At 30.9% G+C, this 51,981-nt stretch overlaps 6 protein-coding genes across 6 annotated transcripts in view; 4 read left to right on the top strand and 2 right to left on the bottom strand.

The window, feature by feature from the left end:
- LOC107422864 (NADPH--cytochrome P450 reductase 1) overlaps positions 1-2,408 on the top strand; it is a 6,129-nt gene extending 3,721 nt beyond the window's left edge. Inside the window, exons 12-18 of the mRNA XM_016032707.4 lie at positions 75-226; positions 468-564; positions 866-1,015; positions 1,115-1,192; positions 1,301-1,423; positions 1,543-1,656; positions 1,935-2,408. Coding sequence (XP_015888193.3) covers positions 75-226; positions 468-564; positions 866-1,015; positions 1,115-1,192; positions 1,301-1,423; positions 1,543-1,656; positions 1,935-2,015 — 795 coding nt within the window. The 3' untranslated portion in view covers positions 2,016-2,408. The remainder of the gene's footprint in view (positions 1-74; positions 227-467; positions 565-865; positions 1,016-1,114; positions 1,193-1,300; positions 1,424-1,542; positions 1,657-1,934) is intronic.
- A 4,105-nt stretch (positions 2,409-6,513) lies between these two features.
- LOC107418828 (probable small nuclear ribonucleoprotein F) lies at positions 6,514-9,290 on the bottom strand. The gene is made up of 5 exons (XM_048469050.2): positions 9,167-9,290; positions 8,757-8,844; positions 8,596-8,633; positions 8,169-8,233; positions 6,514-6,840 (listed from the first exon to the last, which is right to left on the bottom strand). The coding sequence occupies exons 1-5, from the start codon at positions 9,170-9,172 to the stop codon at positions 6,771-6,773; spliced, it is 267 nt and encodes an 88-aa protein (XP_048325007.1). The 5' UTR covers positions 9,173-9,290; the 3' UTR covers positions 6,514-6,770.
- Positions 9,291-15,500: 6,210 nt separating this feature from the next.
- On the top strand, positions 15,501-16,989 carry LOC107416081 (auxin-responsive protein IAA33). The gene is made up of 2 exons (XM_016024877.4): positions 15,501-16,217; positions 16,578-16,989. The coding sequence occupies exons 1-2, from the start codon at positions 15,781-15,783 to the stop codon at positions 16,657-16,659; spliced, it is 519 nt and encodes a 172-aa protein (XP_015880363.1). The 5' UTR covers positions 15,501-15,780; the 3' UTR covers positions 16,660-16,989.
- A 6,512-nt stretch (positions 16,990-23,501) lies between these two features.
- Positions 23,502-27,546, bottom strand: LOC107417890 ((DL)-glycerol-3-phosphatase 2). The gene is made up of 6 exons (XM_048469830.2): positions 27,241-27,546; positions 26,055-26,279; positions 25,366-25,426; positions 24,873-25,020; positions 24,665-24,744; positions 23,502-23,877 (listed from the first exon to the last, which is right to left on the bottom strand). Exons 1-6 carry the CDS (start codon positions 27,317-27,319, stop codon positions 23,745-23,747), a joined length of 726 nt encoding a protein of 241 aa, XP_048325787.2. The 5' UTR covers positions 27,320-27,546; the 3' UTR covers positions 23,502-23,744.
- A 3,632-nt stretch (positions 27,547-31,178) lies between these two features.
- On the top strand, positions 31,179-31,735 carry LOC107433172 (histone H4). Its single transcript, XM_016044751.4, has one exon. The coding sequence runs from the start codon at positions 31,285-31,287 to the stop codon at positions 31,594-31,596; it is 312 nt and encodes a 103-aa protein (XP_015900237.1). The 5' UTR covers positions 31,179-31,284; the 3' UTR covers positions 31,597-31,735.
- A 7,149-nt stretch (positions 31,736-38,884) lies between these two features.
- Positions 38,885-40,450, top strand: LOC107415205 (uncharacterized). The gene has a single exon (XM_016023852.4). The coding sequence runs from the start codon at positions 39,046-39,048 to the stop codon at positions 39,856-39,858; it is 813 nt and encodes a 270-aa protein (XP_015879338.1). The 5' UTR covers positions 38,885-39,045; the 3' UTR covers positions 39,859-40,450.
- The last annotated feature ends 11,531 nt before the right edge of the window (positions 40,451-51,981 follow it).

The following is a 51,981-nucleotide window of genomic DNA, read 5'->3' as shown; positions in this document are numbered from 1 at the left end:
TTATCCACTTTATGTGTATACTTTAATGAAACGTCATCTTCGGCATCTGTAATTTTTATTGGAAATTCATGTAGGAAGAATATTCTCAATGGGTAGTTGCTAGTCAGAGAAGTCTCCTTGAGGTCATGGCTGCATTCCCTTCAGCCAAGCCCCCACTTGGTGTATTCTTTGCTGCAGTTGCGCCACGCTTGCAGCCTAGATACTACTCAATCTCATCATCCCCAAGGTAGATGTCCTTATTCCTCCTGAATTTCCCTTTCCATGGTTTTGGTAACTCGAGTATTGGAGCCAGACTGAACTATAATTGCCACTGTAATATTTGCTCTGTTAGACATAATTTGTGTTACCAGGAAAATTTATCAATTATGGCTGTTGCTCTCTTCCCAACTTTCTTTAGATGCAGGCATATCTTGTTTTTCCAGATTTACATAATCCCTGTACTTACCCTTAAATATATTCTCATACAGGATGGCTCCTTCAAGGATTCATGTTACTTGTGCGTTAGTTTATGAGAAAACACCAGCTGGCAGAATTCACAAAGGAGTGTGTTCTACATGGATGAAGGTAATTCTCTTTATGTGTTTTTGGTTTGTTTAGATTAGAGCTTGGAGAGCAAATTAGACGCTGAGGGGACTAATTGGCAAAAAGTTTTGTACTTGAGTAGATTTAAATGTGTGAAGTTATTCTAAGCGGTTGACTGTTTTGTTAATCCATATATCCTTTATATGTTAGCTTTTCAGTTACTATTTTTCTGTATCACTCTACTTAGTGATGTGATTTGTGAAATGTGACTTGCAGTATTAGTTAGATTTAAATTGAGACTTAACCTTTTTCTTTTCTCCTTCCTTATTTGGGCCCTTTTTAGAACTCTGTGCCTTTGGAGAAGAGCCTTGAATGCAGTTGGGCACCTATTTTTGTTAGGCAATCAAGTTTCAAACTCCCTTCTGATACTAAAGTACCCATAATCATGATTGGCCCTGGCACTGGATTGGCTCCTTTCAGGGGTTTCCTGCAGGTATCATATAAACAGACTGGTCTATTTACTTTTCTTATTCCTTACATGACATCAAAAGAATCCGAGTAATGCAAAATATTTGTCGATTTATGTCTTCAGGAAAGACAGGCTCTTAAAGAATCTGGATCGGAATTGGGACCTGCCATTTTATTCTTTGGGTGCAGAAATCGTAGAACGGTAAGTGATCCTTAACCGGATTTATGGAGATGGTGTCCAATGCCTGATGGGTGGTTGGTTGTTTATGTAATTCGATTGCAAAGTTTGAATATTCCTAATCTATTGCAGGATTACATTTATGAAGATGAGCTGAACAACTTTGTTGAGACCGGTGTAGTTTCTGAGCTGGTTGTTGCATTCTCACGTGAAGGACCCACCAAGGAGTATGTGCAGCATAAAATGGTGGAGAAGGTAATACCACCTACTTCATCCTCCTTGGTGTTTAAGGGATTTGACAGACTTAATTTATAATTGTTAAATATGTAAATTGTATATTACTTAGAAACATAACATGTTTTCTCTGTTTTCAGGCCTCAGAAATCTGGAACATGATATCCCAGGGAGGTTATTTGTATGTATGTGGTGATGCCAAGGGCATGGCTAGGGATGTCCACCGCACTCTTCATACTATCGTGCAGGAACAGGTATGTTCATATGTGTGATTAATACAAGAGGTACAACCTGTGGGTAGCTAACATTTGGTAATAATTGCCACCAACTTACTAAGATGGTGGCATTATTAAGATGTTACAACAACCCATAAACCATATTTTGTGGATAGAAACAATAAACCGAGCAAAAAGCCAGGGAGTTGTCTTTTGTCCTAAAAGAATCCCTTTTATTGGTTGCTTCTGGCTTGTTGTTTTTCATATCTCCTAGACTTGGGCTAATTTTACTAATCAAGTCTTCTTGTATATTTCAGGGATCCCTAGACAGCTCCAAAGCGGAGAGCATGGTGAAAAATCTGCAAATGACCGGCAGGTATCTGCGTGATGTCTGGTGATAGCTTTACTCTCTGTAACCATGGGGAGAACAATGTACACCATATAAAATATTTGCCAAACACAACTTGCTGGGATGAAAGAAATTTGCAAGACGGCGCAATTTATAATGCCCTTCCCTTTCACCCTTGAAAGTATTGCCATCATCACAATTGGTTATGAGATTCTTTGACTTCCGATGCGAAGGATTTTTTTGTTCATGTAATTTATATATATACATATATAATAATATTATCACTTGGGGATAGTTTATGGAGGACTAATTTTTCCTTGTAAGAACCAACAAGAAAGGTTCAAATGACAAAAATGGTGATGTTCTTGTTTTGCTATATGTAATTGTATTACATGGACATTTTATGTTGAAGTTTGGTATGGAAAGTAATCATTTCCTGCTATTTACAGCTCTTTTTCGAATCTAAATTGTAATGTTTGCAACATTATGAAGTAATATCATTTTTATCGAACAAGTCAAATGGAAAGGAAGAGAAAATGAAAAATTTAAACGACTATTTTGTCGGGTATTTGCCGTGGATTGGATGAAATTAAGAAAATGAAATCTCGTGGATGGTTTCGGGGTGATTAAAGAAGTAATTCAGATGAGCTCCTAGTAAATCTTAATCAAAACATGATCAATATGACCTGTGTACATGTAGCGTTAACGAACATGAACAGGAGAGTTTATATATGAATAATATAGTCATAGCGTCGATTAAAGAATCTAAGAATTTGAAAGACCAGATTTGATCAAGTGTTTGCCCGTGCCAAAGAAAGGAGGATAACATGTTTTAATTTAAAAATAATACAAATTCAACATGACAGAATAATAAAGTTGAAGCAAAAAGACCGCAATGTGACAACTAAGAAGCAGATCTTTGACAATTCATACTTGTGGCTTCGTTTTATCTTCACATCTGTAATAAACATTGGAGGAAGAGATCTTCTATTTAAAATATGAAAAAAAGTAGAGAGAGACACAATGAATACAGCATTAGCTGAAGAGAGGCGTATATTTTACTGGTTAAACAGAACAGCAACTTTTAAATGGTTTTTTGACATTCCACATCGTTATGACGGTAAAGTTTAAAATAACCAGGTCAAGTGGCACGACACAAACCAACCCCAATTTAATTTTGTTTGATGTTTGTCGCATTCAATTATTATATTTGATGGGGTGGGTAGATCTAGAATGCTTATCTTCTATTAAGCCCTTGTATGTATAATGAATTCCATACTTGACAGGTTTGTTGACAAGGTAAGGGAGAATGAATTTGGACCAAAATATCCTTGCAAATGCTTCTAACCTTTCTTTTCTTTTTCTTTTTTTTTAATAAAATTTCTAGAGTTACTTTAGGGATGGGAGGGGGTAGTTGGGCTTAGGTTGGCGAGATTTCCTTTTAGGAGATGAACCAATTAAAAATGTTGCCAAAAAGGGACACTCAAAATTGATAAATGGATATAAAAGGTCAAAAGGTAGGAAACGTAAGCACTTGCACGTCTACTCCTTACATATTATCGTTGTTGTTGGTATTTGATAACTTGTAAGGGCATGCCTTTCCATTTACCCTTTTTTGTTCATTTGCTCGTTAATCTCATACCAGTGTCAGTGTGACGTCGTATTGACATAAGTAAAGTATAGGCTACATGTAAGCTTTTTCTTCCTTTGCTTAATAAAAAATAAGAAATAAAAATTATTTTTTTCTTCCTTTATTTGTTTTGGTTGGTTTAGAGTATGGCGACTTAAAACATCATTCAATTTATAAAGCCCACCAAGTTACATGATGGTGTAAGTTTGAATTTAGGTACCTAAATTTGTATTTGAAAAAAAAAAAAATGAAAATTTTTATCCTCGAAATGACAGAAGGATTTATGTCCGTAAACTAGCGGTCGTCAATATTTTATCTTCACATGCATCACGGCCAATCTTTTTTCTATTTTTGGGTGTTAAAAAAATGTAAATAGTGCCACCTTTTTTTTAACTTAATGGTGGAGAAGTGAGGGGACATTGAATCATGTGAACCATAATCAAGTAGCGCTTTAATATAAGGCTTTTTTTTCTTCAAAATAATGACAATAATAATAATAACAATAATAATAATAATAATATAAGGGTTACTGAAAATAAAGTGAATAGGTGAAGCATTTGAGGGGTTGGTGAAATATTAAACAAGCTTTGGAAGCCCTCCATCGACAATGACATTGACAATATGGGTATTTAATTTTCCACCACAAAAACCAAGCAAAACAATAAAGTCCCATCATTAGTGACTATATACACTCAACAATGGGTACGGTGACACCGAAGTTTGCTCATGCTGTGTCGTGGATTTATGCTTCACCTTTACAAGGTGACCATAAAATTAGTGGTCTGTATTTCAGGTTCTAAATAGATGCAGAATATTCTACATGGTCTCCTATACTGGCTCAAGTTTCTGATAACCCAAAAGTGGGACAGGATAGACCCATTTTCAAGTTCTGGTTAAAATTTAAAAAGTAAATTGTTAAGATCAGTATAGATGTGTTGGACATGGATCCTCTGTTCCCATTTGGTGTTCTTTTTTCTGTTTTTTCAATTAAAAGTGGACATATATTATCTAAAAATATAAAAAAAAAACAAAAATTTTATTGCCGTTGGTCTCTCTTCTATTATACTGTCTGTCTTTTGGTTTTTTCATTTCTAACGTTTTATTTCATCAGTTAAATTATCTATAAACAAATTTTGTTGGTTTTAACAATTTTAAATTTGCTTACAATCTTCATGTGTCGATCCCACGAATGGCTCCCAACCACTGAGCAGCCATATCTGAAAAACCATAAAAGAAATGGAAACAGAAAAATAAAGGGGAAGAAAAATTTCACCATACAGACCATTGTTGCAGTAACTGAGAGGGTTATGCCACTAAATGTCCTAAAATTATATAATTGATTTGGTTTTTAATCATGATCCATGAGTGTGAATTGAGTGATTAAAAAAAATCATGGGTGTGCAATACAGAAAAAGTATAAACGGTTTGCAAATATAATTAAAAAGTAACTTGCAGATTCAATTGCGGAAGAGAAAATGGAAAAAACGACAGGAAAGGAATACTATTTTCTAAAAAATTATTTAAATGAGATGATAATCCCTCAATGGGTAGACAGGAAAAGAGACATGGAAGGATAGAAGATCTGCATCCAGATGTGTTAATCATTTTAGTCTGGAAGTTCATTAAATCTTTACACGATTATCTTAACTACACAATCTGACTAACAAATTAAATAAAAAAAAATAAAAATTTAATGCCTCGTTTCGTACTGTTTATATTAGTTTTAAGTTATTTATAATCAGTCTGTGTTTTATATGATAGTTAGGTTTCTTATAGTTTTTTATTTTTGGTGAATAATAACGGTTTCTTATTAGCTACAAGTTTAATTAATAATATTATAAAACACTAAGTCAAAATGTTTATATAGTTAAACGTTACAATATAAGCCCCAAAGTGTTATTTAGCGATGTCAGTGTTCAAGAACCAAAATGAAAATGGTTTATTTTCATCAGTAGCTTTTAGTGTTTTGCGGAAGTGAATTTATTTTCTTAAATTTGAACTTTATCTTTTCTCTTAAATTTGAACTTTTATTTTATTTTATTTTATTTGCTGGTAAGATTCGAATCCAGCTCATAGTTGACACCTCTAACCACCAGAACTACCATACGAGCTCAATTTGAACTTTGATCTTTTGTTTCCTTTTTTTGGGATATTATTTCCAACATAATATCGAATAAGTCATTTTCCTACTTGTTTTGTTATATGCAAAGTCATAAATGAATGATAAAAGACAAATTGCAGGTGACAAAATTCTACAATTATGACATAGGCTTCTCAATTTGCAATTCAGTTATGTTAATAAAATCATTCTACAATTTATTTTTTTTTCCTTGTACATTGATCCAATAAGCAATCAATCCATAACAACAACAAAGTAGAATTGTTATTCCAACTGCTAAAGGTATATTATTGCATATTTTGTTTCTAATTTTGTAGAACAATAATAAATTATTATAATAATAAATCTTTATCAATCAGACCAACAAGAATGACCACCATCCCTACCTTAATATTATTTGCTTGTGCAGCACCTTAGCAAACCTGAAACTTGAATTATCCATCCAAATAAAGAATTGAGATTTCTGCTCGATGGAGAAGCAACGATGCAACAATAGGCGATTAAATCGTCAAAGTTATTTCCTCGAATTGTTTTTTAACCCCATGTTCTAACATCAACAAGCATACATATCAGATACAGAAATATATTTAGTTAAAAAAAAAAGATGCTGAAATATACGACAGCGAATGCAAAAAGAAGCCCAAAAGCGCCGGTTCAGTGATCCTAATCTTCAGAATGAAATGAAATAAATTTCTTCTATATTGCTTTGTATGCAAGGACGACTGCAAATTAGATAAAACTTTTGGATGCAATGAAAAAACAATGTCTACATATATCATAAAACTAACAAAAAACAGATGATCTACAATGGCGCCATCCACATTGCATGCAACCGAAATATTGTATTGACACTGTTTAAATTGTTAGTGCCCTTTAAATAGCATGGTAGCAGGGTAGCAAAGCATGTTAAACATCCAACAGAAATCTACATACAAATACAAAGTAACCCCCATATGTCGAAGGAAGCAAAGTAAAAAAGGAAAATGGAAAATATAATACTGATTAATGCCTCGAGCAACCAAAGTCTAGGTAAGTTTTACTACAAGGTCCGCTTTTTAGTCTCGCTCAGCATCTTCAATTTCTTCATCCTCTGGTACTCCACGAAGATAGAGAACATTGTTACATCTGCAAAAGAAAATTAGAACACTTGGTAAGTCTTTGAACAAGAGTCTTCCAACATATTTTTGACTTCTGGATGAAGACAACAAGACAGGTTACATCAATGTGGTAAGAAGCAAAGAGACTACTCTGTTTAAATGTTCAATTACAGTTAATCTAATTCAGTGAAATAGAGTCCGAAACAAACTAGAGGCACTGCAAAAGAAACAGAATAACAACTAGGAGCTACTCATCATATTCCACGTTCACTTTTTTAATCAATTTTTGGAATCAAAAGCTTGCCTGGAACAACACACTTTAGAACCATCTCTAATATGCAAATATTTCATGAGTTAAAATTCAAAGATGTATCATGCATGATGCCGCCACTGTGACCAACATAAACAACAAGAGGATGAGTAGATGTTAGTGACAAATACACCCCATCAAATTTTGTGGCAAGTAATTGCTTTCTATCTTATTTACTAGTCTCTGATTGTCAAGTGGTCAAATAAACTAAGAACGAAGACTTAGATATTTTGGTGAATTCCAACCTACTTGAAAGACAATTTTACCAATAACAAGCTTAGGAAATAAGTTTTATATTTCATTGAGTAATTCTTAATATATTTAGTAATTCATTTAATAAGGAAGCTTTTACAATAGGAATGTATGTATCATAGAACAGAAAGTACAACACGGGAGAACACAGTTGAAGAAACATGCAGTGTATTATGACAAGATGCACGAATAAAATGACAACAAGTGACAACTCCAGACGAAGGTTCTATGAATGGACAAAGAGAGTACATCACGTAGTAACATGGTGCCAAGGGCAAGTCCTAAGTGCCACCAGCAGACCCAGATAATTAAAACAGAAAAAAAAATTATAAACACAACATAAGTTGAAACCACACTTTTATAAGCCTCAGCTCCTCTATTTTGTAGTGATACTAATTAGTTAGTACAAACACTTTGACATAGAGAAAGAAATAATATTCTTTTTATCACAATCAACTGTTTTGTATAGAAACAAAACCCAGGGAGGATGACACCTTGTTCATTGTGTCGAAAACATGGAAAAACACCAGCAAACTTAAACATATTACGATAACTCAAACTTCAACAGCTAAAAACCCACTGAATTTCTCCTTTTCTCCATTTTCCCCGCCACCAAAAGGGATCACCATAATATCTCCTTATGCCATATATCTAGTTCGTAGACATCCACTATTATATATGCTACAATCTACTAAAGGCAAATACACCTTCAAGTTGGTATGCAGGGCATGCTGACATATTTCAATTCCAAGAAAGGATATACTTGACGAAAATAAGTATATGGAGGTAGTTACCTTATCAAAATCTCACCCAGATTTCCAGAGAATTGTCCATCAATATACTCTTCAGTGTTAGCCAACTGCAGATAATATTTCATTTGGTCAAATAAAGCGAGCCAAGTGCAGGAAAATAACTAAAAATTTGCCTCCAAACAAAGATAGGCGAAAAACCAGTTAACCGACAACTTCCTCTCCAATATTAATCAAAACTACCATGCTGTCATAATAATTAATCAAACAACAGCGCTATATCAATAACACCATTTGTTTTTCCTTTCTCTTTTCTGAGTAGAAATGTCAAAACGTATCCAATCACATAGATTGGCACAATAACATATAAAACAGAAGAGGACTTAGAAGCAACAAAAGCGAGTGCTTATTAAAATAGCAAACATAACAAACATCTTCGAAGTAAACTAGCAATGGATTTTGGAAATAGTACCTGCAAGTTCATGTATGAATCTACTGAGACAAGAAAACCTGAAGAAAACACCGTAGAAAAAGAGGATAGCACAGAAAACGATCATGGAAAATAAGTTATAAAAAAAAAAAAAAAGAAATCAAGTAAAAGAAGAAAAACAAAAGCCAACAATATCAACAAACCTTTGTACTCCATTCCCCACTTGAGTTTCACAGCCACCGTCTTTCCAGTCAAATTGTTCAAGAAAGGTTTCGGGTTAACGGGTATCGTCTGCGAAATAGGCATAAAAATCTCATAAATATTCACTTTACTTATTCCATTTAAAAAATACATATATATATATATATATATATATATAAAACCCTAAGGCAACAGACAAGAACGAACTTCAAAGAAACTACAATAATCGGTTTTTTTTTTTTTCTCAGTATCCAAACAATGTTTTAATGGATTCGCAGATACAATTTAACACACATGGAAAACCATAAAAAAAAAAAAAAAAAACTACAAAAAAATTCTTCAGCAAAAGCATATAAGTATATATATTGTAAGTAAATGTGAGAGGAAGTAGATGTCAATATAAGAAACTCACAGCCATTGAAGAGAGGAAATGGTAGAAAAGTAGAGCCGAATGCGCGTCTTTTCTCTGCTCTGCTTGGCTCTTCAAGATCGTCGAGGGTTTTAGGGTTTTTACGCACCATTGAAACGGTTAAAAGGATCAGTTGGGTTGGGCCTAGTTATAGAACAGTGGATGGTTGGGCTTTTATCTTTTGGTAAATTGGGTTGGGCTTTTTTGTTTTTGCTGGGTTGTTGTTTACTGTAACTAACAATCTAAATCATCCTACCCATATTATGTTCTTTTTTCAATTAACAGGGGGAAAAAAAAACAAAAAGGCTCTTCTTTGAATTTTTTCACACTTTTTTTTTTTTTGTTCTTTTAGAACGCTCCAGAAAAAGATTCAATATATATATATATATATAAAAAGACATAGTAATTATTTTTATTATCAATAAAGGGACAACAAAATGAAAAAAAATAAAATAAAAAAATGAATAAAATTTGGGACACAAAGGATTTACAAATAGGATGATTAGTTGACTTTCCTAAACTGGATATTTGTATGAAAGCCATATACATTTCCTGTTTGAGTTGAAAATTGGGATTAATTCCAAATGGTTTTACAATGATAAGATTTTTAATCTATTAACTTGTTAATAGAGGTTGAATGCTGGATCCACATATAGCTCCTTGGTTTTTATTTCTTCCTACAAATATATTATTTATTTAGCTTTTGTTTTCAGGGACAAAATGCTCAATCAATTAGTGAACGAGTGTTAAATTATTAGATCTTAAAAAAAAAAAACACTAATAGTAATCCAAGCAAGTGATAAAATTATAATATCTGTTTTCCATTTACTTCTCAAAAGTAATGTTGCTAATTGTGATTGGAGAAATTTTCACATTTTCACAAAATGCGCCAGTCACACAGTTAATAAATCCAAGTTATATATGTACGCAATAATGGTTTTACTGGCAAATTGAAATGGCACAAAAATCCAGAGACCTTGTAATCCCAAGATAGGAACTTTTAAGACAGAAATAATCCCTAGATGGACATGCAATGCAAGAGCAAGAGTTTGGTTTTAAATGTTGAGAAAGTCAATGAGTCATCTTTACGCTTTTACATTAAACCCAACCCAACCCAACCCAACCCAATTAGTAATAAATTGGATTGTCATATTTATGGAGAAATTAAAGTATGTATTTATTACATGTATATAAAAAATTTCTTATGTAACATTTCTAACCTTATATATATGGAGCAACATTGACGTGATGTGGTTTTATACTAAAATAATATATCACATAGGAAATAGATATGTGTATCTCCAAATAGAAATGTGATATATGAAAAATAACATGCCAAATAAGCAAATGTATACATTGCTTTAAAAAAATTGCTATCCAATAATGATGTGCAAAATGAATATCCATGGCATAGATATTATTAAAGTAAATACTTTTAAATGCTCCGATATATATTGTCTTTTCATTAAAAATAAAAAATTTTTAATAAAAGAAAGATTAATAAAATATATAATTAATTAACAATGTTTTTGAACAGTATTATTAAAAAAAAAATGAATTGGCTTTTAATACATTAAATATTCATGCATGCGAGTTAGATACCAACACTGTTCAGTTTTATATTACATAAACAACAATTTATATCAATTATTGAAAATGTTCTGACAACTCCTCATAAATCCCCTTGGGGAATCCTTACCATGTCAAATCTCTTGCATTCTTTGTTATTTCCTCATTATACAAATTCACATTCTAATCTAACTATCAAATCCGATTTGAAACTTATGGAAATGTTATGTGTATTTAGAACTCACAAAACTCGATGATAAGGCCGAAAAACTTGACTGTCAACAGCAGCTGTTTAAAAGAGACCCAAAAAAGGAAAAAAGAAAAAAAGTTTCAGGTGTTTGAAAAGGAGTTTGTTTAAAGTAATTAATCAACAAGTTTCAAGATAAGGATAAGTCTAAGTGGTTTGAAGTTATAATAACTCACATAGGTCAAAAAATCCAACTGATTCTGGCAAGTTACTAGATCGGCCAACCTATATTGTGCTTCAACTCATTTATGTGTTCTCGTTAAGGATTAAGCCATGTAAATGGTTTGATTAATTCATCAATTAGAAGGCAGTCAAGAACGTGTTTAAAAAAAAGAAAAAAATAATGCAATAAAGAATATTTATATAATTATATAAATTATATATATGTGTACAAATAATACTAATAAACATCATGTCAAGAAATTTGAAACATTCCAATTTTTGAGTGTATTTATTGGTTTAAAATTTTTTTTATTAAGAATGAGAAGTAGGTTACTTTTCGTTCCTTGAAGAAATTCATATTCCAAACCAAAAAAAAAAACAAAAGAAAAAATTTAAAATCTTTTATTATTTGTTAATTGGCTGCATTTATTATTATTATTATCCTTTAACATTTTAAAGGATCAAACATTATACTATATAAAATTGTTGTCTATTTCAAAAATTATAATTTATATGAAATGGATTCAATGATGTATATCAAGTTTATTTTCTAATAATTATTGATTAAATTGAACTCAAAAGTCACTTACTATTCTGTTTAATACTTTTGCAAAGAATCTAGTAATGCTGCCCTCATCCAAAGCTTTATTCCTTCCTCCTTTGCATATATTCCATCAGATTATGCTACTCAAGTGTTCTAAAAAATCCTACAAAAGTAGCTTACTTGCAAAACATATTTCAATATATATATATATTGAAAATGTTGTTTTTCTAAGAACTATTTTCTTATTTGTAATAGATATAGTGATAAATTGTATAGATGATATTTTAATTAGTGATTTAAAATAAAAATGTAAAAAAATCTTTATTATTTTATAAATATGTCATTGTCTTTCATTATAAATTAGAAAATAGTTTAGGGATCAAATATATATATATATATATATATAGACACACACGGATTCGATCAACATATAAATTAATTTAACAAGTTTGTTTGACAAATTGTTCTAGCAATTGGATGATGTTAATCCAACGGTTTAATATTGCTTTACATTAATTGGAATGTAACTTCCAAAAATTGAGTTTTTAAAATAATTGATTTAATAAGGATAAACATTTATTAATCATTGGATAAGAATAATCAAAGGATACGATGGTTTGCCATACATATGTTTCAATTTGTTTTGATCTTTTGATTTAGAATAGCATTATATATCATCAATGGTGACTATTATCATTCCATATGATAGTGAATCCAATATTTATATGGTTTATATATATATATATATATATATGGGACCTACTACTATGTAGGCTGTTTTTATTTATATAAACATATGGGATCCACTGTTATGTAAGATGGTGATAATCACAATTGATGACAAATATAATTTTTCTTTGATTTAAACTTCCTACGAAATAAATCAACCGAATATCTCAATGTTTTTCTATGGGTTTTCAGGGTAAACAAGAATCAAATGTGAATGCATACGCTTAGGTCAGGTATTGGACCTCGAATTAATATAATACTCATTTATCGTATATCCAAAAAAAAAAAAAAAAAACACGTATAATGATATAAACGATTTAAATCTCGCACCAAGTTATAAATTAAACATGATCAGTCTTTATAAAAATCATTCAACTGTCTCCAATCATCTGCTTATACTGTAGTTCCAGGGTTTCTTGTCAACTATATTTTTTCATTTGGGTTTGAGTGTAAAGAAATGAAAGTAGGTATACGTCAAATTTTTCAAACGTGGGACTTTGACAAGTATTATAACCAAGGGAATTTTGGCTATGCTTATTTGTTTATGTATATATTTCTTCAACACGTACGGCTGAATAATTGCCATTTGTTACGTTTCCCTTTCTTTTTGTGCTTGTAATTTATTTTTTCTCTTTTTCATATTGATATTTTTCTTGTTCCTAAATTCCAATTAATTCCTTATCGCTTTTGATGATTAAGCATCTTTCTGGAAAAGGCTCAAACGGGCTACTCCTGAATACTCCACACTAATCTCAAACTCAAGTCGGCATTCATATAACTTTTAAAAAAAATTACATTTTTAATTTAAGCTAAAAGTAATTTAATATTTGATTAACTGTACTACCATAGAGAATATTATTTATTAAGTTTAATAATAGAATTTTAAAAAAATTAATAACGTATATCAACTGCCACATAAGACAGATTCAGAATCTCATTAAAAAAAGAAAAGAAAAAGAAAAGACAAACTATAACATAGTATTAAATTTTTAACTTGGAGATTATAATAATTACCCACTTTTTGAATTTAAAGAGCCCGTAAAACCACTTGTTTAAATGTTATTGACCATGGACAGACGTACTTTCCTCCCACTTTTTCTTCATCTTCTTATTTTTTTATGTTAGCGGAACTTTTCTCTCCTTCTAGGCGCTAATGGTGACAAAATTTGTGATCAACAATATACTAAAGTATAAAAACAAAAAAAAAAAAAACAAAAAAAAAATTATGCGGACAAAAAATTCCTAGGTTTTGATGAAAAAAATATTTTTTTTTGAATGGACGAAAATAATTGGTGCAATACCGACATCATTTCCATTGGTCAATTAGAAGTTTAACTAAGTACTAACATCGTACTCCATTTCGAGTAATGCTTTTTTTTTTTTTTTCTTTTTCATTTTTTTATAAATATTTTGGTGCTGGACCTAAAATTTTAAAGTTATTTCTAATTATTGTTGTTAGCTGAATTATTTTAAAAGGACATTTTAATTATAACTATACTTGTCGATTTTAAAAGTTCGAATATTATAAGAAACTATTTTTATTTAAAAATATCTTTGCCTATATTCAATCCATTATATTGTTTTTATTTCCATACTCTAATTTTTATTTCAAAACTTTAGCTATTTCAATAACTAATAAGTATTTATTCAGAACTAAAACTCGTTAATTTTCTTCACAGCATGACAATTTTACTTTGCAATGAGACTTATTAATATAAATACATTTACCAAATATTAATGATTAGATTGATAAGGGTCTTCCCAATTAAATTGAGGACCTACAAATACTTCTAATGTTAATTAATCACTTTAAAATCATTTTTATGCTTTTTTTGGGGGGTCAAACATTTTTTTGCTATTTGAAAATAATTTGACAAATCTGGTTTGTATTTATAAAAGTCAGATTTTACACCTGAATGGTTTTTCCATAATAGCGATGGAAAATTCCTCATATTGTTGTCTACAAACAAAGCAATGTAGGGACAGAAATGTCTTTGTACAGAGAGTAAGAGTGCGCTTATCCATATTATGTAGGGGAAATAGTAAATTTGTATTTTATTAGAGAAAAATGGAGTGGGCTTCCGAACATCTGAGGGTCAAACAAGCGAGCCGTTCGCCGACCGCAACGCGGTCGTCTCTACAGCCCATGCAATTTCAATTTACAAGATTTTGTTTATTATTATTATTATTTTTTTTTTGGGAACGATTGTTTATCTTATTTGCTTCTTTTTTATTTTTATTTTTATCTCAATTATTGATTAATTTATTGTATATTTTAACTAATAATTTACGGTCTTGCTTTTTCTTCACGCTTTTTTATCACCATCTCCATAAAAACAAAATATTTTATAAAAATATAATTATTTCCATGACAAATACCTGCCTTACGCAATGCGAAAACCAAAAAATATTTTTAAAAAAAAATCGATTAGATAAAAACAAATATTCACACACACACACACACACACACACACACACACACACACACACACACACACACACTCTTCACTAAAACCCTCTTTTGCATTCACAAGCAAACATACCCCACTCTTCTTTCTCCCCCTTACATAGTACCCACTTGTCCTACCCTTCTCTCTCTCTCTATTTTTTTTTTTTTCATTTTTATATTTTCAATTATTGGCCTTTCACATTGACATAAAATTGTGGATTCTGAGTGCTGCTCTATTTATATATATATATATATATAAATATTAGAATATTATTATAATCATTATTAAAAAAAATTATTCACCCCTAAAAAAAAGAAGAAATTAAAGTAATTAATCTATCCTATAAAAGGAGACCTAGAGAGGGATGGAAGTGAATTGAAGATTTGAAAAAGAGAAATTAATTAATTATAAAGTCACCTATTATTAATTTAATAAATAAATATAATTAAATAGAGGGTGGGTTGGAGAAAAAGAGAAGAAAAGCACGAGGTTATAGCTGTTTCAGACACTTGCTTGACCTCTCCCGACATTTGTGCTTTTTTTTTTTTTTTTTTTTCTCTTCTTCTTGGCTGTATATTTTTTTTTATATAACTTTTTAACCCCATATATCTCAGCCTATATATATATCCATATAGACGAACACACACACACACACACACAAAAAAAAAAAAAAAAAAAAAAAAATCCCAACAAGTTCCCCCACCAGGTGTCACAACTCTCTAAAATACCCCTCCAAAATACCAAACACTTTTCCAGTTTCCCCTCTAGTTTCTGCCTTATATAAATCCCATCATACACCAAACCTTTCTTAGTTTCTTTCTTTGCTATATACACATCGATCTTCACAAACAGCCTTCAATACACATCAAAAGAAGAAGAAGAAGGAGGGAAAAAAAAGAAAGAAAATCAAAGATCGATGATGAACGATTTTGATTCGCAACGACAAGACTCGTTGAAAAGGAGTTGGCAGCAGGAGATGAGGAGGCAGCAGATTGTTGGTGGTGGTTGTGGTGGTGGTGCAATTCCACCTTCTTCTAATTTTACGGGAAACCCTAATAATATTGGCCATGGCTTCCCAAGTGGGCTGCTTGATCACGACGATCTCGTCTCGACGGTGGTTCCCGCTGTCACGGTGGTGCTGGAAGGCCGTTCGATCTGCCAACGCATTAGTCTCCATAAGCATGCAAGCTACAAAAGCCTCGCCAAAGCTCTCCGACAAATGTTTGTGGACGGTGGGGATAATTCCGTCACATCTGACAGTGATCTTGATCTTTCAAACGCTGTTCCTGGTCATGTCATTGCTTATGAAGACATCGAAAATGATCTCCTTCTTGCCGGCGACCTCAATTGGAAGTAAGTGATCATTTAATCAGCAATTTCAATCATCATTTTTATTCTAATTAATTCTCTCCTTAAATTTCTTTATCTACTCTCTCATGTATAATAATAGAGGCCAAGAAAACTTAAAAACTGTTCTTGATAAGATTAATTGAGGATAGTATATATAGCATCTTTTCAAAGAAATTTAAGATTTTTAATTTTGTTTTTTTCTATAGTATAATATATATAATAAATGTTTCTTGATTTATAGATATTTATAAATATGGAAATTAAATTATAAGAAAAGGTGGGGGGTTGTTGGTTTGACCTGGGATCGATATCATGATGTGTGATAAGTTTTCAATGCTGTGCGTTCATGCGTGTGTGGTACAGGGATTTTGTACGCGTTGCAAAGAGAATCCGAATACTGCCAGCCAAGGCAAATTCAAGAAAAGGAAGATCAGGAATGGTTTAAGTGTTGTGAGTGATGGGTATATTTGGCATTTTGCGGATACAAGTCAAGCAAGTTATTATAAAGTCAGTCATATTACAAGAAAAAAAAAAAAACATTTTTATATAAATATATATGTGATGGAGATTGGAAACTTACATTAGGGAATGGGGAATGGGGAATGAGGATAACTATACCTAAGTCCTTTGGAAGCATCTGTACTTTTGGGTAACTAATCTCTAAACAAGTTTGATCTAATATATATATATATATATATATATGTTTCCAGTTCCTTGTATAAATAAAACACCTCTAGATCTTCTTCTCTCATAATATATCCTTGAAATTTTTATTGTTCTTAAATCTCACGTCTTTGAGAGCTATCTAGCTAGGGAGAGCCAGAGAAACACATATACATATTTTCTTGCCCTTCCAAGACAAGTGTGTTCCTTTGGCTTAATATGTTATTTCTAACTTCACATACATATGTATCTCACAATTCACTTTTTTTTTTTTTTTTTTTTTAACACCAGAATTGAAGAATTTAAACCCAGATTTTATTCTTTTTTTCCTATTAATTAAGAAATATTACTATATATATGGAGTTAATGGACTGGAGTTTTATATCACTTTGTTTTTCGTTTTCTTTTTTCTTTTTTTTTTCTCGGGTGCATGAGTCTCATAAGTCAGCTAGCTTCCTCTTGATTATATAACTCAGTTTTGTAATATATAAATTGATGTGCAAGTCAGTTCGTTGCAATTGGTTTAATAGGATGAATTAACCAGCTGTTATATTTCTGTTTTATGATATATAAATATATATATATATATACAACTCTGTTATAGTGCATAAAAAAATTATGTATATATATACATATATATGTGTGTGTGTGTGTGTGTGTGTTTCTTTTGGATTTTTATAGAGATTTTTATTTAAGTACCATATGCAAAGGTTTTTGAGTCATGAATGGTTTTCAATATTTGAGACAATAGCAGGAACACATTAGATTCTTTTTTCTTTTTTTTTCAATTAATGACATAAACTTTAATTAGTTTACTCATATATATTACATAAAAATAAAATTAAAAAAAAAGTATTCTCGTATAGATGTAACTGGGGTACTATTCTAAATTAACTTACACAACTAGCAATAAAGAGTTAGGTTGTACACTTGTTAGATTATAACTTTATGCAATTAATTATATATCTAGTTACACCAAAAAAAAAAAAAATCATCTATATAAGAGATTTAAAAATTATTACCAAAAGGAAAATAATATATGAGATTTAAAAATAATATAGATGATCTAGATGTCAAACATAGGATAAGAATTATATTTTCAACATACATATATATATATATAACCACTAGGGTATATATGATTTTTATATAAAAGATTGATACTTTTAATTTGTTTACTAAACTGTTTTTTTGAGAGGTTTGGTGTATATTAATTAAATATAAATAAAGCATACCGGTATTATTTAATTTCCTAGCATTTCACATATATCACTTATGCTATATTCTAATTCTGTGTGAATATCATTTTGTTTAAACTAATTAAACATTGTCGTAAAAAACTTGATATATATATATATATATATAAACGTCTAATAATTAAAAATATATATATAATTGCTAGTCTACTTAAAATCAAATTTTACGTACCAAGAGTAATTAAATATTAAGTGTCAAAGGCAAAAACTCTCTCTCTCCCTCTGTATATATATATTATCGTTTCTAAAAAAATAAAGGTGGATCTATTTAGCCACTAATAAAGTTTGGTATCATCATGAACATCAAAGTCAGTTAAAATGATCAAAAAAAAAAAAAAAAAAAAAGGGGTACATAGATATATCTCGTGTGAGCTTATGAATCTACTCAATTCTGTTTCTACATATACTTTGTATTTTAAAAAAGATGATTGTTAATTTTCTTGAAATATCTTGCTATTATGCCTTTGGCGATCGATAAAGCCTACTTTAATTAATTCGAAGAAGTAGCTGTTGTTGATGAAGTCTCTACCATGCCAGAGATTGCAAAATTGCAATCAATGTTTCATCTATATATCCTACAAAGCTATAGCTGAAGAGTGAGAGGAATCTAGAGAGAGAAAGAGAGAGCTAATTAGAGGATTTACTTAACGGGGTTAGGATCTTAAAATTCAAAACCCTAGCTAAATTTGTACACCATATTACTATTGATTCAGTAGTACTAATGAGAATGGTATATCCAATTTCTAGCTAGCTACAGATGATAGATGGCCTAAAACAAAACAAAATAATTAACCATATAATTAAATAATGACGAACCCCATATCCTATAATTTGAGTTGTTAATTTTCAACCAATTAATGACAGACTATCCAGACAAATTTAACATCAGAGATTTATATTATGGCTATTGTGATTACAGGATTTGTAAGATCTAGGCGAAACTCCAATGTACCTAAAATTAAAACAGTACTATTTATTTGTGGTACTAGAGCAAAATTTTTATGGCCTTAGTAAGTTTCTTTCGCTATGCAGTTATTTGAAAGAAAGTAATACTTTATTTTATAATTTTTTATACACCTTTTATTACCCTGATCGTTGCACGGCATTAGTATTCTTAGTTTCTTTCCCTTTAAAAACATTCAAATATGAATCTTGATTTTCAAATTACTCTCATGAGTTGAGGACGCTTATTATTATTATTATTATTATTATTTTGGTAATAAAATGAGGACAATTAATTATAAGAGGGTCAACTGGGGCTGTAAAAGATCACGTGCCTCCCTTTAAAACTCCAATTTTAGTCTCATTATCGTACAATTATCCTCAATTAAAACCATTTCGAAAAATGAGGGCCTAACTGAAAAATTTTAAAATCTAGGGCTATAATGAAAAAAATCATGTAATTAGTTACTCAAATGCATTAAATCGTTTTCAGAATTAAGTAGCATATATCTTTTTTTTTTTTTTTTTTCTGGTTGGGAGGGGGGGAGTGCATATATATCTTCATTTAGTATCATCCAGTTAGTGTTACAAATTGTGTTATTATTATTATGCTCACCTCTCCTATCAACCGCTTAGTGGAATGACCATGTAGCAGTACCATAACGAATCCAGAAAATGGTCATAAAACAGTACTATAACAAGTCTAGAAAACAGTAATAAAATTCCTAGTCACAAATTAACAAACCTCAGTACTATACAAAATACACATGTATTTTTCATGTACTAAAATCTTCTGCCATTATTAGAAATAATAATGGACACAAAAGTCGTTTTTGGCCTTTGGGACTATAAGAGCATGACCTCACATGTCGCAAATAAAACGTTTTCAATAAATCATTTTAGTCGCAAATCTGTAGTTAAATTTGCAACAAAAGTCAGTCATATTCTGGAAAAACATCATAGATATTGTCCTGACATTTGCATGCATATATATATATATATATATATAGGTATGTTGATTTTTTGTTTTTGTTGGTTTTTTTTTTTTGGATTATTTAGTTGGCATCCACAAGTAACGAACAGTACTTGTCGTATGCAAGTTACTTATAATATTAGCCAAAAAAAAAAAAAAATTTCTTGTAAATTAATGGGAAAGGACACTGTACTGTTTTGGTTTTGGTCCCTTATTAAAGTGGTAACCGTGAAGAGGGTATGGACCTTTGAGTAGGTACTCTTAGTTACAGCACTTTATATAAGTTTGTCTTTTCATCACAAGACACGCCGAGGCTATTGAATAACATTAAATGTGCATATTTATATAACAAATATTAGGTATATATAATTCGTTTTTTATTAGGTCGATTGGATCTAACACTATTACAATAAAAAAACCAACTTTTTAATTTTAATTTAAAAAAAAAATCCAATTCAATTAAACAATCCTATAAAATTCAATAGATGAGATTAGAGATTTTAGCTCGACCTTCGTTATAAGAGATTTGTTGTGTATGTTTCTATATATATACATCCATTAAACTAATAATGGTTTATGCCTTTGAAATTTCTCTTTCATATCCATATACACGTATGCATATTAGCTCTCCTATAGTTAGAGCGTACTGCCAATTTCATTTCATGTATATATCCTTAAATTTGTATCTGATAATTTGTTAAAAGTTTTTGGTCTTAGTCTGTTAGGAATCTTTGTCAAAACATTAAATAATTTAACAAAATTTAATTACCCATCTCACAAACTTTGATTTATTAATGTTCTTGTTGGGATGGCCTAGTAATAAAAACTAGTGTTTTTCAAACACTGATCCGAGATCAAATTCTTCAATCCCCAATATATATCAAAAAAAATAAAATTGATTTATTAATTTTTCTATATGAAACTTAAAATTAATCTGTTAGAGTAAGTATCACTTAATTATTTATCTTATCTTATAAATAAAATAATTAATTCGTAGTATAAATATATTTATTTCCATTTAACAAAAAAAACTCTATTAATTCATTGTGAAATTAACAAACCCATAAAGAAGCATATATATATATATATAGTTAGTAGTTCCACCTTATTTTATTCAACTAAGATCTACATTTGATGACCATTAAGTTTTATCAATGGGTCAAATATTATTTTTTAAATAAAAATTCTAAAATTATTAAAGATAAAATTTGTTTAATAAAATAAAATAAATTTTATTTGAGTTTGATTATATTATATTATATATATATATATATATATATCTGATTTGGATGAATCTTCAAAATGGCAATAATTTAAATTGAAATCCATAAAATGGTGACTATAGATGATAGGATTAATGTTGTGGTAGTGCCAAAAGCATCCCTGCACATAATGAATTAGTGTGCCCACAAGTTTGAAAAAAATGGTCCCGAGACTAATGACAAGCTATCCAACTCCCCCACCACCCATATGCTTATTGTTAATGTCCTCCAACGCATGCACTAGTAACATGCGTTAATGCTGTGCCCTTTGATTAACCAAATTCAGCTCAAACACTAGTACATTATAAACAGTCCCTGCAGGTACAACTAGATCAGCTTTAGCGTTCAACCTCTCCAAATTCAGTACTCTAAATTCAATATATATATATATATATATATATATATGTATATTGATCATGAGTTTGAACTTATCTTTTTTTAGGGAGTGCTCAATATTGATCATGTGGTGATGTTTTATATTTAGTTAATATTTGTCTGCAATATTATATTGAAGATATATATTACAGCCTAATAAAAAACATGAAATATAAAAAATTAAAAAAAAATAAAAAAAAAAAATTCGGATCAAGATTTATATAATTTGGAGTTTGAACAAATTCGTTAGTTTAGTTTGAAAATTTTGTACCAAGTCATTTCAAGTAATAATGTTTGAGGAGAAAATACGACGGCCAAACTATATAATTTATAACAATATATGATCTTTTCAAGGAAAAAAAAAAAAAAACAATATATGATCTTTTTCTATTTTGGCCAAGATCTGTCATGATTAAGACTGATCTATCTAAAAATATTTGGATAACCAGTTTGAATTCAAAGCTATCATCAAGTGGCGTGATTGATTAAGAAAACATGATTTATTTGTTGTTACTTTTTAAAATATTGATCATGAAAATTCATATGCTTATGAGTTTTCTGACATCCAACGTACGCTTTCACCTCAGTCCGGCACCCAGTTCATATCGATGCGTGGGTACATTGTAAAGATCCTATAATACATATGTTGTTGCATAATCATAAGCTTTTGGAATTTTATTACAGATGCTAGCTATTTCAGGTAATTTGATGTTAAGGGCAATTTGTATATTGCAGTTCCACTGGGAAAAGAATTAAGTCAATTATTGATCACGTAGTGGTCATCAAGATAAAAATTTATAACTTTTATTTTTATTTTTTAATAAATATTTTTAGTTTATTTTTTTTGCTCTCTCTTCATATGTATATATATATATGGGAAATTAAATTTTACTTCTGTTAGTACATAATTAGACGTTGTTACCTTTTGAAGCAATTCACCTATTTTTGGCATATATAAAATGAAAAGAAAAAAAATCCACATATGTGGTAATTAAAGGAATTTAAGTTAACTTTCATATTTAATATATGAGGTAAAAATGAACTTTTACTAATTTTTTTGTTTCAAATAGTATGCCCCTTAATTGAAGAAAAATCAATGTCAGAAGCCGATAAAGTCAATGACAGGAACTAAAAATTGGAAGAAAAAGGACATAAACTAACTTGTTTAATGAGAAGTCAGCGTCTAAAAATAAATGTAGAGCGATGATATATTTGGTTGGTGGAAAGGCTTTTTCATAGCATTTTTCATGATTCATCTCCAACATGCATGCTTGACATTATATGTGAAACAATACCAATATCATGTCCTCCAATGGTAACAATTCCAAGTTTATGTGCACATTATTCTTCTCTTATTGCAAAGATCAAGTCATTAATTAATTTCACATTAGAAAGTAGGTCCTCATGTCATTTCAACAACAATATAATATTATCGATTTCTTCTCTCATATATATTTCAATTGGGCAGGCATTTAAAATATGGGGTCTGAGATTTATTTGGCTGGGCTCGTGACTTGAACCATAATAATTACGTATTAAATCCAAAGTAACCATTGCCATTCGATCTGAGCTGTCTTCTAATTAAGTCACCAAAATCCCTCTCATTGTGCTGCTATATATTAAAAAATTCTAGTGCTTTACTCAAGAAGAAAAATGATCAACAATTGTAACACCAATTAAAAGGCATAATAATCTTAAGTATGCTTTGGTGCTTAACCCCCTTTGGTGTGAACTTTGAAAGTGATTCTTTGCAGACTGTTATAGAAGGTAAAAGCTTCATGAAAAATGGGAATGCATGCATTGTCCAATAGCAACATTGTCATTAAAATGGGAGGATACTTTTTTCAATTATATTTCATTTGTCATGGCTACAATATTCCCAAGTTAGTAACATTCTTCACAAAGGAACTGCCCTAGGTTATTATAAATGAAAATTTAAATACCCAACTCATTATGGCTAAGCAATGACAAGATAATTTAGAAATTATGTTATCAAAGCAGTCCCTCCAGTTCTGATCAACCATCAGTCGATCAGGACCATACACAATGGATTAAAAGCTTAGTCGACTGGGTTTTCAAATGGTGGTAAACCCCAATCCTCTGGGTTGAAATCCAACAGCGAGCTCAGAACTTGGTCTGCTTTGTCATGGTAAGAGCTATCCAGCCTTGGATCTGGAACCATAACAACAGACCTGCATGGCAAACGTATTTAAAGTTTAGAAATCTCTGAAGATGACTATATTCAGCTGAAATAAAGGCTGTGTTCTGGTTTCAGTAGGTTTCTGCATAATTTATTAGTGCAGTTTACCAATGGTATTCCATCTTCAAAACCAAAAACATTGACATATAATTAACAAGATCAAGGTTGAGATATCTGATGATGCTTGGGATTTAAATAAGGTGCAATATGAACGTGCTATTACTGCCTTCCGAAGAAAAAATTCCTAGGTCTAACGACTCTAACCCCTGGATGCTACTGTGCAAACCCAAAAGCAAAGATCAAACAGTTCATTCAACAATTTTTTTAAAGAAAACAGGATATTAAGATGACTTCTTGCAATGATTTTAATTGAAGTTGTCATAATGATAAATTCATTGAAGAATCTAAGATTGTAATATGTATGCATATGCATTTACTAGACATTGAGAAAACTACATATACAGAGTTGAGAACTAAAAGTGATATATATACAACGTGGAAGAGGAGATTTACTCGAGTGCCCAAAAAAACAATGGAACACTAACCAGATATCTTAGAGAAAAACAAAATGCTAAGACATAGTTAAATTGAAACCCACTAATGAACAATTTCTTTTCATCTGCTAACTCATCTATAAATCACAATATACATTCAACCCATTTTTCAAATTTTGAAATTTTATTCAACTTTAGAGCATGATGTAGTGAAAGTAAACCACCCTTATATGATAATCAGTGATCAACATTGTTGAAAGGAAATATTTTCAAAACTTTACTTACATCCTAGCATTTTTAGCTGCTTGAACTCCTGAGGGAGCATCTTCAAACACAAGAACCTTGTGCGGATCTACTGAGCCACCCTGTTTATAAGCCATTGTTTAATCTTGTGTATCTCATGTTAAACCACAAAGAAGAATTTATCATATACATGGGACATGAATTTATCATCAACAATCTTTACAAACAAACATAAATAAAAGGATCAAACCTCAAATCTCTTGGCTGCTGCAAGAAATATATCTGGTGATGGCTTGCCTTGTTTAACTTCTGGATCATCACCGAGAACAATATGATGCATCAATGAAAAAACTTCACCATGTCTCTGTGTTTTCAACTCAAAATGCCGCTTGTGTGTTCTGTAAGATAAAAATGATGAATGCCAAATCAGGTAATGCAAAATGCAGAACTAGCGTTTCGTCTTAAATGTATGAAATAAGAATCGAGAAAGGATCTCACCATGTCTGTGAACTGTAGTTAACTTAGATTTTTACAGGCCAAAAGTTGATACTAGGAGTTATGGACGCCATCAATCTTAACCAATGTGGCAGGACCAACATCAACAAATAAACCAAAGTAGAATAAACAAATCTCAAGTCCAAATTATAACCTAATCAACAAAAACACCCTATATTAACTAGACTATTCCTTTTGAGCAAACCACTTATAGGATCAAAATGGGAAGTTAAATAAATGAACCATACCCTGTTGCCAAGCAAAATGGTATTCCTTTTGCATGAAGATATTTGATCAAGCGGCTGGCCCCTACAAAGATTTAACATATGATTAGAATAAGAAATAGATTTTATTTGCTATTAATATATGATCTAATAAATGAGTAACTTTACACATCAAGTCATCAACTACTGACTAGCACAGTTTGAACTTAATAAGCAAATGATTAACAAAATGGCTATCCAAGAAAAGCTTGTGCTTACTGTAGCCTTAAGTGAGCTAGCCCACATACCATGTATTATTTACCATTTGATGTCTAATTCATATAGAATATTTGGTAACTTAAAAAATTACAGCGTAGCTGCTGGAAGCTGAATATTATGGGTATAATGTAAGATAAAATATATTTTCACTCTTTATTAGGAAGCAACAAATCTGTGTCAACATATTTCATTTTTGTTTTCTTCAAGTTATATTTCTGAAAACCAACTGGAAGCACTTTCATATTCAAGACTTAAATTGCAGACTTTTAGATGAAGACATTAGTAAGTGCTAAATAACATAAAGTTAGTAAAATTGTGGACAGACTACTCTATTCGTTAACAATAATCTCCTCAAAATCATACTAAACAAAATAGAGAAGAGAAAGGTTGAATCTAATTTTGTGTTAGTTTTGTATTACAATAAATCATTGGTCTTTTTCTAAGGTATATTATACCTGGCATGAGCTCGCTTGTTGGAAACAAATTTTGAAGCATTGCCTCTCTTTCTATAAGAAAATCCTCAGCGGTAAGAGAGTCACCAATTCCTGACTCTTCAACAAAGACCCTAGCAGCCTCTATTGCTTTCTTTCCCATCATTTTGGCCTTGAGAGACCAATCGAAGGTTTTGTTATATCTAGCAAGTATAATTTCCTGGACTTCAGTATAGAACTTCTCTGTGTCTGCAGGAGCAAAAATTGTATTATATCTTCATTTACTTTTCAACTGTATAATTTCAGAATTTCATCAAACAAGAACAATAATAATGTTTAAGAAATTATTTATCATAATGTTTAAGAAATTATTTTGGAGCTAGCAGTAGTGAGCATTGAGTAAAAATTCCTCTGCGAAGGGTATTTTATCAAACTTAAAAGGTAGAGATGCATTAAAATCAATGAACCTGGAGGATTTTTGCTGATTGCTGTATAAAAAATTCAAAAGCGCAGTGTCGAAATAGAGCAGACAATATCAAGCTGTATCAATAAGTGGATCCAGTTTGGACCTTAGTAAGCATCAAGTAATAGAATTTAAGCGTGGTCAGAGAAATGTAAGACCGGGAGCATAAATAACGTTAATTGAGATTACAAGAAAACAAACAATTTTGGTCATCGGAAAATATGATAACAGAAGCTGAAGGAAAGAACTAAGTGAGTCCGATCAAGTTCCTAAAGCTGTTCCTTAGGCAAAAAATTAAAAATAAAAGCCTTAATAAACTTTTAAGTAAAGCTTTTATCTCGGGACATAACTAGATGATGCTTCCGCATTGGACTTAAGAAGTTAGTCATTCAAGAAAATAAAAATAATGCAGTTAATGTCCAGTTTGAATACAGATTTACAAGAGTTCAGCAATCCCAAACAGGAATTGCAACAATTCAACTGCCCCATTTAATTAAAGCTACACTGCAGGAACCAACCACATTGTTCTTACTAAATCTAAGGAATCTGAACAAATCGATGCATCTATAAATCATATGAGAATGACCCAACTTCCCCAATGGCCTTGGATTAGCCCAAACAAATGATATCTGAATAATTTCACCATGCAAATGGTATAAGATCTGTGCTTAAATACCCAATGACTGTGGAAAAGAACGGAAACGCACAAAACAAATTGAAAGTAGTTTAAGTGTTTGATAAAATTACCAAGTAAAAGACCGTCCATGTCGAAGATAACGTGAGTGATGGGCAACCTGTCAGAAACGCCTACGGACGGATTGGCCATTTTTTTCCCAAATGGATCTAAAGACTGTTTTGCACACTGGTCGCAATCTCACTCACAATATATATCCTTCCTTAGCATACAAGCTTCGGTCAGCTGGGCTGTGGCGCTTGACTTTTCGGGCCGTACAGTCTATAGCAACTTTCTCTTGAGTGGGTCGGGTCGTCTCCACTTAAGATCAAATCAAGAGGTTTGGTTGGATGTTTTCAGCCGTCCGATCTCAATCGTTTGGCCTTAGATTCTACAAAACGGAAAAATCCGATTCGTCTTTTTCTTCCCACTTTTTTTTTTTTTTTTTCCTTTACATTTTAATTCCAATGAGTTAAAAATAACAGATTTTTTTTTATATTATAAAAAATAGTTAAATTATTTGTTGGTGGGAATAGGATATAGTAGCTCTATCAAATAAATTAAGAAATAATTAGTAAATATATCTTCTGTACTTTTAATTGCGTCTACTTATCTATTGGTGGGCAAATAATAGGTTTTTTTTATTTTTTATTTTTTTATAACGATGGAAACCAAAAATAAAAAAAAAAATGTTTATCGAACGGAATAAATAATTATCCAGGGGCACAAGAACAAATAGAAAGTGTTTTTGTTGATTTTATTTTTTTTTAATAATTATAATAGCACGTCAAAAAAGGACCCTTTTTATATACATTCTTTTTTTTTTATATAAATATTTACATTGTTTGAAGAATAATGCTACATATGTCAAATTTATTACTCAAAATTAATATTATAGTATATGAATGGTGAATAGAATATTGATTCCCATAATAAAAATCAATGATTGCCAATTTATCAGATACCAAAAAATATATATATATATATATATATATATATATATTTAATTAACAAATTTAGTAAATGTAGAATTACTTTTATGTAAAAGAATGATATATTTTTTTGAAAATATCCTTTTATAATCAAAATAATATTGGAATTATCAAAATGTTTATAAAATTTATTTGTCAAATATAATGATATTTAATTAATTAATTTTTAATTTATTTATTGGATTCATTTTTTATATTTAGATTACATAATATTTTAATACGTATTATTTAATAGATAAATTTGATACATATTTTGAACCACTATTTTAGTTTACAATTAAGCAATTAGCAACAACAAGGTTTTCCAGAACATTTACATGTGCCAATTAGCAATTACAAAAAACTTGTTGGTTTTATTTTTTTGTAATTGTACCTCCAGAAGAAATTAGCAATCATCCACTGCTTCATTCTCTAAGACCTCTGAATAGAATAAGCTTGTTTTTGTTGTTGTCGTTGTTGTAAGCTTCTCAAGTCGTGGACTAGCCAACAAATGATCAAGATTCATTCCCATTAAGATATCAGATAACAAAACTCCAAGGGAAAAAAAATCTGTCTTTTCTGTATAGCATCTGCATTCATATGCTTCTGGAGCAATCGTACCTCTAGTGCCAACAACTTGTGCAACTACATGAGTTTTACCTGCAGGAATTGGTAAAGATGATTGGAACTCGGACACTTAGCGACGTACTCTTATCTAAGAACACATTTCCAACCTTTATAACTCGATGAATGAACATCTAGGAGAAGCCGTGATAGAGCTAAGAAAGTGCCCGAGCTACTTGGCAAGCAATTCTCATCTTGATATGCCACGGAAGTTGTGTTCATTGTTTGCTATAATACTAGTTTCCAGGTTTCCATTTTCCAGGTTTCGTATTCAGAGGATCCTCGTATGAACGAGAATTTCATCAAACTTGGAACTTTTTCACTGAAATCTCACGGTCTTTATGAACTCCACTGTACATGTCATTAGTACACATCCCAGTGCAGCAATCTGTCACTATGGCAGTTGTTCGTTGCCCTGTTGAGGTCTTCAATGGAGTAGGTCCTAATGGGATTGCAAACGATTAGTTGTTCTATAACATGGTAGATCCATTCTCCAAGAGCAATTCTTGAGGTGTAACAACATATTGGAAGATTTAATGTGGGAACTGAGGAGAGTTGCAGGCTCTTGCTCTGATGCTTGAAGCTGTTGCTATAATGCTTGAACTTCTTCCACCTTTGAGCTTCGAAGGTTTGCAATTGGCTGCACTATAAAAGTAAAACAACACCAGAAAGGAAACAAAAAAACACAAATAGGAATTGATGGACAGAGTCACCACCACAAGGATACCTTTCATTTCACCGATTAACATTTTGTGTGTTGGGAAGGTTAGCAGGAATGCATATTTATACATCCAAAATATTGGTTTAAATTTTGGATCTAAGCCAAGGAAGGAAGATTCGCAGATATTTCCAGTTTAATAAATATATATATTCTTTGCAAATCAGGGTTCACAACCAAAGAGAATTAATTTATTAGACAACTAAAAGACACATTGCCGGATTAAAACTTAATAAACAAAGGACATGTAGATTAATGAAACGCAGCGTTGCAATGAAAGCAGTTGAGAACCCTCATGAACCCCAGTGACAACACATGACATTGATCTTCAACGGCAACTAGATTCTGAGCAAGAACGCGGTCGTGTGACCCATGTTTAGCCTTCGTTTTCCCATCACTTTTTATATATTAAACAATTGTGGTTACAAGTAATAAAATTTATATATAATATATATAAATAAAAGGATTATGAGTGTGGAAAATATAGGAAAAATTAATTAATGGAATTTTTTTTTTTGGCAAGAATTAATGATAAATTGTAAATGGTAAAAATGTGTTTGTATATGCTATAAATACAGATACTGCTTTACTGCAAGCATACCCAAAAATTTCGTCTTAACAATCTTTGGTAGTTATTAAAAAAACGATCTTTCACATATTATTTTCAACATTGTTCTTTTTCAAACATATATTGATGTTTAAATGAAAAGTGAAAATAATTACATGTTCATATATGTTATATATACAAAGTTTTGTTAGTATTTCATTTTTTTTCTTAAAATTAACTCACTTAAGTGGAAGCCCCAAAAAAAAAAAAAAGTCACTACAAAGTAAATATTATATATTATTTTTATCAACTTAAATAATATATTTAATTTTCTTGATTTGTAGCATGGATAATAAAATAGTAAATTTTTATTTTTTTGAATAAAACATAATAGTAAATGAAAAATATTTTAATTGGTATATGATTTTTTCGTCTTCCATAAGTTTTGCCATATTTTCCAACAACAACCTCTGTAAAAAAAAAAAAAAAAAAAAATTCTCACTTAATATCTATTAAATTAATTAAATACAAATATGGATATTTGCATGCGGTATCCATCCCCCATGTACAATATATTCAACTTATACTATTTAATTTACAAATTTTTGCTTATAAACAAAGGTAATAATTATATTTAGCTGATCTTATTTATAAGATAAACATGAATAACAAAATCCAATACATTTTAAAAATATAATTATTTTTATAAAGTTTTTACGAGTTTAATCCAATCTATACATATGGAAACACATTAAAAAACACAATAATAAGTCATGTCTAAACTTTCCAAATTTCTCTAAAATAATAGTATATTGTTTTTTTTTTTTTTTTTCAAAAAAGAAAAAGAAAATACAGTTTAAATTGTTTATTATAATTGTGTCGCTTTGAGCATTCGCGCTGAACGTTTAGCATTTCAAAATATCCGTCAAAACCAAACGCGGTCTATTCCGATTTAATTTGGCGCTTCCAAACGAAATTGTTTTGTGTGGTCCGCGGAACGCCCCGCCAGCACCTTTCCCAAAACAAATTGAAAGCCCCTTTCGATCCCTCCAGCCAAAAGCCCTCCAATCAGGTTCAAGCTTTAACATGCCACGGATCGCTATCAGATCCTACGGCCACCAGTCAACCGCTCTTTCTATATAAAGATTCACTCCCAAATTTCCTCATCAACAATCTCAGAAGCACACACAAAAAGAAATCAGATTGGAAAAAAAGAAAAAAAGAGAAACAGTTTCGCAGCGAAGTCGAATCGAAGAAGATGTCAGGGAGAGGAAAAGGAGGCAAGGGATTGGGAAAGGGAGGAGCGAAACGGCACCGCAAGGTCCTGAGGGACAACATCCAGGGGATCACTAAGCCAGCCATTAGACGTCTGGCTAGGCGTGGCGGCGTCAAGCGTATCAGTGGCCTCATCTACGAGGAGACTCGTGGCGTCCTCAAGATCTTCCTCGAGAACGTGATCCGCGACGCCGTCACTTACACCGAGCACGCTCGCCGGAAGACCGTCACCGCCATGGACGTTGTCTATGCTCTCAAGAGGCAGGGCCGTACTCTCTACGGTTTCGGAGGCTAAGCTCTTAGGATTAGGGTTTTTTTCTTTTTTTTTTTTCGGATTTCGAATTGTGGATTCGTTATTTCTAAATTGAATGTTTCCATTGCTCTGTTATGTTCTGTTGGTGACTTTAAATAGAGATTTCTATAGGTTGATTATCTATCTTGACAATCATGTCTGTTAATTTTAGATTTAGTATTTTGCTTAGTTTCATATCAATTATGTTCCATTTGGGGATTTTTCTACTCTGGAAAAATGATGTAGAAATATATAAGTTCGAACTTCAAAATGTTCCTCTTTTTATACTTTGTATGCTAATTTAACGAATGGATTTTACATTTTTCAAACATAATTGGAAGAATATGACATTGTAATGCATTTTAGAATAAATTGGTTTTGAAGATTCATCGACTCAAAAGCTTCTAGTGGTGGAGGGTATTGCTTATTTTCCGGTTCATGTTGAATGCTTAATATTCTGGGCAAATGTTAATATTCTATTGATGCTTTGGTTTTCTTTTTGCAATTGAATTTTGATGGCTTAAAGCTGTATAAAAGAAGGCTAGGCTTCTCTAATCTGCATTAAAGTGGAGTATTTCTTTCATGCTCGATGATTATGGGTTTGTAATGAAACATCCATGGCCTGAAATTGGATCGACTCTATCTGGAGAAGTTTGGAATCCAACTTTTTTGAGTAAAAAACATAGAATACAAATTTAAGTTGAACCAGAAATTTTTATGGGTTGGGTATTGTGGTTTCTCTTTTATTGTTCCAAAACTATCTAACATTCTCTAATAAGTTCTTAAAGCATTTATTAAAATTCTGCATTCTCGATTCGAGAAATAGCGAAAAACAAAAGAAAAAAAGCTCATGTAATTTTTTCAGTGGCTAATTAAAATATTTGCTTTTGAATTTTTTGAATGTCTTTTTCAATCAATGCCCAAACACTTTGTACCGAGTCGACATTGGACTTGTACAGTGTTGTTTGGGCCGCACTTAGATTTAGATGTTTAGGCCCAGGAAGGCTATTTTTGGGTAGCAACTCTAATTGGCCCAATCAGATGACCCTCATTTACATGGGCCAAAAACACATCCTTTCAAGAAGCGTTTCAATGTGACTTTATGCACACACTTCCATTAATGCCTCCACTGTTTGTCAGAAGAGTATGATTTATTTCATTTATTTTTTATCTGGGCTGAACAATGGAATTACGGAAATATTTGTATGGTAAAAGTTGTGGTGCTTTCCATGTCACAAAATAGTTGCTCGATCTTTTCACTGTTGAGAAATTTCTAAGTAGAACAGCCTCATCTGAAATTATTCACCAAAAAACCTCATCTGAAATTGGTCGTTTATGCTTTGAAGTTTTTAATTTTTAATTGGGCTAATACATTTTCGGTTCCCATGCTTTACTTAAGTTTTTAATTTAATCATCATCAAATACTGCTCCGATTTCGGTTCTTACTGAGCTTTCTTTAGAGATGATACCTCATGTTATATGTATCCCTCAAACAAAAGATGGCCAAATTATTGATCCAATATTTTTAAAATATAAATTGCAAAGCATTATCTTATATCGTATGAGCTTAAATAATTAAGGTAAGTGCTTCACATGATTTAAAAAAATGAAACATGAAAATAACATTAAGGATATTAAGATTTTTTTTTTTTTGGATGGAAAAAAAAATGATATTAGGAAAATATCACATTCTTAATCGAAAGAATTGTGATTGTTTTTTAACCGAATGAATTATTGTAAATTATGAAAACAAAAAGTGTATTTCAATCATTAAATTTAAAGCCAAATGTTTTGCAATTGATAATCAATAAAAAAATAAAAATTAATGGTGCTTAACAAATTTTTTTTTTATCATACCGATAAGGATAGTTATGGTATATATTATATAATATGTAATTACGCACAGTAGCCTCTTAGCAAAATATATATATATATATATATATATATATGAGAAGTTCTAGTTGCATTGTTAAACGAATTATATAAAATTCCATTATAAATTTTTATTTTTATTTCATTTAAAATTAGTACTAAAGATATTTATTAATGTGTTTAGAATGTGTTTAGAAGTATAAGATTGAATATTTCAAATGTGTTCAAAAATATATGATTGAATATCTCAAATATATTTAAAAGTATGCAAACAAATGTTTTTAGATATGAATATCTCAGATATATTTAAAAATATGCAACTAAATATCTCAAATGCATTTAAAAGGATGCGACTGAACATCTTCACATACGAACATCTCAAATATATTCAAAAATATGTGACTAGACATTTCAAATTTGTTCAAAAATATACGACTGAACATCTTTAAAGACGTTAGTAATTTTGAGACTAAACACTCCAATGAATATATTTTTCCATTGCTCAAAAATATTCTAATCGGAAAAATTTTTTTGTAAAACTTTTATGACTATCAGTTTCGTTAAAAAATATTATTAAGAATTTTGGTAAACTGGTGTTTGACTTGTAAACGATTTGTAGGGAAAAAAAAAAAAAGACATATTTTTTGACTTAATTAAGACTATGAATTGTGAATATTTTAAATATTAAAAATATTGTATAAAATTATTTTATATATAATTATTGTTTTTGTTGGACATGGAATGAAATAAGTTTCTATAGGAATTGAGGACAAAAAACATTTTTCAATATAAAAAATACTTAAAAATTGAGGTTTGATTCAATATACAATTATTGTTTTTGTTGGACAAAACCATTCGTAATTGACGTATGGATTTTAAAAAATAAATTATTTTTACAATTCTAGCAAAACTCTATAAAGTAGCATACTTTATACATTATTATTTAAATATATAAAAAATATAAAATAATTTTATACAATATTTCTAATACTTAAAATATCCATAATTTATAGTCTTAACTAGCCAAAATTACGTGTTTTTTTTTATCCCCACCAATCGCTTATAAATTAAATATTAGTTCATCAAAAGTATTCACAATGTTTTTGGATGAAATTAATAGTCATAGAAATTTTATAAAAAATTTCTTTCCAATTATAACACTTTTGGGTAATGAAAAAATTTATTCATTGGAGTATTTACCTCAAAATTATGAATGTTTTTAAAAATATTTGATTGTATACTTCTAAATACATTTGAGATGTTTAATTACATATTTCTGAACATATTTGAGATGTTCGTATATGTAAATATTCAGTCGTATACTTTTAAATGCATTTAAAATGTTAAATTGCGTATTTCTAAACACGTCTGACATATTCATATATCTAAAAAGATTTGATCATATACTTTTAAATATATTTAAGATGTTCAATTATATATTTTTGAATAGAATACAAATATATTCAATTAATATATATTCTTAATAATAATTTTAAATGAGGTAAAAATAAAAATTTATAGTGAAACCATATAAAATTCATTTAGCAGTGTAGTTTTAATGTAGAATTCTCATTAACATTACATAGAAAGGAATAAATTTTTATTTCTATTTTTCTTCTTGCAGAAGAAAACAACCTATATATGCAAATTAATAAATATACATATAAATATTTTATTATTAATTTTCAACCTCAGTAGGAAAAAAAATTTAAAAAAAAAAAGACAAAGAAGAAGGTTCTATAGATCAACCAATTGTAATAAATAAAATAAAGCAATGTATATGAACAAAATAATCTTAATGTGAATGTGTGTTATAGTTAAGGAATTAATAGTCATTCTAAATAATCTTAGTGTGAATGTGTGATATAGTTAAGGAATTGATAGTCATTCTAAGGAATTAATAGTCATTCTCTCTAAGTCAGAGACTTAAATATAAATTAATAGTTGTTCTGAAATATGCATAAACAGAGTTGAAAGTGCAGGCCCTCGGTAAAATCAATATTAATACTTTTATATAAAATCTATTTATATTATATATATTATATTATGTTTTTTAATGAAAAAAAAAATATTATATTGTGTACTTGTAGATATTTTAGATGCATATTCCTTTCACAGGAGGATCATGCCAGGTCCTAGTTCTTCCAGAAGTTGGGCCACAGTATTTTGTGCGCGTAACCGTTACTTCTTATTCAACATCAATCACATAAACATTTTGAAAGAAATACAGTTGGTAGGCAGTTCCACATGTTTTCAACTGCCAATTAATACGATATCCTCTCTCTCTCTTAAACCTATTTCATAGTTCTTCAATTCAATTTGCCGGATTCTACATATTCAACCCAAAGAAAACAGATCACAATTGTCTTTAATTTGTTTAAATTATCAAACTCCAGTTGAATTCCCAAAGATTTTGATGATTTTCATTGAATAAAATGGCCTGCAATTAATTAACTGACTACTTGCCGCTAACTGCGCGCTTCACTAATTAATAAAAACTATATATATATATATATATATATATATGTTGACCATGTACAACACATTTTAACTTTATTGGTCGACTTAAAATTAGAATCAAATTTTCTCTTTTATATCTAGTTGGTGATCTAGGCACTTTAATTTAAACCAATCATAACCATTGGTTTAATTTTTAGTTCAGACAATGTTTGATTGCTTTTATATACAGAGACGTTTGTTTTATAGTTTTGTGTAGTGGCATTCTATTTTCAGGTGTTAATTAACAAGTTATGAGGATACTCTAGTTTGAATTAGAGACTGGGGTTTTATTGGAAATGTTATATATGCTCTTAAATAATGCATGTAGTTTTTAATTGTAAAATTGGAATTAAAGCTAGCTTATTTGAAGGGCTAGAATTAATTAAAGATCAGGTCAAGGCTGTTGAGACATATCGAGAAGCTTACATATACAAGTGCTGACTGCTGAACCATGGTGAAATAGTAATAATAATATATATATATACATACATATATACATTTTAGAAAAAAACACAAATTTTTTTTTTTGAAAGTTTAGAAAAAAAAAAAACAACTTGTGTTTTGTAGAAATTAAGAAAGATAAATCATGAGCAGGTGCTTATGAGTGTAATGGAACCACAAATGGATTGTTTTGTGCTGTTTGAATATAATGTATATATATATTTACTAATTTAATTAACTGTTTATACGATTTTTAGTGAAGTAAACGTGGCATGGTCTGTGATTGAAGACATCCGGGAAATTATGTCATGGCTTATAAGTTCAAGCTTAAGAAAATTCCAACAAGGGAAACTTCTGATGCTGATTGGATTGCAAGAAATTTAAGTTCGGGAAAAAAATAGTTGTCAGTTACCTGCCGGGTTTTTTGAGAGTATGTCTCAGTGGTTATTGTTATTAATCTTTATCATCCGAAAAGGCAGTTAGGAGATAGGCAATTCGTGTAGTTTCAGTGATTAGTACTCTGTTTTTCCGCTCTATTTTGTATTTGCTCATTACTATAGCATTCCAATTGATTAATGCTGAAATAGTTTATTGTAAGATATTCATTCTATAAACCAAATACGATCTAAAAGATTGCGAGTGTTAATTAATGGATTAAATATCTAAATCAGGTTGGGTTCAACATTAATAACAATTCCAATCATAAGGTTCATACGTCATATATGTATACATATATAATATTTTACCCAAAAAGTGTCATATATACATATATAATATTTTACCCAAAAAGTGTCATACATAATAGAAATTATATTATGTAATTAGAGAAATTTTAACAAATTGTGGCTTAATGATGAGCTACCGAAAGTCTTCAATACATAACTCTCTTTTGCTAACTAGCTAGCAAGATAGAAACAAATAAAACAATAATAAAGATAATAATAATAATAATAATAAAAAAAAACGCAGATAATTAGCATACGTGATTCGTAACCAATTAAACAAATAACAAATGTTCTAAATGGTCATCTTTTTTTGGCCATGCGAAAATTGAATAATAAATTATTACTGACACGCCAATATAAAAAGGCAAAACAATATTAATTAGTAGACATATTGCAATAATATTTTTAAAAAAATATGGTTAGCCACTTGTAGCAGCCATGATAAACACATTCAATCAAAGTACCCAATATAACAAGAAACTAAAGATATAGTAGATAAATATAGTACATAAATTAATTGATTTAGCTATTCCTAAAATGTTCAGGTAGAAAATACGCATATATAGCTGCTAACAAGTTTATTGGTTATGTTACGTATTAAACTTGTATATACTCAACTTATAAAAAACTAAAACATATAGACAAAATTAGGTGATATGAAATCCACGTCATCAATTGTTGTACCATGAAACCCATATGCTGGTGTCCTCAATTACAATGCAGATATTCCTCCGGCCCCGAGTTTTTGTTTCTTTGTTTGGAACCAAATATATTCCCCTCATGCCTCGAGCTAATTAATTCATATATATGTAAATATATTTGAGAATTCAAGTCATATTCCCCTAATTGTACATGTATTATAGTTTTCCCAAAAAGAGGTACACCTATACATCGATTTAGTAGGAAAAAAATAAAAAACCGAAGTCCAAATTACTCTTAGTTGCTAAGTAAAAAAAGAATGATATATTAGAGATAACAAATAAATGTATAAAAAAAAAATATATTAAAAATAATAAATAAATATATTACATATATATAAATAGTATGTGTTAATATTTAATTGGTTTATATCTTGTTACAATTTATTTATATAAAAATTTAACTATCCATAATTAGGTTAAAAAATACATATTTATATATTTATTTAATATCCTTAATATTATAAAAAAATTATAAAAAAAGGTTAACCATAAATATACAAAACATGTAAATTGAAAAATTTAACCCAAAAAAAAAAAAAGAAAAGGAAAAGAAAAGAAAGAGAAAACATATAAATTGACAAGGGTATTGGGAGAAAAGTACAAGGGGAACCATTGGAGTTGAAGTTTAAAATTGATTGGGTGGTGTTGGTGATGACAGGTGACCTTTAAAAGGGTATTTCGTGGCCGTCCTAAATACTTACATCTAGGGCAACAAAACTCCCTTTTAACCACCCAACCAAATAATAAAAAGTTGTCGAACTAGAAAGCAAAAGCACCGCCACATATTCACTTACCAATTTCCCTTTGCCTTCTCTAGCTAATTCCCCTTTTATTCTTTCTTTGGACTTTTACTCTCTCTCTCTCTCTTTTGTTTTCTCTTTTTCTCTCTGTCCTTAAGTTTGATTTTCTAGATGCCTTTCTCTATCGTCTACTTTCTCTCTCTTGGGCCTTTAATGTTCTAGAAGCCATAGGCAGTAAGAGAAAAAAAACTAGGACAACTCCAAAATTATATAAATAAAACCATTCTATAGCCTTTATCTAATTTATAGTACAACACCCCCCCCCCCCCCCCCAAAAAAAAAAAATAAAAAAATTATAAGTTCCAAGATCTCTTTCTCTTTCTATTAGTCATATGGGTTTCTAATGTTTATTATATGTATAGAAGCCAAATTTGAATTCCATATAACTTTCCTCTTTCTTCTGCTTCTGATCCAATGACGGAATTAGATCACAAAAACATTAATGAATTTGATGACGCAGAAGATGCAGATGAAGCACTTTCTCTCTCAGAACTTCCACTCAACGAAGACAACGAGCTGAGTAGTGAAGAAGCCCAAGAAATCATCACGTGCAGGCCGCAAAACCGTCGTTCATCATCGGAGACACCGGAGTTCTTCGAGTTCTTCAGCGATGTCAGTTCCGACAGCATCATGTGTTCCGCCGAAGACATTATCTACTGCGGCAAACTCGTACCTTTCAATCAACAACAACAACAACAACAACACTCGCTTCTCATCAACAGCAGTACTGTCAAAGTGGAAGATAAGAAACATATCACAGCTTTTCGACGACGGTCGGAATCCTTGTCCCAGATTGAAAGCTCATCCGTGACACGTTCTGACAGTACCAAGACCAAGCTCATGATGAGGAACAGCCGCTCTCTCGATTATCGGAAACTTCACCGACCTTCCATGGTGTCGCCGGACCACCCGGAGATGGAGAGGAATTCATCGGTGAAGAGTGTTGGAAAATCCGATTTTTCAATTAAAAAGGTAATAAAACCAAGGTGGTGTTTTCTAATGTTCGGAATTGCCAAAGTTCCGGCTGAAATGGATCTCAGCGATATCAAAAGCAGGCAATTCAGGCGGAACCACCCTTCGACGCTATTTCCTCCGGTAGAAAATCCATCGGTGAGTAGAAGCTCCTCCGGTGGTGGTAAAGCATCATGGAAATTGCTCAAGGCATTGAGCTGCAAAGACCATGCAAGTGTTGCTGTAACGGCGTCGCTTTGTGCTCCTCAAGCATGATTGACGCAGTCTATCAGGCATGGTACAAGTGCAACCTTTTATTATTTTTTTTTTGTGTGTGGACGAAACTACCCAAGACTAGTAATGCTACGCGCCATTTGTTTGGTTTGGGAATATTTGGATATTTCTTGATTATTTGTGAGAAATTGGGGTTTGCCATATATTGGGGGGTTTATGGTAATTTAAACCAAAAACAGACCCAAAAAAAAAAAAAAAAAAAAAAAGGAAAAGAAATTATGACTTTGCGTAGAAGTAAAGATTGTGTACAGCGGACAGAAGATGAGCTTGGTGGTGGTGGTGGTGGAATGGTGACGATTCATTTGATTGATTGCGGCCTCTCTCACTCTTAGTTATTGAGAATGAAGGTCTTGTTGTTTTGTTAGGTGAACTTAGAATTCAATGAAAATCACGAGAAACTGGAGAGAGTGACATCAAAATCATGCTGTTTTTGTTTTTGATTTGGTTCTTTCTACTTTTAATTTATTATCTGTTTCTGTTTTTATGTTCTTTTCTTGGAAGTTGGTGGATATATATGTAAATATAAAATATTCATAGTTTCTCAAATACAAACAATAAATTCATATTGGACTAATCTCTTTTAACTTTTTATGAATATTTGTGTCATAAAATTCAAAGTTTTTCTTTAAGCAATTAACATGAGGTGGATGAAGATAAAAGCAAAGTTGCATATTTTTTTGGATTTTGATGTTGCCTGGTGGATATCTACTCAATTGGATTTTTGTACAGGTGGTAATTTTCTCACACAAGCGACAAGCCTAGCTTAGATATTTTATATATTTGTTTTGAGGATGTGAATTCGACCTTGAACTATGTCAAAAGTATAATAATTATATATAAGTATAAATTTGACACATTATTATCAAGTATTATCCACAATGTTTGTTAATATATGCTTCATATTATTTAATATTGTATGTCAGCTATAACGATTTCTTTCTTGATAGCAATTTGTGAGCACTGCTGCTGGCAGACGCAATGTGAATAACTCTTCCTTCTTAACCAAGAATAATTGAATTTAATAGCCTTTCATTTTATTGAAATTAAATTACATTTTTTTACTACCTAACATACAACGTGGTCGTTTTTAATTAATTAAATACGTATACAAGTCAAATTTTAAAAATTTTATAGTTCCGATTAGGGATATTGGTTTGGTTTCGTCATATTTGTTTTTTTAACAAATCGAAACCAAATTGAACCATAAAAGAAAATTAAACCAAATCAAAACGAATCAATTCGAACTGGTTTAATTTGATTGAGTTGAATATTTTATTTTTAATTTTTAAATATTTTTTAAAAATATTATTATTAAATTTAACATTATTAATATATTTAATTAAATAATCTAAAAGTATTTTAAAAATATAATTAATTATAATAAAATAATAAAAATTATATAAAATCTACATAATTTGGTATAATTAGATTTGGATTATTTTTAATCAAAACCAAATTGAACTGAACTGGTTTGATTTGGTTGGTTTGTTTTGTGTCCACCCTTAGCTCTGATGAAGTTTAATGTATAACAACTTTGGGTTTGTAATAAAAAATAATCAAAAAAAAAAAAAATTGTTTTGAGTAGTATGAATTAATTAATGAGACAACCTGCGGTAATATGTTTCCTGTGAAACACTAACGGGTTGATTGATGAGATATAGAAGCTGAAAAAAATCAAAACAATCCAGAGAGAAGGAATTAAGTATGGAAGAGATGTAAGTTGCAAGGTATAAGTTTCAACACCTAACCTTGTATTGAAGACTTATTACCTAGATATTTGAATCAAGTAGTTCATATTAATTAGGGAACAAGACCTTAGTTCATATTAATTAGGGAACAAGACCTTCTCTTCCAAAAAGAAAAAGAAACCCTTAAATTTCATATTCAACAAGAATTTTCAAAGCTAATTAAAGACATTGCCAATATCATTGTGATTCAGATCTCATGGCAGCGGATTTAATTAAAATTCGATAAATAAGGTTTAAGTTTCAGGCTGCATTTCAGCAAACATTGTTTTGATATATTATCTTTTACTCAATTTCAATCATAATCATGAAAGTCATGAAAGTTATTCTTGTTTTCTGAACCAATCAATCTAAGATGGGTTTAGTCTGTAATAATTAATTACTCAATTTAATTTGATTATTTAAAATTTTTAATAATTAATGATTGGAACTGTTTCCTAGACATGGCACAATATGGAAGTATGTTTGATAATATATATATATATATACATATATATATATATATATATATTTTTTTTTTTTTTGTTTTTTTAAGTGGAAGCTTGTTTAATATATTTGAGTCTTAGATAAGCTTTTGTTGCATCCATCCACTCATATTCAATTAATAATATGAAATAATTATATTTATACTTTATAGCTAGCATGCGAAGCAAGGGATTAGTAAATGCATCAAAATGCTGAATCATTACACTAGTATTATATTGTCAAGAATTATAATGCCGGATGTAATGACTGTTAAAAATTTATGCAAGGAAACTGAAAATGCCTGAAATCGTTAGAATATGATTGGAGTGATGGAAAATATAAGGGAAAACTTTATTCACATGTCTTTTCTTTCCTTCTCCCCACCAATTGTTGCACTTGCTAATTTATTTGCGCCTTGCTTGTCTAGATGACCATAAACTAGAGGCCGCTGAGAGTTTGGCCAAGCTCTCTCTCTCTCTCTCTATTTATATATATATATATATATATATATATATATATATGGGGCATTGAATCTCAAAGCATATGATTTTATTAAAAAAATAAAAAAATAAAAATTGCAGAAAGGAAAATTCACAACCAGATAGTAATAGGAATAAGGGGCCCAAGTATTAATATCCTCAATTTATTAGGTGGCAATGAAATTAATATGATTTGTACCCGATTAATTTAGTTCTGTAGAAGACTTTGTCTCATTTCTTTTTTGCTCAAATAGTAGATAGATACAACCCAAGATTTAAGAAGTAAAAGATAGAGCAAGTGAATTATATATATTATCAGATACTCGCTTATGCAATTATATATGAAGTAATTCCTAGTTTGCATAGAATTGTATTTCACATGTATATGCTTATATAATCATGAATACGTACTGCCATAATATGAATATTATCTCTCATTAGCATAAAATTTTTGGCTAAGCATAGTGGTGTTGTATAAATAGGCCAATTTGCTTTATAGGATTAAATCTTAATTAATTAGGTGTTTAACTAGTTATTAAATTAACTAGAAATTTTTGGTCAACTGCCTGAAAAAATTGTATCAATTGCAATGGACTACGGGAACGGCATGGCCGGCCTTAAAGCATTAAAGAAACTGGATTATATGTTGCCGATTTGCTTTGTAGGATTAAATCTTAATTAATTAGGTGTTTAACTGGTTATTAAATTAACTAGAAATTTTTGGTCAACTGCCTGGAAAATTTGTATCAATTGCAATGGACTGCGGGAACGGCATGGCCTGCCTTAAAGCATTAAAGAAACCGGATTATATGTTGCCGATTTAGCAAGTTGTACAACATTCCCCAAGTAGAGCTCGAGCGAGTCTCCTACATAATTTAAAATTTACAATTCAATTAATTAATTAATTTTTACTTTGAATCTTTCGCTGGCCCACCTTTCACTTCATTTTGTTTGTGATCCAAGTAACTAGACTTGAAGAGCAAGTCCAATGAAATAATGATGAGGACCAAGTGACAAAAAATGTGCAGAGAAAAACGAAATGATGGTTGTTTGGACCCAACTTATTAGTTAAAAAATTGGTATAATAGTTGAAAATTAATATAAATATATATAGCAAATTATACATATTTAAAACCATTTTTGTTCTCCGCCAAGAGTTGAGCTTTATACTGGTAAAGTTTCATCGTGCCAAACCGTTTCAACTCCTGACACGTCGTCAAAATAATGATAACATGGAAATGGTATTTATCTCAATTTTCTTTTTTAAATTATTAGGTATTACGTAATCATGATTAATTTTCATTTTTATGTTGCTTTTAAGCACAGAATTATGAATGTTAGATATCAATTGTTAATCAAGGGATGAGATTGTATGCTCTCAAAATCTCAAACCGTCAATTGTTACAACATTTTTCAATATTTTTCCGAGTTGGAAGGGTTCTACAATTTAATTAATCAAGCCGACATAATGAGATTCAATACACTTGTAATAATCAAATTGAGTTGCCCAAAAAATTGCATTTTTAACCCAAAAAAAAAAATACACATTTTAATTAAACATATACATTTGATTTTTGAATAAGAAATAGATGCTGTTACTTACATTATAATTATAAACATCTACAAAAAACTGAACATAGATAAAGAAATTTTTTGAAAAAAAAAAAAAAGGAAAAAAAGAAGAACTATACCCTGTCAAAGAGTAAGTTAATTTATTTGGATTAACATGCAGGTCGTTGGATTACGGAGAGTCATCTCTGAACAGAAAATTTGCAACCAAGTTTGCTTCCATTTGTTCATTTTTTGGATAAATCCAACAGGAGTCAAGTCATGGCCAAATAGTAAATGAAAAAGAAAAATTTTAACCTTCAACAAACTTGTTTCTCGTGAAAAAGGTTGTTCATTAAAGAAGCAATAGAAGTGAGACAAAAATAATAAATGAAAAAGTATAAATGGATTTTCATAACAAGTAGGTGATATGAGAGAATTGGGACCAGTCTGTCTGTGAGGGGCTTGCCAATTATGAAAACTTGTTTATGATCTTATTTACCGAAAAGATAAACAGGATTGTTTACGATCATAACCCCAAAAAAAAAAAATCAGAAATCTTTCTAATAATTAATATTTGAAATTTTGCATCAAAATGGTACTTTATTTGGACATGCGTGTTTGACTAGGTGTCTTTTTTTTCGGTTATTAGTTTGACTGAATGTCTATAATCTATACATATGAGCACTTCTTTTTTTTGAGTCAAGAAAATAATGATGTTCAATTTGGTGTAATTAGAACCAAAAAAAAAAAAAAAAAAAGGAGGACAAATTAATTATAGAAAAGACACCGACTATTATACCGAGTACTTATTCCAAATATCCTTTTTTATTTGCTTCCACTATTCCAAATATCCTTTTGGAAAAAAGAAAATGATCAAGAAGATGATGATGGGGAAGATTTTAAATCTTAATTTTGCTAATATGAGACTACAAATAAAAGCGTGGTACAATTTGTTTACTTCTAAAGTTCTGAACCTTCAAAAATCTAATATGGAGATTCGAGATTGTTGAATAATTAATCTTGAAACAGTTTGAGCATGAAAATTTAGGTAATTAGTGACAAGTTTAATAAGCATTCTGATGAACAAGTAACTAGATTATATATATAGTAATAGTGACATTTTAAAACCAGAAATTTAAAATTAAATGCAAATTGCGAAATCATAAAAAATAATTATGAAGGTAGGATACAAGTATATGCAAATGTAATGAAGTTTACGAATGATGGTAGCTGGTAAGACAATGATGCTGATAATGATTATTCCGGAAAATTTATATAGTGCCAAATGATGTTGACATTTCAGCTTTTTGATAAAGATCTAGCTATTTTTGCACACTTTTTAAGTGGTTTTTCCATAATTAAGTACATTTTAGTTAATTAATTAATAGCTGATACCACAAGAAGAGGGTTCCATACTAAATTCACTTATATTGATATTAAGTGCAAAAGCTTTTGCTTTTAATGCCAAATGTTGTTATCCATACTAAGTGATACGATTTGTTGCCAGTATAACCTCTTATAATTCTAGATTTTTGTCACAAGTGTTGTTACATCAGTTGCACTTCTTATTTTTATTTAGATTTTAATTAATTTCTTCAAAAGTTAAATATGAAAGTGCTAGAGAACACAATCTCCCCCAAAAAAAAAAAAAAAATGGCAGATAAAACTTAAAAGTTTGAATTCATATCATATCAAACGACATAAATGGCTTCGAAAATCAAGCACTTTGAAAAACAGAGAGATATAATCCTTTATATGTGTGTGTGTGTATATATATATATATATATATATATATAAGAAACGACTTGGATAATTTCATGAATAATTTAGTGTTGTAGAAACCTTTTATCATTTCTCATGATATAAAAAATAGAAGGAATGGAACTCACTTTCTTTTTTTTATTTTTTTATTTTTTTATAATACAAATATTCGTGCATATAATTAAAGGCAGAAAACGGGTAAATGAAAAAGTGTAAATTTGGTTTTTCTTATTCCTTCCATTCTATTCTTTCGGGAAAAAAAAAAAAAACATAAAAATCGAGGGGAGGACAAGAACTCAGACTGGGTAGACAGAGTAATGACTTTATGCAATATTCCTAATAGTTCCCTTGGGGAACTTTGTAATTGTTGTTATGAGTGTTTAATGTAGAAAAGACGTAAAATCCTGCAACTAATTTCAACCATAGTAAGCTCTTATTTCAGTTTTTTTTTTTTTTTTTTTAAATTTTTCTTTTTAAATCTTTGTTCGTTTGTATAAGCCTGTCTTAAAGCCTGTAGGAACACTTTCATATTACTCTGTATTCTCTGAAAATTATCCTACTTGCATTTTATTCATTAGAAAATATGCAACTTGGAGTCATTTTGGATCAAATGACCTCTCTTCTCCTTTCCAAATTAAATACAGAATGCTCAAGACATAAATACAAGTTCATGAGTTTTCATTTTCTTCCCTCTTTCAGCCAAGAAGCACACTTTGATGCTTGTCCCATGTTATTATCAAAAGGTCCCCATAAGGACCTGCCATCTGTCAGTCAATCATTGGAACCCCTTAACCAAGGCTAATAAAAGTCATAACATCTTAACCCTACATTTAAAGAGAATTGACAACCTATATATTGCCACCACAAATTATATCAACATAGAATATTTATGACATAAACTTGTAAGGCCATAATATTTTGCAGCTCTACCAGGAAAAGAATCAATGCCGAAGTGAACACTTCACCTGATACATAAATAGAAAAGGTTCACAGCAACCAAAAACTCCTCATTAATTTCTGCAAGACAGCAACAACGACAACAGCTCACTATCACAGTATATAAGAGGGCCATGTCTAATGTATCTTAACTATTTTTCAAGCTATCTTTGGATGGCCACTGAATACACAGTATGTATGCAATTTTTTTTTTTTTTTTTTCACTTTTCCAATGCTCCATCTTCTTTGTCAAGTAAAAACATCGGAAAACCACAAGCACATTATTATTAATGAATTCCACCCATTTTCAGTAATCACAAGCATTGCCATCTTAAATCGGCCACTTTCCACACCCAAAATGATAAAGAAAAGTATAGTGAAAACCAAAAAGAAAAAGGGAAAAAAAAAAAAAGTAGATGCCTTGAAATCTTTTCAAGATATGACTAGAGAAATTAAACTGAGATGAGCATGGCAAAGTCTTTATCTGGTATGAATTTAATGAAGATAAAGATGAAAAATTTGTCCAGAGCTTAATTATAACTAGAATCTAATGCATCTCCAACTGAAAGAATTAGGGCAAGGTTAATCTAAAAGGAACAAGGTTTTGAAAGGTTTGGAAATTGATTTGGAGTTTGGTTGTTCTCGGCTTGCTTTGGTTAAGATGTTGGAAAATTTTCCAGTTTTGGTCGGTTTGTGTTTCTCTTGGTTTCAAAATGGAAATTAAGGTATTTTCTCCAAAATTTAATACAATATTCATTTAGATGTAATACATACTTATAGCCTACAAAATAGGTGTGAAAGCACACCATTCCTGGTTCTAAACACCAATACAAAACAAGTCCTTTATGGTAAAGCAAAACACATGTGTAAAGTAACTTTGCCACATGCTTCATAGTTTGTTAACAAGTGTTGCTGCCTCATTAGGTGCTTCATGTTGAAGTAGTCCCCATGCATGATGACACATGCCCTTCCATACATTGGATGAGAGAGAGGCCGAATGGTTTGGCTCCATGTCACCAAGTAGCTTCCATATCACCATCTTAGTCACCAAGGTGCTTTCCATGTCATCAAGGTGCTTAGTTTTCTTAAACCTTGATCTTGGCTAATACACTTTAAATAACACATTTTGGTGTCTTTGTGCACCAACTTATCTAGCCTAGTTTACACAAAATTGCTAGAGCAAAATACAAGCAAAATTACAAAGCAACCTAAGTTATGACTTCTCGGCCAAGGCATTTTAGCTTGGTCTCGGGTTTACATGGTTCATGGCTAACAATTGCCATGATTCTCTAACACTTCTCCTTGGCAATGTTAGGCATGATGTGTAGAAGACTCCTAAGCACTTGAAGTCTTTCTTTTGGCAATGGTTTTGTGAGAATGTCGGCCAGCTGGTCTTGTGTTGAACAATGCATCAAATTGATTTCTTTATTTCTTTCAGCTTCACGGATACTATGGTACTTCAGAGGGATATGGTTGGTTCTTCTGTGTTGTACTGGATTTTTGGTGATGGCTATGGCTGAAGTATTGTCATAATGAATGGTGGTTGCATTTGTTTGCTTGCAACCCAAATCATTAAGCAATTTCCTTAGCTAAATTACTTGATTTGATGCTGCTGCTGCTGAGATGTATTCAGCTTCTGCTGTTGATTGTGCTGTGGTTCTTTGCTTGTGTGAACTCCATGAAAATGGACCTGAATCAAACATAAACAAGTATCCAGAGGTGCTCTTCATGTCTTCCAAGCTACCTGCCCAATCACTATCACAATAGCCAACTAATTCACACAAGTTGCCATGCTTGTATAGGATTCCAAAGTTGGCCGTGCCCTTTACATACCTTAGGACTCTTTTTGCAGCTTGGTAATGGTTTTGAGATGGTGCACTCATGAACCTTGATAGCACACTTACAGCATACATACTATCAGGTCTTGAAGCACACAAATAAAGTAAGCTTCCAATTAGGCTTCTGTAAACCGAAGCATTCACTTTCTCACTTCCATCATCAAGTTCGAACTTGGCATTTGGAATCATTGGTGTTTCAACAATCTTGGCATTTTCTAGTTGAAACTTATCAAGCAAATTCATAGCATATTTTTCTTGAAATAAAATTATACCTTTACTTGTTTGCTTGATCTCCAAACCTAGAAAATAATTCATTAAGCCAAGGTCGGACATCTCGAAGGTTTCCGTCACTTTATCTTTGAATTTTTAAATGCCTTCAGTATTGCAACCTGTTATTAGCATCTTCGTTTGAGTTGGTTTTGATATAGAGTGTAGGATCATTGTCACTTCTTGAAAAACCTTCATGATTAAGGTAGTCATCAATTCTTGCATACCAAGCTCTTGGAGCTTGTTTGAGTTCGTACAATGTTTTATGAAGCTTGTACACTTTCTCCTCCTCTCCTTCTATAACAAAGCCTTCAGGTTGATCAACATATACTTCTTCTTATAAAATACCATTTAGAAAATCTAATTTCACATCCAAATGATATATTTTCCAAGAATTATTGGCTGCATATGCAAGTAAAAGCCGAATGGTTTCATGTCTTGCCACCGGTGCAAAAGTCTCCATGTAGTTTACACCATATTGTTGAACATAGCCTTTAACAACCAGCCTTGCTTTGTATTTGTTCAAAGTGCCATTAGAGTTTAGTTTTATTCTAAAAACCCATTTGACACCTATTACATGTCCTTTCTTTGGTCTTGGGACCAAACTCCAAGTTTTGTTCTTTTTTATCATGTGAAGCTTCTCCTCCATTGCAGCTTGCCATTCTTTGTGTTGTGAAGCCTCACTATATGTTATAGGATTAGGTGTTACCATCCTTGCACTTGCATAAAGTTCTGCAATTGATTTTATGCCTCTCTTCCCAACATATTCTTCATTGGCCAGGTCATCATCATCTTCATTATCATCGGCAACATCAAAATCACTTTGATCGGTGGAAGGAGTTCTTGATTGAATATAACTGTTTTCTTCCACCTTATGCTCCTTCCAACTCCAATATGAGTTCTCATCTACAATAACATCTCTAGAGACAACAACCTGCATCTTACATATATCAAAGATTCTATAGCCTTTTGAAACCGAGCTATAGCCTACAAATATACCAATACTTGCTTTCTTATCAATCTTGATTCTTTTGGAGTCATAGACATGCATATAACAAATACTTCCAAAGACTTTTAAGTGAGCAATTGAAGGTTTAACACCATAACACAATTCATTTGGAGTTTTAGACTCAATTGCCTTACTTGGAAGTCGGTTAAGGAGGTATACACTTGTATTGGCAGCTTCGGCCCAAAATTTCTTTGGCAAGCACTTTTCGAACAGCAAGCATCTTGACATCTCCATGATGGTTCTATTCTTTCTTTCACTCACTCCATTTTGTTGTGGTGTGTATGGAGTTGTGAGGTGGTGTATGATGGCATTTGTCTTGCAAATATCTTGGAAAGCTTTGGAAATGTACTCTCCATCACTGTTGGTTCGAATCACCTTGATGGTTATTTGTGCTTGGTTTTCTACAAGTGTTTTGAACTCTTCAAATATAGCTGCTGCTTCTGATTTTTGTTTCAGGAAGTATATCCACCACTTTCTAGAATAATCATCAATAAAGATAATAAAATATCTCTTCCCTGCATGAGTTGCTTCATTCATTGGTCCACACAAATTCGAATGCACTATTTGTAACTTTTCCTTTGCTTTGCCGAGTGTTGTCAAAGGAAATGGTTGTCTTTTAATTTTGCCAAGTTGATATGTTTGGCAAACAGCTTCATCTTCATGGATTTATGGTAAATTCTTAACAATTTGTTGAGTATGCATTTGTTTCATGGTGGCATAGTTGTAATGGCCGAGCCTTCTATGCCATAGTCTCGAATCTTCTTGGACTTTGGTATTCATAGCCATTTGATTTTGTTGATCAAAATCAATTATTAGGCTATTATCTTTCATATGGACAACTAATACAATTTTGTTATCCTTAGATATTTCACAACTTGTATCTAAGAATTTCAAAATGTATCATTTCTTCATAAGTTATGGCACACTAAGTAAATTTTCGGACAGATTTGGGACATATAAAACATTGGTAATTTGAATTGTACCTTCTAATGTTTTAATGACCAAATCTCCTTTTCCTTGTGCCTCCATGATTTATCCATTTGCTGCCCTGATTTTTGTTGCAATTCTTGAGTTGAACTTGACAAACAAGTCACGGTTGTTGCACATATGATTTATGCACCCGCTGTCCAAAATCCATTTGTCTTTGGTTGTGGTTGCAAGATTGCAAGTTGCTGTAAAAGTATGCTCATGCTCTCCATTTAATTCTTCAGGTTCATGAGCTTGTCTTGCTTCTAGCCTTTGGTTTCTTTGCCCGCAAACTTTTTCCATGTGACCGAATTGCTTGCAAATCTTACATTGACCATTCGGCCTCCATCAGCATATCTTGGTCGTGTGTCTTTGCTTCTTGCATATTATGCAAGGACCATAGGTCATCTTGTTCCCTTTTTGGTTGGTGGTCTCCTTGCCTTTATTTTGCCTTTGAAAAGGCCTTAGTTGCTGGATTGTTTTATCTTTGTTATTCACTGCAAGGGCTACTTCACTTGAGCTAAATTCACTTTGTAGCTGAAGACTCCTCCTTTGTTCCGTGGCTTGTAAGACATTGATCAATTCAGCAATTGTGAGTTGTGTAAGGTCTTTTGTTTCCTCCAAAATTGAGATCTTTGCTTCACATTTTCTCAAAGACATATAAGGATTTTTTCAATAATCCTTTGGTCTGGAAAAGATTCACCAAGTAACCAGATTTGGTTGACAATTTTCATAAGTTTGTTTGAAAATTCCTTCATGGTTTCAAGTTCCAATATCTTCAAATTTTCAAATTTTCAAATTCTCAAATTCTCTTCTAAGATTTAGCAGCAGCATTTGTCTTGATCTTGTACTTCCTTGGAACTCCTCTTGAAGCTTTTCCGAACCTTGTCTAGGAGTTGTACAGGTCATGATTCTAGTGAAGATATCATCAGTCACAGCAGCTTATATTGCTGTGAGAGTTTTAAAAGGTCTTGCATTTTCTTCACTATGAAGTTTGATTTGATTCACCGTAGCACCTGCTTTCAATGGTTCTACTTCATAATCAACTTCAACAAGCTTCCAAAGGTCATAAGTTTGAAGATAGGCTC

The sequence above is a fragment of the Ziziphus jujuba genome, chromosome 1 (assembly GCF_031755915.1).
Source record: "Ziziphus jujuba cultivar Dongzao chromosome 1, ASM3175591v1".
Taxonomy (NCBI): Eukaryota; Viridiplantae; Streptophyta; class Magnoliopsida; order Rosales; family Rhamnaceae; genus Ziziphus; species Ziziphus jujuba.
The sequence above is the reverse complement of the archived record's forward strand: the minus strand, read 5'-3'. Positions and strand labels throughout refer to the sequence as shown.

What these genes read in the sequence shown, in the direction of transcription:
- LOC107418828 (XM_048469050.2), bottom strand. An exon ending in GTGGGGAATGGAGTACAAAG is followed by an intron (nt 8,634 to 8,756) that starts GTTTGTTGATAT and finishes TGTTTTCTTCAG; the next exon opens with GTTTTCTTGTCTCAGTAGAT. An exon ending in ATTCATACATGAACTTGCAG is followed by an intron (nt 8,234 to 8,595) that starts GTACTATTTCCA and finishes TATTATCTGCAG; the next exon opens with TTGGCTAACACTGAAGAGTA.
- LOC107416081 (XM_016024877.4), top strand. Translation starts at nt 15,781, where the DNA reads ATGATGAACGATTTTGATTCGCAACGACAAGACTCGTTGAAAAGGAGT. An exon ending in GCCGGCGACCTCAATTGGAA is followed by an intron (nt 16,218 to 16,577) that starts GTAAGTGATCAT and finishes TGTGTGGTACAG; the next exon opens with GGATTTTGTACGCGTTGCAA.
- LOC107417890 (XM_048469830.2), bottom strand. Translation starts at nt 27,319, where the DNA reads ATGGCCAATCCGTCCGTAGGCGTTTCTGACAGGTTGCCCATCACTCAC. An exon ending in AACAAGCGAGCTCATGCCAG is followed by an intron (nt 25,427 to 26,054) that starts GTATAATATACC and finishes AAATCTTTGTAG; the next exon opens with GGGCCAGCCGCTTGATCAAA. An exon ending in CAGCAGCCAAGAGATTTGAG is followed by an intron (nt 24,745 to 24,872) that starts GTTTGATCCTTT and finishes GCTTATAAACAG; the next exon opens with GGTGGCTCAGTAGATCCGCA.
- LOC107415205 (XM_016023852.4), top strand. Translation starts at nt 39,046, where the DNA reads ATGACGGAATTAGATCACAAAAACATTAATGAATTTGATGACGCAGAA.
- LOC107433172 (XM_016044751.4), top strand. Translation starts at nt 31,285, where the DNA reads ATGTCAGGGAGAGGAAAAGGAGGCAAGGGATTGGGAAAGGGAGGAGCG.